The sequence below is a fragment of the Dipodomys merriami genome, unplaced genomic scaffold, assembly GCF_024711535.1.
Source record: "Dipodomys merriami isolate MVZ:Mamm:240054 unplaced genomic scaffold, mDipMer1.0.p SCAF_17, whole genome shotgun sequence".
In the NCBI taxonomy this organism is placed as follows: Eukaryota; Metazoa; Chordata; class Mammalia; order Rodentia; family Heteromyidae; genus Dipodomys; species Dipodomys merriami.
In genome coordinates, this window is record NW_027203048.1 from 9106632 (window position 1) to 9167579 (window position 60948).

Here is a 60948-nt window from a genome sequence, read left to right on the forward strand (position 1 = left end):
CAAACGGCCAGCTGGAAGAGACACCAGGCAGATATGGGAAGGGGTACAGAGCTTCCTTTTCCTCTCCTGGTGTGCCAACCTCAGGAACCCCTGAGGTTGAGCCACCCAGAAGATCCTATAAGTTTCATTACACAGACATGATGGAATCATTAGCCATTAATGATCATTTAGACCTTCTTTCCTTCCTGCAAGTTAGAGGGGGAGGGAAACTGAAAGTTCCAACTCTCTGATCATGTTTTGGTCTTTCTGGTGACCAGACTCTATCCTAATGCTTCCTAGGGCTCCACCAGCACCAATCTTCTCATCAGCATATTAGGCATACATTTCACAACATCATAGGCAACTTGTAACTCTTTTGCAATGTCCTTCCAAAGAGGGATTATTATCTCAATGAATATGAAGAGTTTAATAGCACTTGTTGATGCCAGCAACATATACTTATTTCCTCATAGCCCTGTTTGATTCAATGAAAGCAGGGATGGAGGCCAAGCCAACCAGAAAGTCAAGCTTGGCAGTGGCTGCCTATCATCCCAGCTAAACAGAAGGACTAAATAGGTTGGACTCATGGATCAATGATAGAGTGCTTTCTAAGCAAGCTCGGGGCCTTGAGTTCCATCCCCAGTACTGCCAAGAAAAAAATAAAGTATAAAATGGAGAATTCATTGAGAACTACTGAAGGCTTATGGAGTATTAGGCACTGTGGGAAGTTAATGGGTATAGAGATGTAGTTCCCCCAAAAGGAGCTTGTATTCTAACAGCTAGATGAAAAAAAGAGATGATTTTCTAACTTGTAAATAGTTATGCACAAGATGCCATGGAGTTCAGAGGAATGGAGGCAACTCTGGGGGAAGAGGTGGAAGTAGATTGGGAACTGGGAAACAAGGGGGCTTTTTTTGGAACACTTGGGAGATGGAGGAAGGAGGATTGCAAATTGGAGGCCAGCCTGAGTCAGATTGCAAGACCTTATCTCAAAAAAATGCTTGAGGGCTGGCTTAGTGGTAGAGTGCTTGCCTAGCATGCATGAAGCCCTGGGTTTGATTCTTTAGTCCCACATAAACAGAAAAAACTGGAAGTGGCACTGTGGCTCAAGTGGTAGAGTGCTAGCCCTGAGCAAAGAAAAAAAAAAAAAAGCTCAAGAGCAGTGCCCAGGCCTGAGTTCAAGCCCCAGGATTGGCAAAAAAAAAAAAAAAAATGCTTGAAAGAATTGTAAGATGATTCTTAAAAGCTGAGATTAATCAAGCACCAAGTGAACATATGTTTTGCATTTTGTATATATAACCAGAATTTGTGATTTGAAGATTTGTGAAGAATTCAATATTCTTGGAAGTTAGTGATGTGTGTATGGGGGAGTAGGGGTAGAGCAGAGGTAAAGCAAAAAATAAAGATGGGTAACTCTAACCTATTCAGGGAAGAGGCTATGAAAATAGTAGTAGGCAGTATAAAATGGATTATAGGTCAAGGTCAATGCAACCAATAAGCCAGGCCTGGCGCTGCCTGCCTGTCACTCCAGTAGACAGATGGCTTACATAGGATAATAGCCCAGGCTAGTCAAGGAGGCATAAACATGAGACCCTATTTGAAAAATAACTAAAATCAAAAAAGAGTAGGGGGCCACTCAAGTGGTAGTGTGCCAAGTGTGAGGCCCAAGTTCAAATTCCAGTACCACTACCTCAACCACCACCACCACCACCACCAGAAAAAAAAATAGCTTCAAAGTGTACAGGAATCTGGAAGCAATATTTCAACGGAGTTAAAGTTGGGGTGAGGGATGGAAACCAGACTGGAGAGGGTTAAGGACTGTGTGTGCGCTTATGAATAATCAAGCCTGTGCCATGGATTTTCATTGCTTTAGTTTTTTTTGCCATCCTTCTCCCCCCCCCCGAATATATTAAAGCAATTCAAATATATCAGTAATTTTCAAATCTCTCTTCTCTTCGTTTTTGGTGGGAATGGAGTTTGAACACAGGGCCCAAGGCTAGGCAGGCGTTCTACTACTTGAACAACCCCTCTAACCCCTACAGTTCCTTAGTGAAGCTACTCACTGTTTTAACTTTCTGCTTTAGAAATATTAGTTTATTTGCAAACTATGCAGTGGTGTGACTTCACCAGGTCACCTGTTAAGTGGTTGGCTTGGTGTTTTGTCTTGCCTGAGAGAAGCATGGTATGGCATCTGAGTTGGAGATTTTCAGAGGCCTGTAGCTTCTACATTCCAGTTTTACTGAAGTATGACTGACATATAAAATTGTATATATTTAAGATGTACAACATTTTGCCATAAGAATACAGTATAAAACGATTACTATATACAAAGTAATCCACATATTCAGTAATACCAGAACAGCTCAGCTAAACCCAAGCCAAATTCCTGATCCCTTAAGCTTGCGAGGAAGTAAAAATGGTTAAACTACTAAATTTTGAGTAAGTAGTTTGTGACAATAAGTAAATTTTACATCTGATTTTTTTTTCCTTTTTCATTAATGAGGGTTAACCCAGGGCTTTGCTCATGCTAGAAAGTACCCTAGCAGGTAAGCTCTGTTGAGATAGACTCCTGCTAACTTTGCTTGGGCTGGCTTTGAACTCCAGATCTTCCTGCCTATGCTTTTCAAGTTGCTGGGATTACACATGTAAACTATTGTGTCTAGTTTATATCTGCTTATGTTTTAAATGCATTTTCTTATTGTTCATGACTGACACGACTTCATTATGAAGGGCTAAGTGTTAATAGTAAATGTTAGGAGTTGTCTTTGTACCCTATGTTGTAGATTATTCATCAAAATATGAAAATCACCCCTGTGGAAGTGTGAAGTGTTTATTCCAAGGTAGGTTTTTGTTGTTGTTATGCTGACACAGGTATTGGGACTTGAACTCTAGGCCTCATTCTCTCATTTAGTTCTCTGCCCCATCACGACTGGGGGCACCCTACCATTTGACTCATTTTTACTTCCTGATTTTGCTGGCTTTCAATGTGATCCTCAGATCTCAGCCTTCTAAACAGCTAAGATTACAGCTATGAGCCACTAATGCCCAGCTGAGAGTATCTATTTATCTTTCCAATCCTTTGTTTCCTGCCTTTAAGTCAGTTCTCTATTCCAGACAAAATATCTCACTTCAGTAAATTTTAAGAAGAGAGAGATGGGGTGAGGTAAAGGATGAAAAATAGAATTTGTGACCAGTGAGGTGTTTGGTAGTACTGGTTATTCATAATAATCTACTATTTGTTATCATATCTTACTGTACTTTGATATTTCTAAGGCCTGTGACAGTTTTTTCTATGTGGCTAGTGTTCAACAAGGTTATGTAAAGGGATAATGAATCTATTACCTTTACACATGGTCTCATCTTTGCTTATCTAGTTTTCTAAAAGCAGAGGCAGAATTCTGGAAAGAACAAGGAACAGCTCAAAGAAGATATCAAAGTTTTATGTAGTTAACTATGTCAGCAGCTGTTGCCACAACTCCTTCTCCAAGTTTCCTCTAGCAAAACGGACCATGAAAATACTTCTGTTCTCTCGCTCCACTTCAGGTTTTTTATTGTCTCCCATCCAAACCAACCAACCAACCAATGGCCCTGTGTTCTTACAGGTTTGTAAAGATAAAAATAAGGCCCCTTGGGGGCGGGGGTGGCAAAAAAAAAAAAAAAGTCACCATGCATAGCTGTATTTGAAAGGGAAGTAAGCAAAAGACCAGGCACCAATAGTTCGTCCCTGTGATCCTAGCTACTTAAGAGATGGAGATCTGAGGATCCCGGTTGGGGTAGAAAAGTCTGTGAGACTCTTATATCCAACTAATCACCAAATGGTGGATTCATGGTTCAAGTAGTAGAATGCCAGGTGTGATAGAGAAAGTTGAGCCCAGAGTTCAAGCCTAGGTAACAGCACAAAACAAGAAGCCAATGGTATTATGGTTCCTTATTGAATGATTTGTGCTTGGCCTTAAAATTTTCCTTTCTCGAGAAGGAAGTGTGGGGGGAACAGGTATCAATTCTTCCTTTGTTCATAACCTTCAGGCTTTAGGTCTCTACCAGAACTCCAAGAATGCTGAAAATAAGACTTTTCCTTGTATAAAACTTTCCTTACAATCAGCTTACAGATAATGCTCCTTTTATTTAACAGCTGTCCTCATGAATAAAGGTTAAAAGGAACAATAACTTATCTCTGAAATAAGAATGGCAAGTATGTAGTGGGCCTAAATGAATGACTGTATCTGTGATTTTATTTATTTTCCAATTTCACTGGGTCCCCAGGCTCCCTCTGAACCTCATGCTCCCTCTCCAGAATCTGAATGAGTGCTCACACTACAGGATTAGTGCTCAAAGGTTGAAAGCACAAAAATAGGAAGCTGGCAGGGATAACAATTCACAGAATAGTAGACACCAACTACTCTCCTCTATTCATGTGGAAACAGAAAGGATGTTTATGCTGAATTTCAGTGTACTGCACAGGCTTTTTCTGTTATGACTGACAGCACAGTAAGGGTTTTCTAGAAATTCTTGGCTACAAAGAGTATTACTGAAAAGTGTAAAATCTAACAACAGACAAAACCCCACCTAAGGTTTACTAGGTATACCCAGGGGATTCCATTTTTAAGAAACAGCAAGCAACTTAATGAGTATTCAGTTCTTTCTTAGCTACTCCCATCCCCAAATGTCTCCCAGACTTACAGCCCGGCTCTAGTGGCTCATGCCTGGAATCCTAGCTGCTTAAGGAGGCTGAAATGTGAGGATTGTGGATCAAAGCCAGCCAGGCAGGATGTAAGACTCTGATCTCCAACTAACTACCAGTGGCTGAGTGCTAGCGTTGAGCACAAAAGCTCAGGGACGGACAGACCAGGCTTTGAATTCAAGCCACGAAACAAACGTATGCACACATGCATGCTTGCACATGCACACATGTGCACGCGTACGTGCGCACGCGCGCACACACACACACACACACACACACAAATTGACTTACAGGGTCTGGGACTATAGCTCAGTGGTAGAGCACTTGTCTAGTGAGTGGGTGAGGTCCTGGATTTGATCCCTGTTATCACAAAATTTACAATTAGAAAAAAATAAACTCATCATGGTGTCTTGCAGATTTGTCATGGAAGAAAATTTATTCAACTGAAAGCAAAAGTTTTATTTTGAACGAATTAGGTGATTTGGGGAAAAAAGACTTTTCAATTGTTCTATTTTGTACAATTGTAACCCTTTGGTTCATGGTTGTTAGGGTAATGTAGTGATGTTAACGTGCTTTAAGAACCACACACTATTTAAGGTAGGTGTGTGTGTGGGGGGGGGGGGGCTTGAACTCAGGGCCTTGTGTTCTCACTTGGTGTTCACCCTCACATCTACAAGGCTGGTGAGCTCTACAGCTTATGCCATATCCCCACTTGCTGCTTTTTGCTGGTTAGTTGGAGAAAAGTCTTGCTTTCCTGCTTTGGCTGGCTTTGAACCTCCATCCTCAGATCTCATCCTCCTGAGTAGAGGCAAGAGCCATCAGTGCTCAGCTTGGTTATGATTATTAGCTTGTACTCAAGCCACATTTTATGGCTTTCTATAATAACTAATACGTTTTATAAGTATGAAGTTTGTATTTTAGGGAAGGAAAGGGCATATATTAAAAACCACTTGATATCAAATCCTTTATTTGTTTCATATTTACATTGTTTGAAGGAATTACACAGCAGAGGAAATCTCTTAACTATAAATAGTAGAGCATTATTTGGCACAATGGATGCTTTATATTTATTACTCCTTGCGAATGTTACGCTTTAGGAGGGGAGACAAGACCTAGGGAGAAAACAATGTGCTTGCCTTAGCTATCTTCGGCCCCCAGTATGTGTTGAATGAATGAATCCAAGGAACACATAAAGAAATTTCAAAATAACTGCCCTTGTTTGAGGGATCCAAGGAGGCGAACAGACTCCCCAGTGTACAGGCTTTATGTATTACAAAACCACATGTCGTGTAGGGTTAACCATTTCCAAGCTGTGTAAAACCAAGTGACTGGGGTAGGTTATATAATTCCTCCCATTCCCCTCCCATGGCACTGTGCAAGCTAGGCACGAGCTCCGGCACTGGGCTACACTCGCAGCCTTTGTAAGCTGAACTTTAAATGCTAAATGCTGCGAAGTATCTTCCACTCCAAATGTTATTAAGGATGCTTGCAGACAGAAAACTGGGCCTACGAAACACTTACCAGAAAGTAGCAACTGCTATTTTACATACAAATTACCGTATTGCTAGATACATATTAGCCACTGACCAGGTGTTCATCTACAATGAACTGCCCACAGACGCAAACACTTCTTGCAAACATATTTGAAGACGGTCAGGACACAGTGATCTCCACACTAACCCTGTCGGGAGACTTCAGCGATCTGAACTCGGTTCTGAACGGTTTCCGAGCCCAGCAGGTCTCGAGGCCCACCCAGGTCCGCGGGCTACGGCGCCCTGAGGGGTTTGTCTGATGGCCTTCCAAGTTCCTTTACGGACCACATCGGGGCTTCCATTCTCTCCGGCCACACCTCCGCTTTCCCTACATCAAACCAGCTCACTATGCTCCAACGGCATGCACCCCAGGACTAAAAGGTACCCCAATACCTCCGCCCACACTCAGAGGCCGGGAAAACACGCATCTTCCTTGAGAACCGGAGTAAGGCCTGCTGGGAAGTTGACCTTTCCCCTCCTTTCTTGCCTTACCTCAGCTCACCAATTTTGACGCTAGCAAATGAAGCCACGAGGAGAGCTGGAAGGCGGGACTTAGTGTCTCCCGCTTCGCACCAATTGGGTTAAGAAAGCGCCAGGGGGCGGGCCGTGCGCATGTTAGCGCCCCTCCCCTTGGTGGGTGGGGAGAAGAGGCTGGATACGCTTGCGCACTGAGGCGACGGAAGTGGTCGGGGCCGCTACGCGTGCGCGGTGGGCGGAGCACAGCTCCTCCACCTTCTCACCCAGCCCTGTCTTTCCCAGCCTGGCCCATCCCGTGTGTGGTGCTCGTGTTTCCCCGCCTGGTCGCGGAGAGTCGCTGCGGCTGCCTACCGAGGGGGCGCTCGGTTTTCAGGTCGTCATGGCTGGTTACGAATATGTGAGCCCGGAGCAGCTGGCTGGCTTTGATAAATACAAGGTAGTGCGGGCAGGCGGACGCCCCTCTCCCTCCTCGTCCTGGCCGCGCCCAGGTGGCCGAGGGGCCGGCGCGGTCCGTGTCACCTTGTGCCTGCCGCGTGGCTCGGGGCATGCTGGCGGGAGTTTCTGCTGGGTCCTGCGGGTCTGGGGAGACTCAGGGTCGGAGGGGGCGTGGAAGCATCCCTAGGCCCGCCGCCCCGACTCGACCGCCCTCCCACAGGGAGATCAACGATCTCTTGGTGGAAATCACCGTCTCCTCCGTCTGCTTCGGTGATCATCCTGTGGAGACGGACTTCTCAGCGTTGGCGGGACGAGATGATTTCTCTCTCTCCTTTTATTTATCTATATCGACTCCTTGAATCAGGGTGCAGTTCCCTTCTGTGTTAATTTTCTTCGTCTGCGGGAACTTTCTACCTGGCTTTCTTGCATGCAACTTCAGAGATGGGGATGATCAAGTCTGGAGAGATGAGGCCCCCAGGGAGGGAGGAGTGATTTACGGAAGCCTTGCTCTGATGGCTGCACCCCATTTCTGCGTCCAGCAAAGAGGGTTCCTCAGCCGAAGCCTGTGGCGCTGAGGCTGCCAGTGGAAATATAGGTGCACTGGAAAGAACTGTTTAGTGCAAACTGCGCGGGCTTTCCAGTACATTATGAACCTGATGCCCATGTCAAGTTTCTTTATCAGGCCGCGCGGGCTAGTCATTTACACCCGAGTTGGCCTCTATCTTTTTGTGTCCATAAACTGGGAATATGAATTTCTACTGAGCAAAGTGATTGTAAGGCTTTGAGAAGCTCCTGGTACAGAAGGAGCTTGCCAGTAAATACCAGCGGGTAACGGAATTCCTATTTAGCTCTTCTGCATTGTCAACCAGTGACTGGCTCAGCTAACCATCCAGTTCGCCCAAGCCTGAAATCGTGGGTTTTACTCTTTCATTCTGGCAACGGGTTCATCCTCATGTCAAGTTAGGATGTTACTTCATCAGACAAGCCCTTCCGAAGTATCTCTTTCTTTCTTTGAGTGCTCAGCTCATACGTGAAATTCTTCAGTGTGTTTCTTATTTAGAATGCAGTGTCCAAATGATGAGACTTACTTTACAAACTATCATAATCTGAGCACTTTGTGCTACTTTGTGTAGGTAGGTAGATACCCAGTAAACATTTGTGGAATGAATAGCTGGAAAAAAAAATCTTAATGGGTTTTGTTTAACTGCCATAGAAAAACAGGTCTGAGAAGTCCATGTAGTATGTTCCTCTGCTTCCAAGCAATGTGCTATACTATTCTGAACAGAGGTCATGACTTGTCTGAAAACTAAATGGAAAGAAGTTCAGGAGCATTGGTAACTCAGGCTAGGGTTTTATGACTTCCATTTTGTAAGGCTGTTAACCCAGATATCTCCTGTTTGCTTTAAGCTCTACCCATTTGTGTTTTTCTGTTCTGTACTGTAAATATTGACATGTAAAATTTTTTTTTCTGGTGAGGGAGCTACTTTCCAAATAAATGCTGATAAGGTAGTTGTTTTATTTGTAGCTGTGTCTAATTGGGAATACTCTTTTTCTTATAACAATCTTCTTAGATTTGTATTTTCAGCTGGACAAGTGTCCTACTTTACCAGAAATTTCAGTGTAATTTTTTTCTGTCCCCTTTTTTTTCTTCCCTTATCTGACTCAGTTCCTGTGACTGACAACAGATTTCCTATCATCCTGGAAAACAAAGGTCAATTTAGCAAATGTCCAATGTTCACTAAAATACAGTTTGTTGATTTTATTTTAGTTACATTAAGGATTTTGGGGGGAATAAAGGGACACAACCTTTTAATCTAAACATTGTAATAGGTGAGGATTCTGCAATACTGTGTTTATGTTAAAATATGAATTTAGAGGTGTCTAAAAGAAGAATCTGTGTGATCAGTTTTGGTTTTTTTTTGAAATGTGAATGGTACTCAGATCTTTTCTTTCTCTTATTGCATTCCTATTGTGAAGTCTTGGGCTAATAAGTGCTTTATAAGCTGATTGAACTGGAGCGGTTCTCCTCATCCCCATAGTGTGTAGAGTCAAAACATTCAAAAGAGGTTTTTATACCCTCGTGTGACCCTTTATTAGAGCAAAGAGATGTAGAGAAAAATTGATACTGTAAGAACAGCTGGTGGAAAACTGCTCTTGAGCCAGTTTAATTTCTTTATCTTCCTTTGTGGTACATCTGAGAGCTACAATTGGAAACCTGGCACTTACACAGAATGGTTGCTGAAGGGGGTGCTCACACAGAGAGATAGTTAAGTTTCTGTAGTAAGAAACTGCAAGATGATTGGGTTTCAGTTTAGAAGAAAGCCTGGGATGGATTCTGTGAGACACTTTTTTTTTTTTTTTGGGTAGTTTATGCACTTTCTTAATTCTCTCATTCTTGGTAGTGGTATTTAGTGTATTCCTATTAAACAATTGAATAATTAATTGAATGGACATGAGATACAGGAGAATAGGGCCACTGTCTTGTTCAACATAACTATGTCTAGCATATTGATTGTCAGTCAATATTGAAGGAGTGAAAATGGAAAAGAAGATAAGCTATAGCAGGGCAGAAGGTGGTGTATCTGTGGATATGGGAATGACAGTTTGGCATTTTGAAGGCAAAGATGTCAACTATAGCTACTATTATTCTCCCTTGCTTCTTTACTCAACTTAAAATAGTTACATTGAGGAATTTCACTGTTTGAAGCCTATCATTCCTCTCTATTTTTAAATAGGTCTTTGTGGTTGATTGATTTTCCTGCTTCCTTAAAGGTGAACTGCTATCCTGTTTGTATAACCTAGTTAGCAGCCACTGCTAAATTGTATCATTTTGCTTCAGAGAGCAAGTGTTTTAGATATAGCTTGTTTGGCTTTAAGAATTAATTTCATTGTGGTTGAGAGTTGGTTTCTGCTGTTTTGGGTAGTTAATGAGCTTGGCTGTTAACAATAATTTAACTGTCTGTTATAGGAATGGTGATAATTGTGTATTTATTAATATTACAATGAAGAGGTTATAAAGAGAGACTATGTTTGCATGTTGATGGTAATGTTAGAGTACCAGAATTCACTCTGGCCTTCAGTCTTCCTGATTTGTAATTTAGCTTTGTTTATTCAGTAAGCATTTATGGAGGAGACATTCCTTAGGCACGGCACTAAGGCTGCAAAATTAAGCTAACCTGAAATTCCAGATTTCAGAAAACCCAATTAGTGGCGTACAGACATGTAAATAGGCCCTTATAAATAGTATGTGAAGTTAGTAGTTGCTGAGTGCTAGGGGAAGAACTGGATGTGGCAGCTTCCAGGGAGTGGAGGTTAGAGGGGGATTAGAACTGAAAAAGGGCATAAAGGAAGTGGTCAGTCTAGAACGATGAAGGCTGAGTTTTACCTTCCAGGTGAAGAGAGAGAAGCAGCATTACAGAAGAGAGTGATAGAGTGCAAATGGAGAGAAGTCTGAGTATTTTCTAAGAACCACAAGAATTTAGACAAGGTGTTTAAGCATAGTGATGGAGAGGCAGGAGATGAGCCCGGGAGAGGAGGACGCTATAGCTCTGGATTCTTTTTAGTTTCTGTGGTCTAGGATAACTGGCAGCAGAATCACTTGGAGGACATGTTTAGCAAATTCCTAGGCCCTCTTTGGGAGATTCACATTGGATAGATTGCTCTGATAATGAGCACGCTAAATCTCTCATGTGTTTCTTGGGCAAGTGCCTAAGTAGTGTGGTAGTTTTGTTATCATAATGATAGCAAACTTTTCCATATAGTGTACTGTATTCCAAGCATGCTTGAAAGTGCTCACACATATTATCTTACTTAATATTTAAAACTGTTCTGTGAGATGGAGGTACTACTTAGCAGTTTAAGGAGTTTGCTCAAGGTCACATGGTTAATTTGTACTGGAGCTGAGGTTGACCCCAGGCAGCCTGAATATAGATTCCATATTCTTCATGCTGTTCAGCTTCTTTAAGAATGAGGTAAGGGGCTGGGAAGGTGGCTCAGTGGTAGAGCGCATGCCTTGCATGCCAGAAGCCCTGGGTTCAATTCCTCAGCACCACATAAGAAAAAAGAAAAAAGCCGGAAGTGGCTCTGTGGCTCAAGTGGTAGAGTGCTAGCCTTGAGCTGAAGAGCTGAGGGACAGCGCCCAGGCCCAGAGTTCAGGCCCCATGACCGGACCCAAAAAAAAAAAAAAGAATGAGGTAAGACGTGGTGCTGTGGCTCAAAGTGGTAGAGCACTAGTCTTGAGCTGAAAAGCTCGGGGACAGCACCCAAGCCCTGAGCTCAAGTCCCACAACCAACAAAAAAAGAAAAGAAAAAAGAAAAAAAATTATTTTTGCTGAGTGCCATTGGCTCTCACCTGTAATCCTAGCTACTCAGGAGGCTGAGATCTGAGGATCGCAGTTCAAATCTAGCTGGGGCAAGAATGTCCATGAGACTTTTATCTCCATTTAACCGCCAGAAAACCAGAAGAGGCACTGTGGCTCAAGGGTAGAGCACTTGACTTGAGCTGAAGAGCTGGGGGACAGTGCCCAGGCCAACTTCAAGACCCACATGAAGTAGAAACTCTGAATGAAGTAGAAGCCTCAGAATAAAGACCTTCAGTGGCATGCTTCAATGGCAGGTGTCTAATATTTGCAGATAGGGGAGATGTACAATGGGGGAAAAACAGATTATTTTACTTTTTCCCCAGGTTTTAAATTATTAGTAGAGATAGATGGGCTTGTATTTACGAGTCACACATTTAGTTGAGCATAGCAGTATCCTTTATTTGTGGGAGATTTCTCCAAAACCTTCAGTGGATGCCTGAAGCCTCAGATAGTAATAAGCTTTATGTATCATCTTTTTTGTTTCATTTTCTTTTTCTTTTTCCTCCTCCTCCTCCTCTTCCTCTTCCTCCTCCTCTTCCTCCTCCTCCTTCTTTTTCCACTGGGACTTGAACTCAATATCTGATGCTGTCACTCATTGGCCATGCCTCCGACCCCAATCTCTTATATATAAGTACAGACTTACAATGAAATTTAACTTACAATTTAGGCACAGCAAGAGATTAACAACAATATGGTAGGTAATTATGATAACATACTGTAAGAAAAATTATGCACCTATGGCCTCTCCAGATATTTTGCATTAGCTCCTCACCTTGCTTGTGTTGTGAGAGGAGCAGCACCTCCAGGGAGAGAGGAGGGGAGGAGGAAGAGGTCTTGGGCCTTGTGATGTTGTGGGCTGGTTAATGAACACAAGCAATGGGATACTAGCATAGTTTATAGGAAACTGACCACTAAGGAGCGATGCTTGGTGCGTAATGTGTACATCATGGATGTTCTGGGTGAAGGGATGGCTCACATTCTCTCTGGGATAAAGCAGGATTCCATTACAGTACCAATTCAATACTTAGGGATTGTTTGTTTTTGCAATCTTTCCATTTAATCCTTGCTGACCATAGTTGACTAAAACCACAAAAAGTGAAAATCACTGGGGTGGGGGACCTACTATAACAAGATAATTTCATTTGCTATTAGCTGTAATTGAGAGAAAAGCTTTTGATTAAATAGTTTTGGGGCTAATATTTAGTTGGAAGAACACATATAAACTGATTCCTAGCAGGCAACCTAATCTCTCTAACCAGCTTTTCCCGTATGTGAAATACATGGTACCTACTTCATAGGAACATTATTTAAAAAAAAAAAAAAAAAAAGAGGCTGGGGATATGGCTTAATGGTAGCATGCATGAAGCCCTAGGTTTGATTCCTCAGTACCACATAAATAGAAAAAGCCTGAAGTGGTGCTGTGGCTCAAGTGGGAAAGTGCTAACCTTGAGCATAAAGAAGCTCAGGGAGAGTGCCCAGTCCCTTAGTCAAGCCCCAGGATTGGCAAAACAAAAAAGAATGAATGAATTAGATGTGTAAAGTATGGGCCAGCATGTAAAATAATTGAAAAGTAAAACATGCCATTTGTGCTTTCCTGCTTGCTAACATTAGGTATGTGCACACATGCACATTCATGTATCCATACACATCCTTAGGAGGTTATTATACCAAGAGAAGAAACAATTTAGGAAAGCAAGTTAAAGATGGCAAGTGACTAGAGAGATGGAAATAGCAAAGAGAGGTTTATGTCTAGTTCAGGTCTCACAGTCTTTGAGACTTCTTCCATTTTTAAAATCATGTACAATAATATAACAGGCAAAATAAGTAATTTTTCTCCAAAATCACTCTTTTTAAGAATCTGTGGCTTCCATATTTTAACAAGTATTTAATATTCAACTTCCTCAACAGATATTTCAAGTTCCTTTTCTAAGTGAATTCTCCTTTTTTTTTAATCTTCTTGTCTCTTGTTACAGCTTAATTAATAAATGAAATAATTGGTCATCATGACTTGTGTTTGTCTCTTGGCTCTAACTTCTCTAATTGTCTTTTACTACCCTCTCTGCCCTGTTAGCAGATCTAAATGACAGTATTCACTTGCTCAGTGAGAGTGAGTCATGTTCTCTGTGGGTGTAGTTCTTAAAGACTTGCATTGATAAAATGTACTATGAGAAACTTTTAATTTCTGTTCTGGGGTTAATATAACTTTTTTTTTTGTATTTTGAGTTTAGAGTTAGTGTTTTCATCTTTTCGTAGATCTCAGTACATTGTCCTTTTAAAGAGTAGGCATTTAATGGATACTTGCTGAATGTGATGATACTTTTCTTCTTGGTTACAATGTGGCATTTGAGGCCACCATATGATTCAGACATTGACCGCTAAACTTGCTAGTGGCTCACTATTCAGCTTAGCAGCTGAGAAGATTTAATTTACATTTATTCTGGAAAGAGCAGTATTCTGACATCAAGAAGCATCTGAAGCATTTGTTAAAAGACAGATTGCTTGGTCCCATGTCCCATTGCTGACTCCTGTGTGTGTGTGTGTGTGTGTGTGTGTGTCTGTGTGTGTGTGTGTGTGTCTGTGTCTGTGTCTGTGTGTGTGTCTGTGTCTGTGTCTGTGTGTCTGTGTGTCTGTGTGTCTGTGTGTCTATGTATGCATGCATGCATGCATGCTAGTCCTGAGGCTTGAATTCAGGGCTTGGGTGCTATCCCAGATAGTTCTTTACCACTTGATCCACATTCCACTTCTGGTGTTTTTGGTGCTTAATTGGAGATAGAATCTCAAGGACTTTCTTGTCTGGTCTGGCTTCAAACCATGATTCTCAGATTCCCAGAGTAGCTAGTATTACAGGTGTGAGCCCCTGTGTGAGCCTAGCTAGTATCTCATTCTTTTAATCTGGGTAAAGCCAATCATTTGTGTCCAGTTTGCCACCACAACAAAGAAAATTCAGTTATATTGCAGTCTGAACAGAGAAATAAATGTAAAAGAGTATCAGATAATCTTGATTTTCTTTTTTTTTTTTTTAATGCTGAAGATTGAGGGAAATTCCCAGCCCTTGATTTTGTGAGACAAGGTCTCACTCTGTCATATTTTTCCTTATGGGGTTTGGGAATGTTACGAAGTGATAAAAATGGTGCTTATTATGTACAAAGCTATGAGTTCAATCCCTATCACTCACACTCCCTGCTCCATAAAAAAGAAAGAATAGTCTGTAGCTTTTATACATATAGTGGTATAGTCATAATTATCTTTAAAAGATGTCTTTTTTAGAAAATGAGGTGATGTCATGCTTTCAGAAATGTGTATTCATTTTCTACTGCTAAGTGACACATTACCACAGACTTGGTATTGTAAAACAACACACATTTATTGCCCCATGGGTTAGGAGTCTGGGCATTGGTTAAAGGCTCATCTACAATGAAGGAGTCCTCAGACTGTGTTCCCATCCAGACCTTGGGGTATTTCATAAGCTCACATCAGTGCTATTTGAGCTTATTCAATGTCAACAGACCTTTCCTTATTGCCAAGGTGATGTTTTTTATGTAATGATCCAGAATGATGAAAATGACTTCTTGTCACCTTTGCCATATAATGCATCATAGAAAAGTTAGCAACATCCTTTACCTTTTCTGTATTGTTTCTTACTAGCAAGTCACAGGTTCCACCCTGGAGGTAGATTGATTATGTAAGGGTGTGAGTCATTGGGATGTGGCTGCCATAAATTGGAAGAGAGAAAAATGAGTATTAGAAGATCATGTGGGAATACTAATTTCAGAACATTGAATCTAGGTAGTTCAATAATTTTGTACTCAAGCCAGGATAAGGTAAATTGGCTTCAAAGTGGTCAGTTTCATGGGAGTCTTCTCAAACTACACTATCCTTATTGGAATCAGAAAGACTTACAGCTTAGACCTTACTGTTTATTACTTGTGGCAGTTGCTGAATTTTGTGACCTCTATATTTGGAATGTAGACAGGGATAATTTTTCTTATCTGTTTTATAATCCTAACAATCGATATAGTTGTCCTTTGGAAACTCTGAAACATTACACAAGTAATAATGGTGTTCTTAATAGGGGACTAGCAAGGGAAGGGAAGCTTCCCATTGTGAAGTTAAAAGGTGCAGTAGAGCAGACGCCAGTGGCCCACTTCCTAGCTGCTCAGGAGGTTGAGATCTGAAAATCACAGTTGGACTGGCTAGACAAACCTACAGAACTCATATCTCCAATTAATCAGCAAAAAGCTGGAAGTGGAATGTGGCTCAAGTGCCAGCTGAGAGTGGCAAAAACTGAGCGAGAAACTCAGATATGTAAAAAGTTGGGTTCAAGCCAGAGAAGGGGCTAATGCTTCCTGTGCCCACACTGATGGCAGGAAACATGCAGAGCAGTTTGGTGTAGGCTTTCCTAAACATTTGCTGAGCTTTACACTTTATGTCAGAGTAGAAAGAAAGTTGGGACACTTTTCACATTGTGCTTTTCTTTATATATCATAACTCTGTGAAATATAGTTGAATGTGGTTTGTGTATTAAAGCAAACTCTTTTAACTTTTGTCACATTTTTTTGAGGGAATAAAACTTCTTAACAATTAGGATCTCTTGTTTTGTGTTTTGTGCTTCAGTGATGTTAGTTGTAGGGAAGACATACAGAAGACGGGAATGCCATTGCTAAAGAACTCAGCTCCAAGACAGGTAAGAACCTATGTCAACCACCAGAGCTTCTGTGCTAGTAAAGTCTGAGACTTAGGTAGAGTTAAATCTGATAAGAACTGTCAGCAAGGGAGTGACCTCAGAGCCATACCTTGCTATGCTAGTGGACATTGGACTTCATCTTGTAGGAAGGAAGAGAAAAGGCATTCCTTCGTTCTCTCTTGGGTTCTTTTGTTATTTTGTTTTATGTTTTTGAGCAGGGTAGCACAAGCTGGCCTGAAGCTGGTTCGTAGCCCATACGGGCCCCAAACTTGATCCTCTTGCCTCAGTCTCCTGAGTTGCTGGGATTATAATCCCAGCAAACTACTCCTTTCCCCCTTAGCTTTCTTGAGAGGTTAATGATTAGTATTTTATTTCATTATGTTGGGGAAATTGCTATGGATAATAAATATAATTCACACAGTGGACCCAGCTGTGAACTATATTGCTTTTTACTTCTAAAAACAAGACTACCATGAATGATTTTGAGCTCAAGAATTTCGGAAATTAAAAAAAAAAAATCAAACATTTAACTTTGCTTCCATCTGAAGTGATTAACAATAAATGCAGTTCAAGAACTGTCATGAGTTTATAGTCAAGTCACATTTTATGGGCTTCTGTAATTAACTAGATATATGTTTTACGCTTAGAAAGTGTACATTTCAGCTAGGTGCTGGTGGCTCATGCCTACAATCCTAGCTATTCAGGAGGCTGAGATCTGAGGATTGTGGTTTAAAGCTAGCCTGCCCATGAAAGTCTGTGAGACTTATCTCCAGTTAACAACCAAAAAACCACAAGTGGTGCTATAGCTCAAGTGGTAGAGCACTAGCTTTGAGCTGAAGAGCTCAGGGACTGTGCTCAGGCCCAGAATTCAAGCCCCATGACTGACCGGAAAAAAAAAAAAAAGAAAGTATACATTTCAGGTAAGAACAGGCTTTATATTAAAATTGTTTGATAGTAAGAGGCCTGTTCTTATGTTGACTAAAAAACAAGGCAGGGGAAATCTGCTATTGATAATAGATACTAGAGCATTACTTGGGGCTGTGGCCTCAAGGTTTAGTTTTAGTGCCAGGGCATTTCAGTGCAGTTCTCTTATCTCTACACAGAAGGGATTTAAATAGAATATCTGTATAAAGACAGTACTTACTGCACACGTGGCTCAAGAGGTAGAGCACTAGCCTAGCAAGTTGCGAGACCCTGAGTTCAACCCCAGTACTGCCAAAGAACAAAAAGCAAGCAAACAGTACTTATAGGTCCTAGAGTGTTTTTCATATTTTTAACATATTTCAGGTTCCTTCTTCCTTTGGCCCTTTTCACAGCATATTTTGGAATTGTCTTAGAAGGCATTATTCTGAAGACTTCAGCTTCTAAATACTAAATGGTTGATGTTAGCTGAATGAACGCTCACCTGAGGAACTCTAGCAGTTCCACTGGTCTTTCCCTTGTGTACTTTTGTTAACCTTCAGTTCATTTTCTATATTATGAGAATGATACACTAAAAATATAAATGAGCTTTTTTTGCTTTGAGCAAAACCTTAATTCACTGTGGTCCTGCTGCGTGGTGCCTGCCACCTTTCCAAGCTTATTTCAAACTCCCTTCTTCACTCTCCCATGGCCTTCCTTTAGTAGTTCAGATATTTTTAGCTCTATGGTCTTTGTACTTTTTGCACATCTCTGCCTGGAAGAAATAATCTCTTTTTTTTTTTTTTTTGGTCAGTCATGGGGCTTGAACTCTGGGCTTGGGCGCTGTCCCTCAGCTCTTTATCTCAAGACCAGCGCTCTACCACTTGAGCCACAGCGCCACTTCCGGGTTTTCTAGTGGTTTATTGGAGATAAGAATCTCACAGATTTTCCTTGCCTGGACTGGTTTTGAACCATGATCCTCAGATCTCAGCCTCCTGAGTAGCTAGGATTACAGCCAATGGCGCCTGGCTTGGAAGAAATAATCTTGGCATGTACCTTTTCCTCCAGTGTGTGTGGAGAAGAGTCATACATATTCTCTCTCTCTCTCTCTCTCTCTCTCTCTCTCTCTCTCTCTCTCTCTCTCTCTCTCTCTCTCTCTCTCTCTCTCTCTCTCTCTCTCTCTCTCTCTCTCTCTCTCTCTCTCTCTCTCTCTTTCTCTCTCTCATTCAGACTGAGCTCTCCCACCTCAGCCTTCCAGGCAGCTGGGACTATAGGTATGAACTACTATACCTGCTTATTTTTATTTATTTATTTTTTTGAGGTGCTAGGGATGGAACTAGGGACTTGCAATAAGCTAGTCAAGTTCTCTACCACTGAGCTACACCTGCCTGTCCTGGGATTTGAACTCAGGACCTGGGCTCTGTCCCAGGGGCTCTTTGTGCTCAAGGCTACAGTGCCACTTCTGAGTTTTTTGAGTAGTTTATTGGAGATAAGAGTCTCACAGATTTTCCTGCCAGGGCTTGGCTTCAGACTATGATCCTCATATTTCACCCTCCTGAATAGCTAGGATAATAAACGTGAGTGCCCGGCTCCCTGTTTTTCTTATATATAAACACACAGATCTTACATGCGTAAGTTAGTGAATATTTATTCATACATATGTATTCACTTATATCTATCATATGGTTTTGTTTTTTGTTTTTGTTATTTTTGGTCGGCCTGGGCATTGTCCCTCAGCTCTTCAGCTCAAGGCTAGCGCTCTACTACTTGAGCCACAGCACCACTTCTGATTTTCTGGTGGTTAATTAGAGATAAAAGTCTTATGGACTTTCTTGCCTAGGCTGGCTTTGAACCACAATCCTCAGATCTCAGCCTCTTGAGTAGCTAGGATTACAGGCCTGAGCCACCAGTACCTGGCTTAGTTTTGGTTTGTTTTTTTTTTTGAACTTGGGACTTAATGCTTACTGGCAGATGTTTTCCCACTTGGCCACACTTTTAGCCTTTTCTGTATTTTTCATCTTCAGGACACAGTTTAAGTGGCCATTTGAGAAGGTTTCTGACTGACTTGAGTTGACATACCCAGTTTGTTATTTTTCTGGGGATATGGGAGGATGGGTCACTTATCATCATTAGCTTCTTAGGAATGCTATAAAGTTCTCACACAATGGGTAGCTTTAAGCAACAGATACTTATTTTCTCATAATTTTTCCACAAGCCTAGAAAATCAAAGTATTGGCAAGCCTGTTCTTTCTCTCCCGATGGGAGCTTCTGATGGCTCCTGGTGCTCCTTGGCTTATGATAGCCTATCTCTAATCTTGGCTTTGCGCCTTTCATGCCTTCTTCATCTCACTATCCCAATTGTCCCTCTTCTTAAACAACACTGTTTCTTTTCTTCATAGTTAAAGTTTAAAAAAATCTCAGGCTGAGCATTGGTGGCTCATGCCTATAACCCTAGCTACTCAGGAGCTGAGCTCTAAGGATTACAGTTTGAAGCCAGACTACACAAGAAAGCCTATGAGACTCATATCTCTAATCAACTATCTAAAAAAAAGCCAGAAGTGGTGCTGTGGCTCAAGTAGTAGAGTGCTAGTCTGGAGCATAAAGAGGTTCAGGGATGGTGCCCAGGCCCTGAGTTCAAGCCCCCAGGACCAGCCAAAACAACAACAACAAAAACACCTCAGCTTGTGATTATTAATACCTGTCTACCCCACACTAGACTATAGACTTGAACTCAAGACACACCTTGGTTTTCGCCACTCTCTTTACAGTGAGTCAGCACAGTCTCTGGCAGAATCATAAGCATTCACGTGTACTTGACAACTTGATGAGTGAAAGAAGAATGAATTCTGCTCTTTTTCTTTTTCCCTTTTCTTTCTCTACCTTTCTCTCTTTTTCCCTCTCTCTTCTCTCCTCTCTATTTCTCTCTTACTACAATCCTCAGAGCTCAGCCTCCCCAGTAGCTAGGATTACAGGTGTGAGCCATCAGCACCCAGCTTTCTGTTTTATTTGTTGATGTGGACTTAAGTTTAAGGAAAAAAGGGGGGGCATTTAAAAATTTCTGATATTTGGCAACATGATATTTAAGGTAATTCTGGATTGCACTGTACTTTATAAAAATCTTTGCTTTGTAAGATATGTATAATTTCCATAAAGGACATCAGAGAATTCTATATCCAGATCAAAATGATTAAATATCATTATAGCAATCTTGAGGGAAAAGTGTAGAAGTTCCACCTTGAGGAGCATTTTTATGGAGACATAGGGGAAGGCCTTATGAACGTGCTGAGATTTACAAGCTGAGAATTATGAGGACATAGCTATTTCCTTGAATAATTGAGTCGGGATCCAAGGGAAGTGGAGAAGGATAGCTTCACCATCTGTAGAGCAAAGGCCAGAGCGGAGGTGTCCAATGGCAGTAAAAGTGCTGTAAGCCTGCAGTGTGGTCTTCTTGCCATAGGAAATCAGTAGTTTCTTGAGCAGCATATGTTGTTGAGGAAGAGGCTTACAGTCATGTGGGTTCTTTTCATGAAACACTTGAAACATTCCTTTTGCCTTGATTCAGTTTCTGGACGGGATTAACAACAAATTACATTGTCTGTAACAACAGTTGTCAAACTAAAGCCCCCAACTTTGAATAAAGGTTCATTGGAAGAAGATCTGTGACTGCTTCCCTGTTTCAGTGGCAGTGTTGTGTATTTGTTGAGGTTTTTTTTTTTTTGGCTTCCAACAGCTAAAATGTTTACTCTCAGACTCTTTGCAGAATAAGCTGGCCAACAGCGGGTCTACTGAAGTAGACCTACATGACAGGAGACTGAGTCTGTGGCAAAAGAGGAGTAGCAAAAGGGGATGTGGGGACAAACAAAGGAAAGATGTAGTTATGACAGACAGGGAGAACAGGATCTGGTTATTTGGAAGGCTGTTATTTAGAAGAAAAAATGAGACCCCTTTCTGCTTAACTTTGAGGAAAAAAAGAAAATTCAGGATAAAATGTACAGATTTGGGAGGATTTGTTAGTGCATAGAAAAATGGTTTTAAGCCAGGTGTGAGTGGCTCACACCTGTAATCCTACCTACTCAGGAGGCTGAGATCAGAGGATTACAGTTTAAAGCCAGCCGTGGCAGGAAAGTTCATGATACACTTATCTCCAATTAACCACCAGAAAATCAGAAGAAAAGCTGTGACTCAACCGGCCGTTGGTGGCTCACGCCTGTAATCTAGCTACTCAGGAGGCTGAAATCTGAGGATCACAGTTCAGAGCCAGCCAAGGCAAGGAAATGCACAAGACTCTTATCTCCAACTAGCCACCAGAAAACCAAAAGTGGCCCTGTGGCTCAACTGGTAGAGCATTTGCCTTGAGCTGAAGAGCTCAGGAACAGCGCCGAGGCCCAAAGTTCAAGACCCATGACTAACCAAAAACTAAAACAACCCCCCCCCCCAAATTGTAGCTCTTAAGTGGTAAAGTGCTAGCCTTGAGCAAAATTGTTCAGACCCAGTGCCCAAGCCTTGAGTTCAAGCCCCTTGACCATGAAAGAGACAGACAGACAGACATACACAGAGAGAGAGAGACAGAGAGAGAGGGTAGGGAGGGGAAGGAAAAGAAAAGGAAAGGAAAGAAAGATGGTTTTAGCATTGAATTGGGCTGCTTCTGGAAGGAATGTTTTTAATTTGAGAATCGAAGGCATTTATAGAGAACAAATGACTCTTACTATTCTAGATGTGGGTCAGATATACAATTGAGTATAAGGTTAGACATCCTCTGAGCACTCTTATGGTTTGGGATTTATATATTTGTTTGTTGGTTTGTTTATTTATTTATTTATTTATCTTTGCTTTGCAGTGATTGTCTCTAACTAAGCCTGTGGTTCTCCAGCATTTTCCCAGGATCTTATAGATTGGAGAAACCAAGAAAGTCAAGCTGAGTGTCAAATGGATTAGTTACCAGATTCAGTGTTTTGGTTTGTGCCTCTCCCCACACCCCCACCCCCAAAATCATTCCAATGTAAAATAAAAGTGTGTTTGACAAGCATTAATAAATATCCTACATCTAGTTTAGCATCTTTAAAAGTTTATATTTGGGCATTTTTCTTCTTGTTGACCCACAAGACTGTTCTCAGTTTCTTTGTATTAGGTGATACGTGACCCTGAGACTTTTCTCAGGTGTGTAAGGCTAGAACACTGAGTATTTTTTTATGCTTATTGTTTGTTCCTTGTAATCCCATATTAATCTTTCTTTTCATACTTGAGCTCATCAGCTATTACCCAATGTCTAATAACCGAAGCCCTGGAGGATAAACTGACCCTGTATTTAGTTCTACATGTTCTTATTTATTCTGGTCTCCCCAAAGGAGAGATTTATGGCTAAAGCATCAGAGTTTGAAAAGAGCTTTTTCTCCCGGAACTACCATCCCTTAAAGGATTTTGTTTTAGATATGAATTAAAATGATGAAAAGCTGCTGAATGAGACTTATTCAGTGAACATTTGAATTAAGAACATTGTACTTTGTGTCCTGTATTAGGTATGCATGTGATACCTTAAGCCTTTATATTCTGATTTGAACCTTTTACAGCTTTTGTGCTTTGCAATACGTGATAAACTTGAAATGGGAAGTTTTCCAATTTGTTTTGACTCTTGTCTTGATCACATGGTTCTGGATGCAGATTTTTGTGAAGAGGAGGAGGCAGGACCCTCCCACATTGTTGTTGGCAGATGAAGAGGTTCTTGTAGGTCCCAGGACCCACGGTCTGTGGACTTAAATTTGGGTGATTATTAGGACTCCTTCATTCTTCAGAGCTTCCAGTGTGGTGATACTGTTATATGGACAGCTATGAACTGTAGAGCACTTTTTAAGTCTTGGAACACTGGAAGCATTTCCTACATACTCATAAAACATTTAGGAAGAAGGTTGATCTTTTTTGGGGGGGGGGTTCATTTCATAACTTTTTTTTTATTGTGAAAATACCATACAGAGGGCTCACAGAAGGTTGATCTTTAATTATAATTTAAAATACTTGTTACTTATTTTACACATATAGTAGACATCAACATAAAATGTAACTAAAACTTTGACTATTCTAGTGTCATTTAAATGTTAGATAGCTAAATTAGGTAATGACCCAGATAAACTAATGTGAACTCCTTCAGGGTAAGAATTGTCATATAGGAAAGTTTTATTCTCCATATCTAGTGGAGTGCTTCCCATATTCCAGGTACGTGTGTGTGTGTGTGTGTGTGCGCGCGCGTGTGTGTGTGTTACATATTATATATAAATTTTCTTTGAACTCTTTCTTGCATGAATAAGCTTGGTAATTGGGATATAAACTCCATTACCACACAATTAACCTGTTTTGTCTTCCACTGTTCGTGTATGCTCTCCATTTCATGCAATAAGATGATCTGTCATTCCTTTGGTGCCCAAAGCACATTATATAATTCTTACATTGCAGGTACTGTGTGTCCAGTACTGTTGTAGATGATTTCACTTATTACTTAATCTAATCCTGTGCCAGTCCTTTGAGGCAGGGATCTCACTCATGTCACGGACAAGTAAGCTAGGACAGAGAGGCTGCCCACAATTGTCCAGATAGTAGTATATCCGTAATGGTGTCAAGGGGGAGAACAATGGGACTGGTGTAAGTTGAGAGTGATGAAAGGAGTGGAGAAGGCGTGTGGTCAGAGTGTGATTATGTATAGGGTGCATTTTACTGGTTCTGTATAATAACTGAAAATATGAAAATGATATTAAATTTCTTCTTTTGAGGTGCTGGGGGTTTACCCAGGGCCTTGTACACCCTAAGTAATACCCTCCTACTTATTTTTATCCCCAGCTATCAATATAAGTTTATTTACTAAGGCATTGAAATATTATAAAAGTTGGTTTTGAGGGAAGGATGAGTCAATGATTCTCTTGGTTATTTGGATTCTGGTTGGGTATGTGTGAATGAAATGACCATTGTTTGATCAACTCCATGATTTCAGAGTGACTTTTAGACTTCCTGTGACCTTGCCCTTTGCTATAAAAATAATAACTGTGTCTAACAGTGTTTGCTATTGTAGTCTTGTTTCAGATGAGGATATCCTACAAATAGATATATTCTCCAGTTTTCTTTTCTTTTCTTCTTTTTTCTTCTGCCCCTCCTGGGGCTTGGATTTAGGGCCTGAGCCTTTTTTTTTGGGTGGGGGGGAGGGCTCAAGGCTAGCACTCTACCACTTCACCTATAGCTTCACTTCTGGCCTTTTGGTTATTAGAGGTAAGAGTCTCTACTTTGTTACCTGGGCTGGCTTTGAATTGCTATCCTCAGCTCTTAGTCTCCTGAGTAGCTGGGATTATAGGTGTGAGCCATTGGCATTCAGCCTCCAGGTTATTTTTGTACTATTATTTTCATTTGAGAAATTATATTTGCTAATATGCTGACATTAACTCAGAATGTTTTACTTTCTTAACAGTACAGTGCTGTGGATACCAACCCACTCTCTTTGTATGTCATGCATCCATTTTGGAATACTATCGTAAAGGTAAGATAATTAATAGATGTGCTTAAATGGTGGAACTGAGGTTTGGCTCAGGGTGTCATACTTCCTAGGCATGGTCTCTCCACATCCATAGCCCCAGTCAAGTCGCGTGTGTTTTGTTTTAGTAGGTCTGAAGTACCTTAACCTATTTAGTGGAGTGGTAGGCGTCAACTCTCAGCTTAACAAGATATCCAGAGATGCCTCCCTTTTCTCCCTTCCCTTAGTCACCATATGCTATTTTGGGTTTTGTTGTTGTTGTTGTTGTTGTTATTGTTGGTTGTAGGCTTGAACTGGGGGCCTGGGCACTGTCCCCTGAGCTCTTTTTGCTTAAAGTTAGTGCTCTACCACTTTGAGCCACAACACCACTTCTGGTTCTCTGGTGGTTAATTGGATATGAGAGTCTCACTGCCTTCCTTGCATGAGCTGGCTTTGAACTGTGAACCTCAGATTTCAGCTTCCTGAGTACTTAGGATTACAGGCATGAGCCACCAGCACCCAGCTACCTTTTTGGTTTCTCTTTTTGCAATCTATACATTTACACACTTCAATTTATCTTTTTTTTTTTTTTTTTTCTGTCGGTCGTGGGGCCTGAACTCAAGGCTAGTGCTCTACCACTTTGAGCCACAGCGCCACTTCCCAGCTTTTCTTATGTGGTGCTGAGGAATTGAACCCAGGGCCTCATGCATGCAGGACAAGCACTCTACCACTGAGCCACATTCCCAGCCAAGTTATCATTTTTAAGACTTTCTAAATACTTTCCTGTTAAGATTATTAAGGGGAGGGCTGGGAAGGTGGCTCAGTGGTAGAGCACTTGCCTTGCATGCATGAGGCCCTGGGTTCGATTCCTCAGCACCACATAAGCAAAAAGACAAAAGCTGGAGGTGGCACTGTGGTTCAAGTGGTAGAGCGCTAGCCTTGAGCTGAAGAGCTGAGGGACAGCGCCCAGGCCCAGAGTTCAGGCCCCACGATCAGACCCCCACCCCCCAAAAAAAGTATTAAGATTTGTAGATTATACAATTATTTATTATATAGAGGGTAGAAAGAAGAAAGAACTGCTCATTTCTGTCTATTGGAGATTGGAATTCACATTTTATGTATGTAATTACTGCATATAGTCTTTCAAAGTGATAGCTTCTTTTGACTAATTTGTATGTCCTGGTGTTTATTGTCCAGGTATTCCCTACTTGGCTGGCTCCGAATCTGATAACGTTTTCTGGCTTTCTGCTGGTTGTATTCAATTTTCTATTTATGACATACTTTGATCCTGACTTTTATGCTTCAGGTAAGAATATTACTTTAAGAGTTTTAAATGTCTGGGTAGAGATAAATGAGGTGTGATTAGTTATTTTGAAGTTTTATTGAGATGCTTTCATTTTCTGAAAATTAAAGTTGTGTTTTTACAATATTACATATATTTTTATTAAGTTCTGGAAATACAATACAACATGCCTGTTGACTTAGATTTGCTGCCTAAATAGTAATAACCTTTTGGTAAATAAAGAGTAATTAAACTGGATGTGGTAGCACAGGTATAGGTAGAGTTTCAAGCCAGCCTATGCTACATATTAAGATACTGGTCTCAAAACCCCAAAACAACGCAGGTGTTGGTGCACACCTGTAATCCTAGCTACTCAGGAAGCTCAGGAAGCTGATCTCAGCATCATGGTTTGAAGCTAGCTGAGATAAGAAAGTCCTTAAGACTCTTATCTCCAATTAACCACATACATGTACATGTACACACACACATACACACACACACACACACACACACACACACACACACACACAATTCCAGAAGTAGAAGCTGAGATAAGAAAGTCCTTAAGACTCTTATCTCCAATTAACCACACACATGTACATGTACACACACACACACACACACACACACACACACACACACACACACACACACACACACACACACACACACACACACACACACACACACACACACACACACACACACACACACACACACACACACACACACACACACACACACACACACACACACACACTTCCAGAAATAGAACTGTGGCTCAAGTGATAGAACAACAGACTTGATTGAAAAAGCTAAAGGTCAGTGGCCAGGCCCTGAGTTCAACCCCCACTACCAGCACAAAACAAAATAAAAAACAAGCAAACAAAACTGAAAAAAAGGAATAACTAGGTTAAATGAATAATTATATTTTTATGAACAGAGAACTGAGAAAACACCTAAATATAAATTTAATCAAGGTCCATCATACCTATCAGTCTCAAGAATAGGCCTTCCTTTTTTTAATCATGGAAGAAGAAAAAAAAAATCCCCTTTTTTTCTAAAGGTGATATGGGTACTTTTCCTCAGCTCATTCTCTGCTTATCTTTATTGACTCCTGGTTTCCTCTGAAAATGATTCTTTAGACCTCTCTCATGGGGCCTGAACTCTGGGCCTGGACGCTGTCCCTCAGCTCTTCAGCTCAAGACTAGCACTCTACTACTTGAGCCACGGCGTCTCTTCTGGCTTTTTTCTGCTTATGTGGTGCTGAGGAATCGAACCCAGGGCCTCGTGCATGCAAGGCAAGCACTCTACTGCTAAGCCACCTTCCCAGCCCCTCTATATATTTTTTGTATTATTATTATTATTATTATTATTATTATTATTATTATTATTATTATTTTGTGGTTGTGGGATTGAACCTACAGCATCATTGTGCTAGGCAGGTGATCTACCAGTAAGGTATAATCCCATCCTTTTTTAAAAAATTTAGTTTTGAGATGAAATCTCACTAAGATAAGGCCAGACTGACCTCAAACTTCTGTTTCTCCTATCTTCCCAAGTGCTGGTTTTGTAGGTGTGTGCTACGGCACTCTGTTTTGCATTCATTTCTTAAATCCCCTAATATATTATTTATTCGGGGCTCATAAGTAATTTTCAAGGGTAGATGAATATCAGTCTTTTTTTTTAATTGTAAAGATACTATACAGAGGATTACAGTTACATGAGTAAGGTAATGAGTACACTTCCTATTGAGCATTGTTACCCATTCCATTGTTTTCCCCCTGCCATCCCTTCCCTCCCTACCTTCCCTGAGGTTCTTTTTTTTTTTTTTTTTTTTGATTGTGATTAAGTGATTACATAATTTCCGGAATTTCACAGTATTGTGGAATAATGATGCTCAAAGTCACAAGTTCATTCTAACTTTCCTGGAGCAAATTGTCTATCACAGTCGATAACATATAACGGTGTACACATGTTATACACCATACATGTGATCAGCAACATGGGGATATTTAGTAGTGGTTCAACCAGATGAGTGGGAGTTCTTTGTTTCTTAAGTCCTGTTAGTTTTGTCGTATCACCTAACATTTTAGATTTAGCATCCACTTATCAGGGAGACCATGTGCTGTTTGTCTCTTTGCTCTTGGCTTACCTCGCTCAACATGATTCCTTCTAGCTCTATCCATTTCCCTGCAAATGCCATTATTTTGTCATTTCTAATGGCTGCATAATATTTCATTGTGTATAAATACCACAATTTTTGGGTCCATTCATCTGTGGTGGGGCATCTGGGTTGTTTCCATATCCTAGCTATTGTGAACAGTGCTGCAATAAACATAGAGGTGCATGTGTCCTTGTATATTGGTTCCTGTTGTTCAGGGTAGATGCCTAGAAGTGGTATGACTGGGTCGTAAGGGAGGTCAATCTTTAGCTTTCTAAGGACCCTCCAGACTGCTTTCCAAAGTGGTTGTATAAGTGTACATTCCCACCAGCAGTGTAATAGGGTTCCTCTTTCTCCATATCCCCTCCAGCATTTGTCGTTGGCTGATTTGTGGATGTGGGACATTCTGACTGGGGTAAGGTGGTATCTCAGGGTTGTCTTTATTTGCATTTCCTTCACCACCAGGGATGATGAACATTTCCTCATGTGTTTCTTTGCCTTTTTTATTTCTTCATTTGAGAAGTCCCTCTTTAGTTCCCTTGCCCATTTAGTAATTGGTTTGTTAGGTTTGGGAGGGATTAGTTTATTGAGTTCCCTGTATATACAGGATGTTAACCCCTTGTCTGATATATTGCTGGTAAATATTTTTTCCCAATTAGTTGGTTGTCTTTCTAGCTTGGTTGCGATAGATTTAGCTGTGCAGAAGCTTTTTTATTTTAAGGTAGTCCCATTTGTCGAGTCTCTCTCCAATTTGTTGTGACCCTGGGACTCTGTTCAGGAAGTTCCTTCCTGTGCCTGTTAGTTCAAGTGTCTCTCCTACTCTGTCCTGCAGTAGTTTCAGAGATTCAGGTTTAATGTTAAGGTCTTTAATCCATTTTGAGTTGATGTTGGTGCATGGTGATAGGCTGGGGTCCACTTTTAGTTTTCTGCATGTGGCTGCCCAGTTTTCCCAGCACCAGTGGTTGAAGAGGCTGTGTTTCTTCCATTGTATGTCTTTGGCTCCTTTGTCAAATATCAGCTGGCTGTAGGCCTGTGGATTTATTTCTGGATCTTCTGTTCTGTTCCATTGATCTTCGGGTCTGTTTTTGTGCCAGTACCTTGCTGTCTTTGTTATTATAGCTCTGTAGTAGAGTTTGAAGTTCAGCATGGATAGCCCTCCCATATTGTCTTTATCCCCTAGAATTGTTTTGGCTATTCTAGGTCTTTTGTTGTTCCATATGAATTTTTGGACTGTTTTCTGTATTTCAGTGATGTACGTCATTGGCATTTTAATAGGAATTGCATTGAATTTGTATATTAACTTTGGAAGTATTACCATCTTTACTATATTAAGTCAGCCTATCCAAGTGTCTTCTGCAATTTTTTTCTTTAACTTTTTTAGTTTTCATTAAATAGTTCTTTTACATCTTTGGTTAGGTTAATTCCTAAATATTTTATTTTTTGGGAGGTTATTGTGAATGGGGTTGCTCCCTTTATTTCCCTCTCTTCTTATCCATTGTCAGTGTACAGGAAGGCAACTGATTTTTGTGGGTTTATTTTGTATCCTAATACTTTGTTGAAGTGATTTATGATTTCTAAGAGTTTTTGGGATCGTGAAGGTATAGTATCATGTCGTCTGCAAAAAGGAATAGTTTAACTTCTTCTTTCCCTATGCGGATCCCTTTAATGTCTTTTTCTTGCCGTATTGCCCTGGCTAAGGGTTCCAGGTGAATATCAGTCTTGAGAAAAGCTAAGTGTAGATATTTATTGTTAATGAGGGATCAGGAAGCTACTTCTTTGTTTTTGGCAAAATTTCCTGTTCAATTCTGTCTTCAAGAATACATAGTAAAGTATCTTAACCTCTAATTAACAAATACCAGCATTTAATGATTGCAGTTATACCGTGTTAACATTCTTGTTGCTTTCTTTGCAGCACCAGGTCACAAGCATGTACCTGACTGGGTTTGGGTAGTCGTTGGCATCCTCAACTTTGTAGCCTATACTCTAGGTAAGAAGTTGTAAATACTCATTGTAGTCAATGTTTGGTGAATCAGCAAGGAGAGCCACCTACAAAATTAACTTTCTCCTATGCTTACTTTATTTTAACTAGAGTGTATTAGTGTTCTGTTTAAATTATAAATATGATTTTGAGTCTCTATGAAAAACACTGTCAGGGTTGGAGGTGTGGCTCAGGTGGTAGAGTGCCAGCCAACTGATTGAAAGCTTCAGATCCTGAGTTCAAATCCCAGTCTTGGGACAAAAAAGAAAAGAAAAGAAAAACAAAACAAAAAATGGCTGCATTCAATGCTAGTGATTCATAGAATAAGAGAAGATGGCAAACCACTTGTTGCAGGCCAAATCTGGACCATTTTCTGTGTTCCTAGGTAATGTTTTACTGGAGCACAGCTATGTGCATTCTTTTACAAATTGTCTGTGCTTGCTTTCCTGCAAAAAGACATCATTGAGAAGTTGTAAGAGACCCACAAAGCCAAAAATATGCATTACCTGGCCCTTAACACAAAAGATTTAGCCACCTTTGGAGTAAGACATTTTTTTGCTTTAGGTTTAGAAAGTAATACTGACATAAAAAAATAATTGCAGGGGCTGGGAAGTGGCTCAGTGGTAGAGTGCTTGCCTTGCATGCCTGAGGCCCTGGGTTCGATTCCTCAGCACCACATAAGCAAAAAGAAAAAAGCTGGAAGTGGTGCTGTGGCTCAAGTGGTAGAGCACTAGCCTTGAGCTAAAGAGCTGAGGGACAGTGCTCAGGCCCAGAGTTCAGGCCCCATGACTGGATTCCTCACCCCCCCCCAAAAAAAAAGATATTATAATCAAGAACCATGAGAGAACAAATAAAGAATGTTTGCTTTTTTACTCATAAAAGGAGGAGTTGGGGAAGGCTACTGTACTGGGCACATCCATATGCTGTTCTGCCAGAGTGCTCTGGAACATTCCTCAGTTTCTGTATCCTTCCCTGCTTTGTATTTCTCCAGAGCTCTTAACAGTTGTGTAATATGTCATCTGCTCCTTTGCCTACTTGTTTGTTATCCTTGTGTTCTAATTAAAATGCTTTATCCCCAAGACCCGTGTTAGTACCTGGCACATAGAGGTACTTGGTATGTAGTTTAGAATGTATGTCAGCTAGCAGACCTGATTTCAAGTCACTTAGATCTTTCAAGTAGAAATGAATTTTGTGTGTGTGTGCGTGTGTGTGTGTGTGTGTGTGCGCGTGTGCACGCGCGCGTGCGCGCCACAGCACCACTTCCAGCTTTTTCTGTGTGGTACTGAGGAATCAAACCTAGGGCTTCATGCATACCAGGCAAGAATTCTACCACATTCCCAGACTGAAAAAACTTGAAAAAAAATCTAGTACAACCTGCCAGGTGTATTAAGAACAGGCATGGTGAATGGCCAGAGTTTGAAGTGTTTGAAGAAGAAAGACATCAGTGAAGTCCAGAAGAATTAGTGAAAACTGACTGAAAAAATGGCTCAAGTAGTGAGGTCCCAAGTTTGAACCCTAGTTCTGCCAAAAATTACTTATGAAATGGAGCTTCTAGTTATGTGTTAGGAAGAATTAGCTTTTTTTTTTTTTAAACTCAGGGCCTGGGCACTGTCCCTGAGCTTTTTTTTGGTCAAGGCTAGCTAGCACTCTACAACTTGAGCCACAGTGCCACTTCTGGCTTTTTCTGTTTATGTGGTACTGAGGAATTGAGCCCAGGGCTTCAGGCATGCTATGTAAGTACTCTACCACTCAGCCACCTTCCTAGCCCAAAAATGAGCAAATTTTCAAACATTTCTAATGGATTTGGCTAGTGAGGACTGCTGTGAGGAGTCTGAAGGACGAGGGGGCCTGTGGGCTCTCACTTTTAACAGCATTTCGTAAGAACCTTTTAATATGCGGTACCCCTACCTGTTTCAGGCCCACAGTTTTTTTTTTCCTGCCAAAAACTCTGACCTGACTTGATCTGTTTGTTGCAAAACCTGTCTAAAACCAACATGAGGCAACTTAAAGTCTTTATTCTGTTGTATGACTATGCGTGTTTTTTGTTTGTCTTTTTGGTAGAGATATTAATCCGTTTGGTCACAGCATACTACTCTAGGTCCTGTAGGGCTTGAAATGTCTTTCCTAGTATCTCACGTAAGTCCTGAATTACCTTATTTTTTTTCTTAAACTATATATCTCAAGCTGCCTTTGAGCTCTTTATTCTCCTGCCCTGGCCTCAAGAACTGATACTACAGGTATATGCCTCCACACCCAGTTTCTATTGCTATTTATTTTCTTACTTAGAAGCTTTTTAGTAGTTCTCTAAATCCTAAAACTTTTAAACTGGCTCAACCCTCCTTTTTTCCCCCTCTCTTTTTTTAAAAATCTATTTATGTATGTGGTACTGAGGAATGGAATCGAGGGCCTCATGCCTGCTAGAGGCAAGCTCTCTAGAGGCACCCTCTCAGCCTCAACCCTCTTTTTTTTTTTTTTTTGTCAATGGTAGAGCTTGAACTCAGGGCCTAGGCACTGTCCCTGAGCTTTTTTTTGGCTCAAGGCTAGTATTCTGCCCCTTTGAGCAACAGCTCTCAAACCACTTCCAGTTTTCTGGCAATTAATTGGAGATAAGAGTCTCACAGACTTTCCTGCCTGGGATGGCTTCAAACAGTGATGCTCAGATCACAGCCTCCTGAGTAGGATTACAGATGTGAGCCACCCATGCCTTGCAATCCTCCTTCTTCTTCTTGTTTTTTTTTTTTTTTCTTCTTGTTGGTCGTGGGGCTTGAACTCTGTGCCTGGGCATCGTCCCTAAGCCCTTCAGCTCAAGGCGAGCACTATACTACATGAGCCACAGTACCACTTGCAGTTTTCTAGTGGTTAACGAGATAAAGAGTCTCATGGACTTCCTTGCCAGGGCTGGCTTTGAACTGTGATCCTCAGATCTCAGTCTCCTGAACAGCTAGTATTATAGGTATGAGCCAAGGGTGCCAGGTTCCTCCTTTTTTTTTGTGTTGTTTTCTTTGCATACTTTGCGTACATTTTCTTTGTGTCCTGTGCTTTTTCATCTCAGTATTTCTGAGCATGCGTGGTGGCTTTCTTTTCTATTTTGTGTTTATGGATGTTAGCACATTCCTTTGTCTCCTGTCTGCTGAACTCCAACTTGTTCTTTACATTCCCATTCAGATTTTTTTCTTGTCCTAAAGCCATTCTAGATTACTTTAGACTGAAAGAGACCCTTTCTCTTTCTGTACTTTTTCATAATCAGGCTTTGTCCCTTTCTCAAATATAAATACTCTAAGGACACAAGCTTAGTTCATTCTAAAATTCTTTAGTTATTCATTTTTTTCAGTATTGAGGTTTGCACTTGGCCTGACACTACTAACTAGGCAGTCGTGCTCTCGTCCCCTTTTGCTTTTTTTCAGGCCTTATGTTTTTGCCTGGGCTGACCTAGATGGCATTCCTCCTGATTAAGTTTCTCTAGTAGCTGAGATCATAGGCCTTGGCTGGCTTCAATTACTTCCAAGTAGCTGAGATTCCAGATTTCACTACCGATTTTTACAGCACTAGGAATATACTATGTAGGTTCAACAAATGCCATTCTTACACTTGCTAAATACCTACTGTGTGCATGTTTGAAAGCTCCTAAAATGATGGGGAGTAGATCTATCAAGAAATTATTCTAATTTCATACAGGATGAAGTAAGTGTTAAGACAGAAATGCTTTTGGATCCTGGAGCAAGCTGTGGATATATGAATTATAACGAAGAGGTGTTGAATGTTCTGTAGGAGGTTGAGAATTTGTGGCCAGTAAGATAAACCAGTTGGTATGCAGATTTGGAACAACTCAGAGTCCAGTAGAATACTTCCTTTTTTGATCTGAAATGATAACATTTAACATGATATAATTATTTTGACTTCATGAAACTTTGGGAAATTGCACATTTCTCAAATCTTTAATTTTGGAACTAAAGATTAATTTTTATGGAACTGGCTTAGAGCTACACTTAACATTCCTGTGATGTACTGATGTTTTTGTTTTCCCTACCAGTTCATTGAAGCTGACTTTCTCCATATTTGTGTATCTGTTGACCTTTTCCTGTGCTGTGTTTTGTTGCAGATGGAGTGGATGGAAAGCAAGCCCGCAGAACCAATTCCAGCACCCCCTTAGGGGAGCTTTTTGACCATGGCCTGGATAGTTGGTCATGCGTCTACTTTGTTGTGACTGTGTATTCCATCTTTGGACGAGGAACCACTGGTGTCAGTGTCTTTGTTCTTTATCTCCTGTTGTGGGTAGTCTTGTTTTCTTTCATCCTGTCCCACTGGGAAAAATACAACACGGGGATTCTTTTCCTGCCATGGGGCTATGACATTAGCCAGGTGGTAAGTATGCATTTCTGCCTTCACTTTTCAACCTTGCTATGATAGTTTTAGAAAAGTTATTGCCATTTCTTTCTTCATTACTCTTAGGCATTTTTGGATAGAAATTGTGCTTTTAAAATTGAGTTGGTTGGCAGATTCTAGTGGCTTATGTCTGTAATCCCAATTATTCAGTAGGCTGAGATCTGAGGATCACAGTTTGAAGCCAGCCTAGGCAGGAAAGTCCATGAGACTCTTACTTTCAATTAACTAGCAAAAAGCCAGAAGTGGAACATGGCTCATGTGGTAGCTAGCCTTAAGCAAAAAAGCTCAGGGACAGCACCCAGGCTCTGAGTTTGTGCACCAGGACAGGCACAAACAAAACCCCACAAAAAAAACAAAAAAATTTGAGGAAATTAAGAGAGTGGCTAGCAGCCCCAGCACCAAAAAATATCAAAAAAAAAAAAAAAAAAAAAAAAAAAGACCGTTTAATTTTTACTTACTTACTGAAGATCTCAAATGTATACAAAGGTAGAGAATATCATAATGAACCTGTATTTGTCCATTACTTAACTTCAGCATTTAGCAGTACAGAAGGCCAGCCCTCTCTTAGTCACTTCCCAGTATTTTCAAGGAAATGTGATAAATATTTTGCTATGTATCTCTGACTAACAAGTGCTCCTAAAACCACATAATGGCACTGGTTAGGAAAGGCAGGAAGACCCACCCCATACTGAATTTAAGCTTACCTCCTGTTTCTGCTAAAACTGTTTGACTAGACTTAATGCTGCCCAAGCATTGTTGGCTCCCTGGTCTTCTCAGCTGCTAATGCCTCTGTGTGTTTTGTCTGTATTTTCCTTCCAGACTATTTCTTTTGTCTACATAGTGACTGCGGTTGTGGGAGTTGAGGCCTGGTATGAACCTTTCCTGTTTAATTTCTTATATAGAGACCTATTCGCTACAATGATTATTGGTAAGAAGCTTGGTGTGGAAGTGTATTTCACCATCCCTTTGTTATCAAAAGCTAGAGTTTGACTGTCCCAGCTCCTGCCCTACAGCAAGCAGATCTGAATGCTCACAGTTTTCATAATGAATGGTTCTGTTGCCCTTCTGAGGTAGCGGAAGGGATGTCTGGGGGTAGTTGACTGAGTTTAGGAGACTGTTAGTGGTATGGAAAGAGGAAAAGGAGAAGAGGATTCTAGGTTATTTTGGAGGCCCCAGGAGCGATAAGGACCTTTGTAGAAATAAAAAGCATATGTGTTAGGTTACTGCTTGGTTCCCTTAACTAAAAAACAGTCCTGTCTCTATTTATAAGCCCTGATAATAGAATGGGAATTTGGTAGGGCTTAGATACAGTTGAAGGTGTCTGCATTCACTACTTTCAGGAAAGGCGTGGTTTGGGACTTTTCCTGCAACTCTGGACGGCAAAAAGTTTAAAAACTACTCTGTAGTCTACCAGATAGTCACTTTTTGGTATTTGCATATAGAAAGTTATTTATTATTTTGAAAATTTTCTTTATAGCTCTTTTTTTTAAAACTTAAGCAGACTCTGTCCTATGGCAGTTCCTGCAGTGTATTTATTTATTTTTATTTTTTTATTATCTTAAGGTAATTGTACAAAGGAGTTGCCATTCAACAAAGACATTTATGAATGATCAGATTCAACCATTTCATCCTCCCCATCACTACCCATCTCACCTCTTCCCTTAATTGTCTTTTACAGGATACGCATTGAATTTTATGACTTCATTCTCCTTCTCTTCCTCTCATTTGTCTACCCCTTCCACACGTATCAATTTGTGTGTGTGTGTGTGTGTGTGTGTGTGTGTGTGTGTGTGTGTGTGTGTGTGTGTGTGTGTGTGTGTGTGTGTGTGTGTGTGTGTGTGTGTGTGTGTGTGTGTGTGTGTGTGTGTGTGTGTGTGTGTGGTGTGTTTTACTGGGGATTGAACCAAGGGCCTCATGCATACTAAGGAGATGATATTCCTCTTGAACCATACCCCTACCTGTTTTTATATTTTGGGCTTTTTTTTTTTTAATGAAAAAATCTTATGTTCTTTGTAGCCATTTTTTTTTTTTTTGAGATAAGCTCTTGCTTTGTAGCCTAAGGTATCCCAAAACTCCAGTCCTTCTGCCTCAGCCTCCCAAATACTGGGATTATAGTTATGTGCCACTGTACCTGGTTTATTGTTTTGGTGTCTTGGGGAAGAGGGAGAGGGACAGTACTGAGGTTTGAGCTCTGCCTTACACTTGTTAGACAGGTACTTCGCTGCTTGAACCTCACTCTTGAGTCTTCTTTTAGTTTTTTTTTTTTTTTTTTTTTTTGTCGGTCATGGGGCCTAAACTCTGGGCCTGGGCGCTGTCCCTCAGCTCTTCAGCTCAAGGCTTAGTGCTCTACCACTTGAGCCACAGCACCACTTCTGGCTTTTTTCTTTTTGCTTATGTGGTGCTGAGGAATCGAACCCAGGGCCTCATGCATGCAAGGCAAGCGATCTACCACTGAGCCACCTTCCCAGCCCCTTCTTTTAGTTTTATATAGTAAATTTCTATATAGTCACTTTGCTTCAACAGTTTTTAGTATCGGTGTTAATCTTACTTCAACTGTACCCTGCTCTCAAACCCCTGAGTTATACACTTACCAACATACTTAGACTCCTTTATTATTCCTTTCTATATATCTGACTTATTACATGATGTTCTTTTCCAGAAGTCAAGGAAATTCCTTTGAGATTTTTTTTTTTTTGCCGGTCATGGGGCTTGAACTCTGGGCCTGGGCGCTGTCCCTCAGCTCTTCAGCTCAAGGCTAGCGTTCTACCACTGGAGCCACAGCTCCACTTCTGGCTTTCTCTGTTTATGTGGTGCTGAGGAATCGAACCCAGGGCCTCATGCTTGCAAGGCATGCACTCTACCGCTGAGCTACCTTCCCAGCCCCTCCTTTGAGATTTTTGCAGTCAGGCCTGGTAGCAGTGTTTTGTTTAATGTTAAAATGTCTTCATTTTGCCTTTTTTTTTTTTTCTCCCAACATTTTGAATATGTCATCCAATGTCCTTTGGCATACATCATTTTTAAATCAATTCATATATCACTGTAAACCTGTTCTAAAGTATTTTCTTTTGTTGCTTACATTTTCTTTCTGTCTTCAACTTTCAAGTTTGACTATGATTTACACAGGTATGAGTTTTCTTGTCCTTGCTGTTCATTGAACTTAGTAGGTGTGTTGGGTCTATAAGTTAATTAATTTAGGTTTTTTTTTGGGGGGGGCAGTTCATGGGGCTTGAATTCATAACCTGGACTCTGTCCATGAGCTCTTTTTTTCCTCAAGGATAGTGCTCTACTATGAGCCACAGCACTACTTCCTGTTTCCTGGTAGTTAATTGGAGATAAGAGTGTCATGGTCTTTCCTATCCAGGCTGGTTTTGAACCATGATCCTCAGATCTCAGCTTCCTGAGTAGCTAGGATTTAGGCATGAGCCACCAGTGCTCAGCTACTTAGTTATTTATATATATATATATATATATTTTTTTTTGTCAGTTGTGGGGCTTGAACTCAAGGACTAGGCATTGTCCCTGAGCCATTTTGCTCAAGGGTAGTACTCTGACACTTTTAGCCACAGCACCACTTGGTTTTTGAGTGGTTAACTGGGGATAAGAGTCTCATGGGGACTTTTCTGCCCAGGCTTAGTTTGCACTGCAGTCTTCAGATCTCAGCTTCCTGAGTAGCTAGGATTATAGCTGAGAACCATCAGTGCTTGGCTTAGTGTGTATGGTGTTGGTATGCTGGATCTCGCTCAACTTTTTTACTCTGGCTGGTGCTCTACCACTTGAGCCAGGCTTCTCAATCTGGCTTTTTGCCTATTAATTGGAGAGAGAATTTCTCCAATTTGTCTGCCTACACTGGCTTCTGACCAGGATCCTCAGATCTCAACCTCCTGAGTAGCTAGGATTGTAAGTGTGAGCCACTAGGTGTAGATTAATATTTTTTAATAGACTGTGGAGATTTTTTTAGCCACAGTCCATTTCTTCAGGGTCCCCCCCCTTCTTGTTTTTCTATAGCTCCACTTACTATATGTATTATGTAGATTTGCCCAATATTGCCCTACAGGTAGTTTTCTGAGGGTATGTTAAGTTTTCTTCACTCTTTTCTGTATTCTTTATGATGGATGGGTTCTGTTCATCTGTCTTTAAGTTCATTGCTTTTTTTCCCTCATGTTATCTCCAATCTTCTGTTAAGCTCAGCTAGTGAATCTTTCAATTAAGTTATTGTATAAACCATGTGCAGTGGCCTCGTGCTTGTAATTCCAGCTATTTGGAAGGTAGAGATAAGAAAAATTGATGGGCAAAAATATAATGAGGTGTGTGTGAGTGTGGGGTGTGTGTGTGTGTGTGTGTGTGTGTGTGTGTGTGTGTGTGTGTGTGTGTGTGTGTCCCCAATCAATAAGATAGATTTGGTAGTGTGACTGTGATTTTCACCTTCACAGACAGATGTAGATACAAGGATTATGGTCAAAGGCTGGCCCTGGGCAAAAAAAAGTGACCTTATCTGAAAAATAACTAAAGTAAAAAAGGTCTGGTGGGGCTGGGAAGGTGGCTCAGTGGTAGAGCACTTTGCCTTGCATGCCTGAGGCCCTGGGTTCGATTCCTCAGCACCACATAAACAAAAAGGAAAAAGCCAGAAGTGGTGCTGTGGTTCAAGTGGTAGAGCGCTAGACTTGAACTGAAGAGCTGAGGAACAGCGCCCAGGCCCAGAGTTCAGGCCCCACGACCGGACCCCCCCCCCCAAAAAAAAAAAAAAAAAAAAAAAAGGTCTGGAAACATGACTCAAGTGGCAGAGTGCCTGCCTAACAAGTGAGAGGCTCTGAGTTCAAACCTCAGTTCCATCAGAAACAAAAAAAGTATCTGCCACTTGGGAGAATGTAGTTCAGTGGTAGTGCTTGCCCTGCATGCATAAGACCTCAAGTTGTATTCCCAGCAGCACACAAAGCAAAACAGGGCTGTAGGTATGGCTCAGGTGAAGTGCCTGCCTTTTAGGCGGACCTGAGTTAAATCTCAGTCCCACAAAACAAAATCAACCAGTCAAACAAATAAACCCCCAAGACAACAACAAAAAGCCAAACAGGGTCTAATAAAGGGAGTATTTAACATAATAAAGTAGTCTGTCTGCCAAGTCCAACATCTAGATCCAGTTAGTCTTTCTTTTGTACCCTGCAAGGTTTTGTTGTTGTTTTTTTTTTTTTGCCGGGGGGGGGGGGGGTCCGGTTGTGGAGCCTGAACTCTGGGCCTGGGCGCTGTCCCTCAGTTCTTCAGCTCAAGGCTAGCGCTCTACCACTTGAGCCACAGCGCCACTTCCTGCTTTTTTTCTTTTTGCTTATGTGGTGCTGAGGAATCGAACCCAGGGCCCCCTGCAAGGTTTTTGTTGTTGAAACTCCACATAGTAATAGACTTTTTACCTAACATGCACAGACCCTAAGTTCAATATCCAGATCTGCAGAAAAATAAACTAGATTTTAACTAATGTATGCAGAAACTTCAAATTCTGTTTTGTTCTTTGGAATACTTTGTTTCTGAAGATTTAAAGTATTTGTACTGAGTGTATGATATTGATGTCTCTGTTATTTTTTCTTCAGTTTGATCTCTTAGGGGGTGGGGAGTCTCCTTGAATGTCTGTGTAGTTTAGCAGTCAGCTAAAGATTTGCCTAAAGTTGATATTGAGAGTTTAGTGCTTGCTTGTCTGTGGTTTCTTTGTTTCTGGAGTTCCTCATCCTGAATCTCCACAGTGCTGTGCCAGTCACTTGTTCTACCCATTGACTCCCAAGACAGTAAGTCAAGCCCAAGCTTGACTGTAGATGGGAAATGCACTTAGAGAAAGCCCCAGCAGGCTGGGGTGGAACTCAGTGGTAGAGCACTTGCCCAGCATGGCAGAGGCCTGGCATTTGAACCCCATCACTACAAAAACAAACAAACAAAAACCTCGGTGCACCAAACAGACAGAACAGTTCTGCTTTTCAGTCTCTGATTTTTGCCCTGTAGTTTGTTATGTTCTTTGTAATCTATTTTCTTACTTAGTTTAGCAACTAGTGAGGAATTTGGGCATAGTTTATACTCAGGTTTTGATGCTTTGCCTTTCACTGTCTCTTCTAAAAATGCTCTCCCTGTACCCCATTAAATTTCCCATTCCTCTGCTGCTCTCAATTCTTTCTCATCCTCTACAAGCTGGTAAGGAGCCTGTAGCTTTCTACATCCTGGAAGTAGGCAAGCCTCAACCTTGCAGTTGTTCCCAGTGTTATAAGTGTAAGTGCCTCTCTAGTTTCCTGTCTTTGCCTGTTCACTAGTGCCTTCAAGTAGTTATATAATTTTTTTAAACTATTTAAAATTATTTGTGAAATTGCTTTCTTTCTGCCCTGGTTAACAGATATCCTTCCTTTTTTAAATTAGCATACATACATTAATTGTATCTTCCTTCCTTTAGATTACTATTAGGTTTGTGTGTATACCAGTACTGGGGCTTGCCTGGCTTTTTTTGCTCAATGCTGGGGCTCTCCCACATAAACCACACCTCCACTTCCAGCTTTTTGATGGTTAATTGGAAAAAAGAGTCTCTTGGATTTGTCTGCCTGGATTGTCTTTGAGCCATGACTTTTTTCATCTTCTTGAGTAGCTAGGATTACAGGTGTGAGCTACCAGCACCATGCTGTCATTATGTCGCTCAACACATTTCATCTTTGTTGAGGAGTCAATTCAACATATACTAGGGAACTATAACTTGTAAAACAATATATTTAAGAAGTATAGCTATCACTACCCTACTCCTCTCTTCCTTCATAGTTAGCCACTGTTTGAAATCCTATAGTTTATCTTTTCATTGTTTCTTTATTGAAAATAAATTATATATCATGTTATCACCCCCTTTTACAACTAATAGTAGTAATTTTTACATACTTTGCCTTTTCCCCACTCAGGTTACTTCGTAAACATGTACAAAGGACTTCCTCATTTCTTCTTGCATCTGTGGCTCTTTCATTTTGTAGATATACCATGGTTTGTTCAACCAGCCTCCTTTTGATAAATATTTGGATTATGTCCAGTCTTTTGCAGTTATACAGTTTGTTTGAGTACATAGCATTTGCATCTTTTTATAGTTTTGTCAGGATATGAAGTGTTTATTTCCAGTTTTGCCAACATAGTATATTGTCAAGCATTTTCAAATCTAATAGGTGAAGATTTAGGTAACATCTATAGTTTGGTTTGCATTTCCCACAAATGAACTTTCTTAGTGTTTTACAACCATATGTATTTCTTTTCCATATTTAGTCTACTTTTCAATAGAATTGTCAACCATTTCCTTTATTTTCAGAAGTTCATTGTCTTAAATGTGATAATCCTTTATTTTGATATAAACTAACTTCTTGTTTGTTATCACTTTTACTTGGGATATGTTTATCCATATGGGACTTGGTCATGCCATGGCTTGAACTCAGGACCTCTTGTCTTGTTTGGGTTTTTCTCTCATGGCTGGCATTTTACCAATTGAGCCATGCCTCCAGTCTGGTTTTTTTTTTGCTGTTAATCAAAGATGGACTTTTTTAAAACTTTCTGCTTAGGCTAGCTTCCTGACTACCTAGGATTACAAGTATGAGCCACCAGTACTTGGCTACTTTTCTGATTGATTTATTGATCAATTTTGATTTTGAAATAGTGTTGGTTTGAACCCGGGTTTGAACTCAAGGCCTTTGAACTCAAGCTGGTGCTCTACTACTTGAGCCACACCTCCAGCTCTGACTCCCATTCTCATTGGTTATTTTCAGAGGTCTTGAGGACTTTGTTTGCCCTAGCTGGCCTTGATCTATGAATCCTGCTGCTCTTAGCTTTGTGAATAGCTAGGATTACAAGTGTGAGCCACAAGCACCTAGCTTTATATATATAGGTGCTGGTCCTGGGGCTTGAACTCAGGGCCTGGGCACTGTCACTGAGCTTTTTTTGCTGAAGTCTAGCATTCTATGACTTGAACCATGGCACCACTTCCAGCTTTTTCTACTTATGTGGTACTGAGAAATCAAACTCAGGGCTTCATGCATGGTAGGCAAGCACACTACCACTAAGGCACATTCCCATCCTTTAAAATATTTTATATAACTACATAATCCTTATATTTCATTTATTTAATCTTTTTGTTTTTCTAATAAATTCTTCTCTCCCTTCCTTCCTGCCTTCCTTCTTTCCTTCCTTCCTTCCTTCCCTCCCTCCTTCCCTCCTTCCTTCCTTTTCTTTGTCATAGGGTTTGAACTCAGGGTTTGGGTGCTGTCTCTGAGCTCTTTTTGCTCAAGGCTCACACTCTACCCTTTTGAGCCATAGCTCTACTTCCAATTTTCTGGTGATTAATTGGAAATAAGAGTCATGGATTTTCCTGTCAAGACTGGCTTTGAACCAAAAAATCCCCAGATCTCAGCCTCCTGATTACAGGCATTACAGGCATGAACCACTAGCACCCAGCTTTTCTATAGCAATTATGTTTCCATATTATGGGATCTAGGCCTTTAATTATGGCAGTTTGATAACGTGTGTGTGTGTGTGTGTGTGTGTGTGTGTGTGTGTGTGTGTGTGTGTGTGTGTGTGTGTGTGTGTGTGTGTGTGTGTGATTGTATGTTTTCGTTTGTGTTGTCACTACTATATATTTGAAATACAATGTACTTGTAAATTTTTTTTTTTTTTGGGTCCGGTCATGGGGCCTGAACTCTGGGCCTGGGCGCTGTCCCTCAGCTCTTCAGCTCAAGGCTAGCACTCTACCACTGGAGCCACAGCGCCACTTCCAGCTTTTTTGTTTGCTTATGTGGTGCTGAGGAATTGAACCCAAGGCCTCATGCATGCAAGGCAAGCGCTCTACCACTAAGCCACCTTCCCAGCCCCATACTTGTAAATCTTAAGCTATTAAGTGCTCTTTACATATATTACAGTAAATTCTATATAAGGAAGAAATAATAAAAATAGTCTTTTGCCTTGACAGCCTTGAAATGGAGCAAGCTGCTGAAAGTTTCTGAGGATGTTTATATTCTTCTTTCCTTCTAAGATTGTCTGATCTTGCAAGCTTTATTTCAGTTAGGCTTGGAATGAAGTCTACTGGAATAAAGCTTAGAATAATATTTTAAGTCAGTGTCTTACTACATAGCCCAGGCTGGCTTGAAGCCTGCTGTGTAGCCCATTCTAGTCTGGAGTTTGGGATTCTTCTAGTCTAGCTTCTCAAATGATGGGATTATAGGTATACAACCCAAGCCTGGCATATTTCTTTTGAGAAAAGATTTTTGTTGAGTTTCAGTCTTTTCATCATTTTACCCAACTATTTTGGGAATTTTGTGGTGGTCGGGGGATTGAGTCAAGAGTTTCACTATGTAGCCTTGACTGGTGTGGAATTCTCAATCCTCTTGCCTCACTCCCCCTCCGCCTCCCACACACCATCACCAAGTGCTGGCATTACATGTGTATGTCATCACCATAACCAGTTCAGGAATTATTCTAAAAGAATGCTTTGTGTCTTGTTAGATGAGGTCCTGGCTACAGCAACCTTCAAACCAAAATAATCAGCAGGAGTCTAGAGTAAACAAACTAGGGCTAATGTGTTATGAAGCATCCAAGGAATTGTCCAATTATATTGTTTTAGACATTGGAAGACAGACGGATTAAGAATTTACATACGTGTACACTTCAGTGTCATATTTTTTAAGTTGTAAGGAACATTAGAGAACCATTTGACCCATCCTCATTGTACAGCTTGACTTTGAAACTCAGAGAGATTAATTTGTATCAGGTGTAATATAACATAGCTACTCACCTGCTGGTTGAGCTTAAGAGAAGCCCCTCAGCCACTTGTGATTGTGATTTCAGCACTGAAGAGCCTGGGGAGTAAGTACTACAGTGCATTCTAGCAAGATGCTGATTCAGAGAGGCAGTAGATAGAGGATGAAAAGAGAGGGGAGGAGGGAGACAAGTAGAAAGATTCTCTGATGGAGAGTAGAGTGCTCCACTAGGAATGTGCAGGAGGTCTAGTTGCCAACACAGTGATACAGGCAGCTCGCCAGCAAGGACACCGGGGAGGGGAATTGCAAATGCCGGATAGAGGAAGAAATGGCAGTACTGTCAACCAACAGGAAGAAAATGGATTAGCAAACTTGGTAAATGTTAAGATTCCTTTCTGCAGAATAGGGACAGAATAAATAAAATGGCAAGAAAGTGAAAGCAAACAAAAACCATTGTAAATGACAGGAAGACAGAGTGGGGTATGGCAGCAGAATCAATGGCAAGAGCTCTTGGAAATGCCATCCTGTGTTTAGGTTTAAGGGGAAGAGTGAAGGTGGGAGTAGGGTGGAGAAGAGTAACAATTCCAGGGAGGTAAAGAATAAACTTAAACAGGAGGAGACAGGATCTGCTTCTAGTCCTGCTTCCAGCGGCACACGCTTGGAAGTTACTCTATGCCAGGTACGATTCCCCGTGTCCTTAAGTGTGGCCATTCACTCAATCCTCAGGATGCTATGGGTTAGTACTACTCTTGTATCTTACAGATGAGGCAGTGGAAGGGACCATTGCCTAAAGTCACTTGCTTATGTGCCCCGTTGGCTTGTACAATCAAAGTTGAGGCCCACACTGCCTTCTGGAGTCCACTCTGACTCACCAGACTGTACTGCCACTTGCATTGTAGATGCTCATTGGAAAGGCATTTAATTTTATTACAGAATAAACTGGGATGTAAAAATGATATTGGGCATTTTGCATAGATTCTATTATGATAATATAATCTCTCTTGACTAATTCATGATAGTTTGAATATTCTTCCCTTTAGGTTGTGCAATATGTATGACTCTTCCAATGAGTTTATTAAACTTTTTCAGGTAAGTATTTTATTTTTGTAGATGGGCAAAAAAATAGGAAATCTTCAGAAATTGTTACTTAGGTGAATATAACGATTGATTTACCATTTAGAATCTAGGCATTTTGCAAAGGTCATGAAACTTGTATTTTGAATCTAGATGAGGCTGGGACAATTTAGATGGTATGTAGTGGCTAATGTAGCTAATTAAGGCATAACAAAACTTTTAATTCTTTTGTGATGGTTTTAGGCTTACTAGTCTTCCACTTGGTCACTTCTGTGAGGGAATCTGCCTACAGGGAGGAGATGTTTTCCTGTTGGATATTGATGTTTTTTGTAAACTAATTATCTTAAAGTATATTAAGAAGATCATACAATAAAACTTCTGAATATGAATTTTTACTATCACTTCTCAGAGAACAGTTACATAAAAGCAGGGTTTGGAGGCATCATAAGGGTGGAGTTTCATTTCTTGTCCACAGTACTACTACATCCTAAGTATGTTACTTTCTTCAGTAATGTTGCTCAGGCCATTTACTACTTCCCCCTCTACTTGAAATACTTGCTTTTTGTTGTTGTTGGTGGTGGTGGTCGTGGGAGCTGAACTCTGGGCCTGGGTGCTGTCCCTCAGCTTTTCAGCTCAAGGCTAGCGCTCTACAGTTGAGCCACAGCACCACTTCCAGCTTTTTCTGCTTATGTGGTGCTGAGGAATCAAACCCAGGGCCTCATGCATGTGAGGCAAGCACTCTACCACTGAGCCACCTTCCCAGCCCCTGCATTTTTCTTTTTAACATTTACTTTTCAAATCTGTTCTGCAGAATCTTCTTCCCCTTCCCCTCCACCCTTTCCCCTTTCCCTTCTTTCCCAGTCCCTCTTCCCATTCCTCTTTCCCTTTCCCCCTTTGCTTTCACTGAACTAGGGTTCAAACTCAACACCTTATACTTCTAGGCAGACTCTACCCTAAAGCCCTACCACTGGGCCTTTTTTACTTTAGTTACTTTTAGGTGGGGATTCCTGTTTTTGCTGGGTTCTGGCTTCCTCCTGGTAGCTGCAATCATGCCACTAGATGGTCAGTCTCACTAAGTTTATGTGGGTTAGCTTCAAAACTCAGTCCTCCTGGTCTATACCTCCTGATTAGCTAGAATTACATGTGTGAACCACTATGCCCAGCCTGTCTCCAGGCCTGTTTTGAAGAATCTTATCAATGTTAAGCCAGGCTCCATAAATCTCCCCTATTTCTTGTGTCTTGTGGCCCTTTATATAAGAGTCATTAACTTAAAGCTCTGACTTTTGTAGAGATCATTTGAGTGGTTGCTTTTCTTATTTTTTTAAAGTTTTTTAAAACTAATTTTACTTTATTTTTTGTTTATGTGGTACTAAGGAATTAAACCCAAGTCCTTATGCATTCTAGGCAAGCATTCTGCCACTAAGCCACATTCCCAATCCAAATGATTCCTTTTCATCTTAAAACAATGAGGCTTTTAGGACAACATATTGCCCAATATTTAGGACAACATTGATCAATGTCTAAATCAAAACTAGAATTGAGGCTCTGCTCAGACGAGCAAACAAATATGAAATTACTTCCTGTGTGCTTAGAGACATTAAGATATTATATGTCTCACATAGTGGGGAACTTTTGTGTGAGAATCATTCCTAGGTCTGTGTCACTTTGTATCCAAGTGGCACAGTAAGATACTATTGGTATTTCATGTTCATTTTATTTCCACTCGGTATTACTAGACTGTCTCATAGAACAAAGGCCAAGTTGTATTCGCCTTTATGTTCTTGAAACAGCAATGGATTGATTTAAAGAGGACAAAAAGAAAGGTCAGGATTCTGAAGACTCAGATTATGTAAATTTAGATTCCCTCATCCTACTGAGCCTATCTGTAAAGTGGGATTCATACTGCTGGTTCTATCAATGCATGACATTACTGTGAGCATAAAATGTGAAGAAATGTGAAAGTACTTTGGAAATAACAAAGTGCTATACAGTATGGTTTATGTGTAATAATATTCTTTGTATTGATTTTTTTTTCAGAAGCTATAAAAATAACACCTTGAAACACAATTCAATCTATGAAGCTATGGTTCCCTTCTTTTCTCCATGTTTGCTCTTCATTTTGTCTACAGTGTGGATCCTCCGGTCACCTTCAGATATTTTAGAGATTCATCCTAGAATTTTCTACTTTATGGTTGGAACAGCATTTGCTAACAGCACAGTAAGTGCCCCCCTCTCCCTTTTTCTTTTTCTTCTTCTTTTTTTGCTGGTTTTGGGGCTTGAACTCGGGGCCTGTGTTTTGTCCCTGAGGGTCTTCATGCTTAAAGCTAGTACTCTACCACTTGAGCCACAGTCGGCTTTTTCTGAGTAGTTTATTGGAGATAAGAGTCTCAAGGACTTTCATGCCCAGGCTGACTTTGAACTGTAATCTTCATATGTCAACCTCTTGAGTAGCTAGGATTACGGGCATGAACCACCAGTGCTTGGCTTTTCCACCCCTGGTGGAGTGGCTTAAGTGGTAAAGTGCCTGCCTAGCAAGTGCAAGACTTTCAGGTTCAAACTACAGTAACAGAAAAAAAAAAACTAATTATATTAGGTGTATATGACAATTTAATAACTTAAGAACACTTAATATTTGCACCAGCAGATTTTAATGTAGAGGTAAGAATATAGAACTTTGAAAGAATAAGTAATAAATAAAATCTCAGACAGAATGTGCTAAAACATTATTTTGATCTTGGACACCAGTGTGATTTGGACACTGATAATTTGCAAGCTCTTACAAGTTTTTGATTGTTAGCCACTAAGCTTCTTTCTATTAAATATTTGTTGATCATCTCAAATCCTATGACTTGACAGTGCAAAATTGAGTTGGAAAGCTCCAAATGCATTATATTAAACGTTACCTCGTAAAACAAAAACATATTTGAGTAAGTAAGGTGTTAAAAGAAAAAGGGAACTGAAGAAACTCTGAGGTTGTGATTTATTAACACTAAATTAGAGGTGCAGCTTCCCTTGTACTGTGAAGAAATTTAGTCATCTGGGATGTAGGAGAATTGTAAAACTGAGAGAAAATAGTTTTATCTGAACTTTTTACTCAGTGGAAGAATGCCTTCTATTGCATCCTTCCTGAATTATCTAACAGTCTCTTTTGACACTTAATTATGAAGGCGTGTGTTTGGGGGTGGGGTCAGGGGTCATTTGGCTATCTAATTACTGGCCTTAATAGAAATGTGTTGGCTCAACTTCGTAAATATTTTTTAAGTGTCTGTGTGACTAGTTCTAGAAGTTCTTTGCTAATTTAACTTTCTTTTTTTTTAAACTCCTTCCTTCCTTTCCTCTCTCCTTGTCTTCTCTCCCCCTTCCTTGTTTCCCTCCTCCTTCTCTGTTTTCTTCCCTTCAGTGTCAGCTGATAGTTTGTCAAATGAGCAGCACCAGGTGCCCAACTTTGAATTGGTTGCTGGTTCCTCTCTTCTTGGTTGTCATGGCAGTGAACTTGGGAGTGGCCTCTTACCTTGAGAGTATTCTCCTTTATACATTAACAGCTGTCTTCACTCTGGCTCACATCCATTATGGAGTAAGAGTGGTGAGTAATCTAGAACAAAATTATTTCCACTTGTTTCAATAGCAAGTAGACTAGAAAATTTCAAAAGAGAGTTTTTTTTAACATAGTAAGCTGAGATTTTAGAATATTCTGTAGATTTTGGATAATATCCAAATGTGTAATTTTAGATTTTTTTTTTTTTTGGGTCCGGTCATGGGGCCTGAACTCTGGGCCTGGGCGCTGTCCCTCAGCTCAAGGCCAGCGCTCTACCACTTGAGCCACAGCACCACTTCCGGCTTTTTTCTTTTTGCTTATGTGGTGCTGAGGAATTGAACCCAGGGCCTCAGGCATGCAAGGCAAGTGCTCTGCCACTGAGCCACCTTCCCAGCCCTCCCTGAGCTTTTTCTGCTCAAGCGCTCTACCACTTGAGCCACAGCACCACTTCCAGTTTTCTGGTGGTTAATTGGAGGTAAGAGTCTCACAGACTTTCCAGCCTGGGTTTGGCTTTGACCCACGATGCTTAGATCTCAACCTCCTGAATATGTAGAATTATGGACATGAGCCATCAGCACCTGGCTTAGATATTGCTTTGTTTTTTTTCTTTTAATGCTTATGTCTTTCTAACTGCAAATGATTTTAAATCTGGGGAATTACTATGGGTATTAGTTTTCATTTTAAATGGTATATATATAAGCCACTTTTTTGTTGAGTAGAATTGTAAACTGTTCTGTAATTTTAATTTTGTTAGCCACCACATAATCCCATTTTTAATCCATTTCTTCCAAAATGTTTCTGTAACATTAGAGAAACTTTTTTGCTCATCACTGTAATTCAGGAAGAAACTAAATTTGGTTTTATAGTATTTTTTTTCCTCCACTCTCCAATGCTATGAACAATGAAGTAAAGAGTGGTTAGAATTTCAGATGAGAAGGCTTTTACCTTATTTGAAGTTTTATTTCATGAGTCCTCATCAATAAAAATAATAAATGTGTAGGAAATGTAGACAAAAATGATTTTAAGGACTATTTTTGCAAATTTTAATAGTAGCTTCAGGATGAATGGACATATACAATTATAAGTACCAAATTTAATCATTGTACCCCAGTCACTTCCATAGTGATTGAGTTTTCACTATTATAAATAAAGTTGTTAGCAAACTGGAACCACAGTATTTTATTTGTTTTATATTCTGAGGATAATTTAATTGAATGGGTTGATTTACATTTTGTGGTATTAGCTTTTGTTTTGTATTCTTATTGAAAGGAATCCCCTGTGAGTCTGAGGAACAAAATGTCTGTAATGTGTACATGTTTTGAATGAGGGGACTGCTGTCATGTTTACTAACAACTTCATTCCTACTGTGTGTTCTTAGACTTCCTTCTCTTAATATTTGTCCCCCAAGTAGTCCTTATTTGCTAGGGGAACAGCATGTTTACCTTATTTGTGGGTTTACTACATAGAGTTTTGACCAAGCACAATAGGAAAACTCATAATTAAAAAAAAAATTATGGGGCTGGGAAGGTGGCTCAGTGGTAGAGCGCTTGCTTTGCATGCATGAGGCCCTGGGTTTGATTCCTCAGCAACACATAAGAAAAAAAAAAAGCCGGAAGTTGTGCTGTGGCTCAAGTGGTGGAGTGCTAGCCTTGAGCTGAAGAGCTCAGGGACAGTGCCCAGGCCCAGAGTTCAGGCCCCACGACTGACCAAAAAGAAAAGAAAGAAATTACAATACTGAAAAGCTTCAATTTCCTCTCAAGCATCACATAGCCCAGTTGACATGAAGAGGGTCTTAGTTTTTCCTGTTTGTCACACAGTTTAAGGAATTCCCTGTCAGTCATAATTTATGAAAGCTTGTCTCCCAAAAAGCAAATGGTGCTCTAAAAGCCAGGTAAAAGTTAATGTATTTTATTTAAATGGGAAAGTGAAAGACAGATTGGTTGACAGGGGGATGGATGGTATGTCTGTAGTAGGAGTTGGGTGAGCCACCCATCTGTGGCACAGGGCTGACCTCTGTGCAGCCTGAGTGCTCCCATCTTTTCCTCAGTGGTGTGGCCTCGGGGCCATGTCCCGGCCATACCAGCAGACTATAGTAGACAAAGTAGTTATGGAAAAGAAAACTACCCAGGCTGACATAAAACATGATATTTACGTGTTTATTTGTACACATTTCATACTATAGGCTTTCTATCAACCACTGTTAGGCCCTTAGCTTCATAGTTCATCAATCATAAACATTACTAGAACAGTTGCCAATGGTTTTTTATAATGGTGTTAGTTTATTATAACCCTCTAGAAACATATTAGGAAGCCATATGTGTATCAGATCAAAATACTGTTCTTTTTTTGCCAGTACTAGGACTTGAACTCAGGGCCTCATGCTCTGGCTCAACTCTTTCACTTAAGGTTGGTGCTCTACCACTTGAGTCATTTTCATTTAAATTAACATTTTCATTTAAATCACAAAGAGTACAAGTTCATTGGGAAAAAAATCTATAAAATAAACAAGCCTGTCTTTGTGCTCTTTCACGACTTCTGCAACTTACCAAAGGGAAACCTTTTAAGGTAGTTCTTCCTCACAAAATGATCCCTTGAACTACTAAAATATAAATGATGAGTATCAAATAAATGACATCCACTAACTGACCCAAAGTAAGTTCTTCCTCCTGTAACCAGTGTGGCTTTTCTAAGTTTATAGATCCTAATTTTTCACCATTTTATCAGCATTAAAATGATTATCTAAAAATGTTTTAACATGCTGAATATTGACTCAAATGTAACCATTTGATTTACTAGCGTGCACGCGCGTGTATGTGTGTGTGTGTGAGTGTTGCATGCGTTTGTGCATGACAGTCCTGGGGGCTTGAAGTCAGACAGAGAACTGTCTCTTAACCTTTTTTGCTGTAGGCTGGTGCTCTACAACTTGAGCTATACCTCTACTTCCAGCTCTTCACTGATTAATTGGAGATAGTGTTTCTCAGACTATGCTGCCTGAGCTGGCTTTGAACCAGGATCTTCAGAGCTCAGCCTCATAAGTGGTTAGATTTACAAGTGTGACCAATTGGCACCTGCCATGATTTACTAGATAATACATAGGTCAGGTTTTTAGTAGGTCTGTAAATGAGTTTTTCTGGTCTAGAAGGCTCTAGAAAGACTAGATTGTGGAGTTAGGCACATCTGGGTTCAAGTCCTAACTTCTACCACTTCATTTTGTTCTCTAATTGTTCTACTCCAACAGAACTTCATTATTTTTTTGGCATTTGTTGTATATATAGATTGTTGCCTTCAATGGATAAATTGTATGCTTTAAAAAATAACAAGGCACATTTTTTTTTTTTTTTTTTTTTTACCATTTTGTGTCTGATTTTCCATAGGTGAAGCAGCTGAGCAGCCATTTTCAGATTTACCCCTTTTCTTTGAGGAAACCAAACTCCGATTGACTAGGAATAGAAGAAAAGAATATTGGCCTCTAATCTTCAGAAAGAAGTACTGTAAATAGATGCTTGTAAATATCTCATCTATCACCATTGAACCAAACTGATCTGCTTGACAGACATGGGATTTCAGTGTGTATGGTACATGGACAGCAGGAACAGAATGTACATGGACAGCAGGAACAGAATGTGATCTGAGCTTGTGGAACTTTGGACCTTTGAACTCCCAGCTTACTTTATTTTTTATAAAACCATGTGACATTTGGGTTAAGTGTAATAATGTACCTTAGACCAGCAAGGTGTTCCTAATGATTTTAACTTCATGAATCCATAGTGTCTTTGTTTTTTAAAAGAACCAAATTGATTTAGGAACACTGACTACATTCAGAAAATCCCGTGTTTTCATAGTTGGTATTTTATAACAGGTCTTTAGCTATGGAAACTATCAGTAGTCCAAACTAACTGAGAAAGAGAAAAAAAAAAAATGAGTCACCTTCAGCCAGAGATGCCAATGGTTGCAGAACAATATATATTTGCCAAATTCTGGTTTCTGTTTTTTCCGTGGAAATACCTTTGTCTTCACATGTTAAAAGAGTCTCTAGTATTCTGGCTATTACTGAACAGATCTTGATAAGTGGTCTGTTTTTCTTGTAATGAGAAATACTCTGTTGATACATGGTACAGAATGAGTTTTGATTGTATCTCATGGATTGGCACAGTTAATTGCTTAAGTATAGCAATCCCCCCACTGAGGGTTGCTGGGATTGGATATCACTGAGCTGTTATTGAAAATGTATGTCTGTCCCAGCCTAACAGATAACTGCTTGTGAGGAATGTAAATGAAGTACCTTCAAAGAGGAAATGGAAATTGGAGCTAGGATTCTCATGAACTTCACTAGGACTGAAATTAGTTGTCTTGACTCAGTTTGTCTGTTCCTCTTAGTGTATTCTCCTCTTTGGGGATGAGGTGCTGGTTTGTTTGTTTTCTTTTCTCCCATACAGGATAAAGCAGAGAGAAAAATCTCTCTTCCTCGTCTATTTCCCTCCTAGAAGAAAACTTTTGATATTTATGCCTTACTGGGTACTTATTCCCTTAAATGACTCAGAGTAATTTTTTAGGTTTACTAGCAACAGAAATCCCTTTAACTTTATTGAGGTTGTTTATAAATCACTTCTTGTCATGAATGTAGATATTTTCTTCTCTTTCTTTTTGACTTTGTCTTCATTTAGTTTGGTGGTGGTAAGATTTTTCTTGCTGATTTTCTTTTATTTTTCCACTTAATGAAGTTTGTGCTTGAATGAAGAGTGTATCTAAAATCCTTTTAATTTTTTTGGACAGGTTGCACTTGGATAAAATAGGCACCGCTGTGTTAATATGTAATTAAATTTCATAACCTTTATTTATCTATGAATATGACCATTGTTAAATATTGTAGTTTTTGTTGAATTTCAGTTTTCTGCTTGTAAAAAAAACAAAACTGTAATTGATACTTTAATTTTGAGATGGTTAAGTTCTGATCGTTGTCATCTAGATTAGTAGAAATGAGTCAGGGAGCTAGCTTGATTCTGAATTCAGTTTAAAAAATTGTGAAAGTTCAGGTGTATGGGATGACTTCTCTAAGACACAACTGAACCCTGAAAATAGATGAGAAGTAGATGCAGGACAATGGTGGGTAGTGATTCCATATTTGCTAATAAATTGCCCTCATGGAAGTCAGAGAATGAGCAGTTAAGTGATGGGAGCTAATGTATTGCCTGGTTCTGTGTCTTCTGTAAAAAGTGAACTGCAGATAGTTAATTTGAAGTAAGGAAAAGAACTTTGGTTTATAGTTTCTCAGCTAATCATTTACTGTTTTGTTGACCCTGAATACAAGAATGAGATAATTTGCGTAAAATAACTGATATTTATAAGATGACAATTTGGACCAATGGCTTTCTCGTATACAAGGTAGTTTTGTTGTTTTTTGTTTGTTTGTTTTAAATATTCTAATTCTGGCATTAGGGTCCTATTTTATAATCTGAAGTCTCTCTCTTTCTCTCTTTTTCCCCCTCGCTTTCTCTTTTTCCCTATTTTTGATGCTGGTGCTTGAACTCAGAGCCTGGTGCTCTCACTTGGCTCTTTTGCTCCCTACCACTTAAGCCACACCTTTAGTTCTTGGTTTTTGCTGGTTAATTGGAGATAAGAGTCTCCTGAATTTTTCTTCCTAGGTAGACTGAACTCACACTTGGATCCTCAGATTCAGTCTCCTGAGTAGCTCAGATTACAGATGAGTAAGCAGCCAATGCCCAGCTCCCTCCCTCCCCTCCCCTACCCCATACCCTTTTGCTGCAGCAAGTGAATTAGAAAGTTGTTTTGTGCCTATACTTGATTTCCCTGAGGTGGCAAAGAGTTATGCTCTGGTCAGTTTTATTGCTATTAGATGAAAGAACAGAGGCTGTCAACAGAAAAGGAAAAAACTTAGGTGGGCTTCAGAATTGCTCCAGTGCTGGTGACCTTATCATTTTGGTCTGCTATCCTGAGAATGCATTTGGAAAGCCCCTACTTCCTGTACAAGGGGTACAGCAGCAGATGCAGGACTTAGAATTGTAAAAGCTCTGAGCATTCCTATTATCCAGTTACTATAACCTGCCCAAAGTTTAAAGGATATTTCCAGCTTATCCACGATACTTTGGTGAGTCACACCTTAGCATACATTGATCTGCCTTGTGGGGAGGAGCCTTGTAGTCCAGAACATACACGCGTGTTCCCCTACTTGCAGAATGGAGTGCCTTAGCCAGGCAAGACGTTTGCATTGTGTTTCTGCTGACCAAAGTTGCATAGACCTATAAGAAGCTTCTTTTCAGGTTGTGGTATGAAACCACTCTTGTCAGAAAATAATTCTCTTTTGAGAGTGACAAGGGATAGAAAAAAATTTTAAATACTTCCATAGAGTATGCTACCACCTCCTTTGTGATCTTTTCATAATACCCATGATCGCATGGCAACACCGTTTGAAATTGCCTTTCCCCCACAGATAGTAATAGATGTAGTTTATGGGTTCTTAATAAAGGTCCATAGAGTAACTTTCAAATAAAAAAAGTAACTGTTCCTTCTTAGCATTTTAATACTATGATTAAAATACTTTTTATTTGGCTGGGCATTGGTGGCTCACACCAGTAATCATAACTACTCAGGAGACTGAGATCTGAGGATTGAGGTTCAAAACCAGCCCGAGAGGGAAAGTCTGTGAGACTCTTACCTCCAATTAATCACCAGAAAATGGAAATGGAGCTTTGGCTAGCCATGAGCAAAAAAAGCTCAGGGATAACACCCAGGCCCTGAGTTTGAGCCCCAGAGCCAGCACAATTCCTACCGGCATATTATGTATTCTCAAATAGAAGTATCTGGAGACAGAGTGTTCAGAGTTACCCAAATTCTAAGATACCAAGAGAGTATTAATTATCACCTGAGCTTAGGCCTTTGGGGACTAAGGAGAAAAAAGTATAATATCCTTTTTAAAAAGAAGGGACCATCTAAACCCCCTAGAAATATTAAAGTTTTTCTAAATACTTAGTTTTCAAAGAACTGGTTTAGTTAGTAGTCAGTCAGAAACCATTTGGAATCTGTCTTGCTTTCCAAAGCAGGTATTTAAACCAATACTCCTTCCCCTTCTTTTATATTTGAATTCAACCCCCTTCTGTAATTCTTCTTAATTCTTCACCTGGATTTTCTTTCACCTGGACACTTGGGACAAAGGTAGTGCACTCAGACCTTTCTTTGTTGCTTCAGATCTTGCCACATTCAAGTCTCCTTGATTGCTTTAGATCAGATCTTGACTAGTCAAGGATGGGAACTGGCTGAGGAAACAAAGTAAACCTCATGGGCTGGGCCTTTTGACTTGGGTCCCCAATAAGCCAACACCTGATTCATAAGTCTTTGCTTTTGTTCATGCCTCTGCTCAGAGTGGCCTTATCATGACCTCAGTTCTGGGCCTGATCAAGTACTCTATAGGAGATTTGTGAAGTCAGACCAGAATTTTCTTTGTCGCATGAGATGGTCTTTGTAAGGCAGCATGCCCTTTCTTGAACACCCTGTGGGTGGTAACCTTACTAAGTTAGCTGCCAGAAAGTACTACAAGCTTCCAAGAAGAATGTTAACTAGTATGCTGCATTTGAAGCACTTTGACATGTACATTTAAAGTTGACAGTCTTAACAGTAACATGGTGTTAAATTAATCTCTGTGAAACTTGAAAGTGTGATGATGCTCCAGGCATGTTAGGAAGCTGATTTTCTTTTATGAATTATGTAACTCACGTGATTTGTATATTTTAGTTGCCATCTTTGACGGTGGTATAAATGACTGGTAAATGGCAGATCATTCCCTTAGGGTACAGGGTAAAAATCATGGTTGTCTAATTTTTTTCCCCAAAAAAGTGATGATATGTTTGTTTCTTCCTTGCATGGAGCCATTGGAACTGGATTTGTTGGCTGATTCATTTCCAGTGTTTCTACAGAACAAAATAAATGTAATCTTACTTTTAACCTGCATGCTAGTAATATGCTTTGCTCTGTAATAAACAAATACGTAAGAGATAGTAATCTAGCTGGGTTTTGTCTATTTGTTTTCAACTGTGGATCTGTTCTTTATGCAGACAGATCTTAATGAGTTCATATTTAGGGTAGGGAACGTTCTGCCATCCTATGCCCTCTCATGGGTATCCTGCACAAACAAGGGCATTGTGTTCTCTTCAGTCAGAAACAAAAAGGCTAGGTTCCTAGAACTGTGTAGTGCCACATGGACTAATTTTACAATACTTTAATAAGTGCTTATTTCTGTAGGGAAATAGATTTGGACACAACAGAAGGATTATTTAGGGCTTTCACAGATCATTCACATCATAAGTTTTTCAGAGAATTATTCTTTAAAAGCTGGGCTAGGAGTAGGCGGTGTGGCTCGATTTATAGAGCACCAGCCAATGAGCAAAAATGCCAGGTACCAAGTTTGAGTCTCAGTCTCTGACAAAAAGAAAAGGCTGTTGGTAAAGCATTCAGATAATCTAAATGCTATGTAGAAGTCAGAAACAGCCCCTGGGAGTGGCTGAGTGATGTGGGTGCCTTATGTCTCTGGCTAAGGTCTCTCAAGCAGTTTCTGTGGTAACAAAATAGGAACTGAGTTGAGGCTTTTATTAAGCCATACATAGTTTGCCATGAATTCTACATTGTGATCATTCCTGATAAGCACTTTTTAATATCTAGAAAGTGAATTCTGACCCTGGAATATGTTGTTGAATTAGAACAGTGTTGGTAACCATGTTATTGAAAAGGCTTGATGTAACTTTGCATGGTTTATAGTATCTCTCTGAGACTTTGAGCTTAACACTACCAAAACCTCTTACAATAGTAACTTTTTTTTTTTTGGGTCGGTCATGGGGCCTGAACTCTGCACCTGGGCGCTGTCCCTCAGCTCTTCTGCTCAAGGCTAGTGCTCTACCACTGAGCCACCTTCTCAGCCCCAATAGTAAAAAGTTTAAATAGGTTATTATTATTTTTTTTTTAGATAACTTAATCTCAACAGAACAGCCATCCAGGAGATAAAGATCCAGCTTCATGTAATGATGTTTCTAATTTGAAAATATTCAGTATTGAATCCCAAATTCCTTTAAAAAAAAAATAGAGGAAGGCGATGAATCATTGCCAAGGTATAAAAATCCCTGCTGTCTGCCATCTCCACCTCTTGCCCCATCTAACCTAATAGATGAAATTGATGACCAGTTTGTAGAGAAAGTAATGTCTACTTTTCTGAATAAGGGCTCATGCCCCATGGCTAATAAAAGGGGGTGGGAATCAAGATCAAGTTAATTACTGAATTGTTTGGCTTAGATCTCAGCTGGCTTTCTATAGGCTTCTGGGACAAGAATACAATTCCATTCCTTCTCTCAGGTACCTAGAAGCAGCGCTGTCTGGAGCAGATGGGATGTGTAAGCTGCAAGTAGAGAATATATTGTAGAGTGGAGGATGAAGAGTGTAAAATCCTCTTTTCCAATAGTTCAATTGAACAGCTTAGTATCTGATCTGTATGGGCCTTGCTGTGTTTATAGCAAATAATTGAGCATTTATATCGTTATGTTGCTCTGTGTATATAAGCATATTTTACAGGCTCACATATTCTCTGCATATGTACGTAATATTGTATGTCCATGGGATCTAGTCTTGATTATCAGCCATATGATAAGCCCTCATTAGACTGGTGTGTGTGTGTGTGTGAGAGAGAGAGACAAAGAGACAGAGACGGAGAGAGACAGAGATAGTATTGAGGCTTGAACTCAGGGCCTGGGTGCTATCTTTTAGCTCTTTCACACATGGCTGATACTCTACCACATGAGCCACACCTCCACTTCAAGCATTTCTCTGGTTAATGGAGATAAGTGAGTCTTCTAGACTTTAATGCCTGGAGCTGGCTTCCAACCAGAACCTTCAGATCTCAAACTCCTGAGTAGGTAGGATTACAAATAGGAGCCACTGGCATCCAGCTTCTCATTAGATTCTTGATGTGGATCTGGTGTACGTGTATACACCATACAAAACTGAAGCCGCTTCCCTCCCCTCCCCCCCAGCCACAGCCTTTGTTATTACCCATTTCATCTCAGGCCTGGAGAATGCCCTTTAAATCTTCCACTTGCCACTTCCTTTGGCCAGAGATTGTACGAGCCCCAAAGACAGCTTTCGAACTTGATGGCTCTTGCCACCAAGAGTAGAGGCTTCTGTGGGTGTATGCTTGATGTTGGATTCATGTCTGGTCAGAGGGCAGCTTAGCATTTGCACTCATGGACTTGATGGGGAAAACCTCTTATATAAATGGAGTTTTCCAACTTGCTTGAAATTAATTGGCTGGCATCTTGTGGAGGAGTCTCAGATAATATGTACAATAGATCTTACCAGTACATTTATTTCAGTGTTAGCTTTGCATTTTATTGCTGTTTCCTGCTATGAGCTCAGATAACTTAAGACCTGACTGTTTTCTTATCACTGGACTCTGGAAGCCTTGGCCTTTCAACTGGATGTATGTTTATTTCTGCTGTGTGAACCCCAAAAGTGATGCAATAGGCTTCAGTTTAAAATTGTTTCATTGTTTTATTGATCAATATTTATTGTAATAAAAACAAGAGTAAATAATTTTTAAATGCTTTTAATTGTTTTTGAGTTGTCTTTTTGTTTTGTTTTTCTTTGGGACATACAAAAGGGGAGGGAGCTAGAATGGAAAAATAATATGTGCTCAGTAAGAGCACTGCCTCGACTTCCCCTCTCTCCCAGCTTATCAATTGCCCTCAGTTGCTCCTCCCTTCTTTTTACATTACCCAGGCACAGAGTTTGTGCCCCCCAACTGTCTTACTCCTCTTCCCAGTTTCATCTTTGTTCACAAATTTCCTAGAAGAAACTATATCTGCCCCTTCTATTTTTAATTTCTGTTTCATGTTGAGAATATCTCAACACCTCCCAAACAATGTGATTGTTAGTCATCAACCATACAACCAACCCTCCCTCCCTCTTCTCTCCCTTTTTTTCTTTTTTCTTTTTTTTTTTCCCCTTTTTTTCTTTTTTTCTTTCTGCCTTCTCATATTCTTTCTCTTTTGGGGGGAGTGGGAGAGGGGCTTGAACTCAGGACCTGGGCACTTTCCCTAATTTTTTTTTCTTTGCTTAAGGCTAGCACTCTACCACTTGAACCACAGTTTCATGTCCTATATTTTGGGTAGTTAATTGCCCCAGCTGGCTTCAAACCACAATCCTCAAATCTCAGTCTCCTGAGTAGCTAGGATTACAGGTATGAGCCATTAGTGCCCAGTTAGCTTCCAACTCTGATCTCCTTCCTGCTCAGCCTCCTGCCATTACACCCTGTCCAGCTTTGCAAGTTTTGACCTAAAGCTCATATTTTCCTAAGGCCTTGTTTCTTCATCTGTGAAGTAAGATATCACTAAACTTTTGTGTTGTAAGGATGACAATGAACATGTACTTTATTTTAGCATAGTGAGTAGTTTTAAGTGAGATGCTCAATTTCTACCAATATCTAGTTCTCTAATTTTTACCTCTGAATTCCCTACCACAACCACCACCACCACCCCCACTTGCCACCCTGCCCTCGGTTGTGGGGCCTGATCTCTGGGCCTGGGCATTTGTCCCTCAGCTCTTCAGCTCAAGGCTAGCGCTCTATCACTTGCACTACAGTGTCACTTCCGGTTTTCTGGTGGTTTATTGGGGATAAGAGTCTCAGATTTCCCGGGCTGGGATGTAGCTCAGTGGCAAAGCGCTTGCTTAGCAAGTGCAACGTCCTGGGTTCGATCCCCAGTACCAAAAAAGAAAAGACAAAAAAAAAAACACAGTTAAAAAAAAAAAAAAAAAAAAAAAGAGTCTCAGATTTCCCTGCCCAGGATGCCTTTGAACCAAGATCCTCAGATATCAACCTCCTGAGTAGCTAGGATTATAGGCATGAGCCACCGGAGCCCAGCCTCTGAAGTTTTTAAGCCTTATAAAACAGTTCCCAAACTCCCCTGCTGGTTCTGTTGCTGCTTTCATACTTTTGGAAAATAATAGTGAAGTCATTAATTTTTTTTAAAAAAATCACTCAGTAGAGCTGCCTTCTGAGACCAATTAGTAAAGGTCACACTAATGGGGAGATGGGTTTGATGGATTTGATAATATCCTCAAACTCAAGTTTGGATAAGTGTAGAATTGTGTGTGACTGGACTTGTAAGGTAAAAGATAGATAGCCAGCCTTAGCAATGGGAGGACATGTAGTAGACAAGTGATTTTACATTTCTCACTTAAAATCCACCAGAAATGGGGGTCCCCTA

The 60948-nt window shown here is 40.3% G+C and overlaps 1 protein-coding gene across 2 annotated transcripts; it reads left to right on the forward strand.

Annotated features, from left to right (window-relative positions):
* The first annotated feature begins 6947 nt into the window (after positions 1-6947).
* Positions 6948-59287, forward strand: Selenoi (selenoprotein I). Of its 2 annotated transcripts, XM_070025172.1 has the most exons (10): positions 6948-7105; positions 24494-24562; positions 25733-25841; positions 29894-29968; positions 34059-34321; positions 35162-35270; positions 45120-45168; positions 47191-47371; positions 48554-48736; positions 52063-59287. In XM_070025172.1, the coding sequence occupies exons 1-10, from the start codon at positions 7049-7051 to the stop codon at positions 52159-52161; spliced, it is 1194 nt and encodes a 397-aa protein (XP_069881273.1). In that variant the 5' UTR covers positions 6948-7048; the 3' UTR covers positions 52162-59287. The 2 variants fall into 2 exon arrangements, with proteins under 2 accessions (XP_069881273.1, XP_069881274.1); XM_070025173.1 differs by lacking the exons at positions 48554-48736; positions 52063-59287 and having other exon boundaries at positions 35162-35211; positions 47191-47281.
* Positions 59288-60948: the final 1661 nt, after the last annotated feature.

What these genes read in the sequence shown, in the direction of transcription:
- Selenoi (XM_070025173.1), top strand. Translation starts at nt 7,049, where the DNA reads ATGGCTGGTTACGAATATGTGAGCCCGGAGCAGCTGGCTGGCTTTGAT. An exon ending in TCCTGACTTTTATGCTTCAG is followed by an intron (nt 25,842 to 29,893) that starts GTAAGAATATTA and finishes CTTTCTTTGCAG; the next exon opens with CACCAGGTCACAAGCATGTA. An exon ending in GCTATGACATTAGCCAGGTG is followed by an intron (nt 34,322 to 35,161) that starts GTAAGTATGCAT and finishes TTTTCCTTCCAG; the next exon opens with ACTATTTCTTTTGTCTACAT.